At 36.4% G+C, this 60,948-nt stretch overlaps 1 protein-coding gene across 3 annotated transcripts; it reads left to right on the forward strand.

Annotated features, from left to right (window-relative positions):
• The first annotated feature begins 12,823 nt into the window (after positions 1 to 12,823).
• TMEM244 (transmembrane protein 244) lies at positions 12,824 to 58,257 on the forward strand. Of its 3 annotated transcripts, none has more exons than XM_009206112.4 (6): positions 12,824 to 13,981; positions 27,800 to 27,885; positions 30,030 to 30,103; positions 40,039 to 40,164; positions 42,258 to 42,302; positions 47,798 to 48,215. In XM_009206112.4, exons 1-6 carry the CDS (start codon positions 13,949 to 13,951, stop codon positions 47,890 to 47,892), a joined length of 459 nt encoding a protein of 152 aa, XP_009204376.1. In that variant the 5' UTR covers positions 12,824 to 13,948; the 3' UTR covers positions 47,893 to 48,215. The 3 variants fall into 3 exon arrangements, with proteins under 3 accessions (XP_009204376.1, XP_009204377.1, XP_003898248.1); XM_009206113.3 differs by lacking the exon at positions 47,798 to 48,215 and adding an exon at positions 54,875 to 58,257 and having other exon boundaries at positions 12,826 to 13,981; XM_003898199.4 differs by lacking the exon at positions 47,798 to 48,215 and having other exon boundaries at positions 12,828 to 13,981; positions 42,258 to 42,603.
• Positions 58,258 to 60,948: the final 2,691 nt, after the last annotated feature.

The raw sequence follows: 60,948 nt of genomic DNA on the forward strand, positions 1-60,948 counted from the left end.
AAGCTATCAAACTTCTATTTAACACATTTACTTTTACAAGCCTTCAGTGTTTAGAAGTATACACTATACAAGTACATACCTACTGGGATTTTACCATGAAAATTTTAGTTTCAGTTTTAGTTTTAGTCTCATACTAGTGACTTGCCTTTTTATTCATATTTATATACATTTCACTTCCATTGTAAGCCATGTAATACCTTTCTAATGGTATATTTTAATCAACATATATTTTTAAAATATTGATTTTTAAATGAATCATTTTAGTGCTGTGACATGATAGGTTTAGCAGATGAAGCACAATATGGTAACTACATTGTACTGTTTAAGCTAATTCACAGTTGTAGGAAAATGCTTGGTTATTAAAATATAACCAAGATGAGGCTGGACAGTAATAAACACTGAAATACTAGAAAACAGTGAGTGAATAAGTAATATGACTTTTCATCAGTGACCATTGATTATTTTGTTTTTAGAGACATGGAAGAAGTTGTCTTGAGTTTTAAACGTTCTGGTAAATTGTAACAGTATCTATTATAAGTCCAGTGGTAGTTTAGACTCATTTATTTCCAGATACTTCTCAAATACTTCAGGTTTGTTCAAACTCAGAAGACCTTCATCTAACATCGCCTTCCTACCATCCATTTGAAACTGTTCATGCCCTGGGGGTAAATTCTAGAGAAATGTGCAAAGTTAACCATCAAGTTATCATGGTGTCATTTTCTCTACCCTTTTTATTTTCTAAAAGTTGCGGAAGTTATTTCACGAACTGCTACTGCTCTTTCTCCTCCTCCTCCTTCTTTTAAACTGCTGGAAAGATGCACTCCCTAGTGCTAGGCAAAGCAAAACCCAGAAAGAGCTGGAAAATTCAGTGTATTCTAAACTTAGATTCCATGAAGTTTTGAGTGGGTCTAAATTTGGTAAAACCTGTTCTCTCATTTTTACTGTCGGCTTGTTTTAGATCATCTGGACTTGATTTTCAGAGAGAAGAACCTAAGGATCAAAATTCAGCTGCATAACTTATTGCCAAATCAGTACTTTAATGGGCATATGCATGTAGGATGTATGTGTTTGCATGTGTACGTGCGTGTGTGCTCATATATGCCTTTAAATAAAAGACAAGCTATACATTGAAACTAATGATCAAATCAAGTTTTAAGGTTCCTACCCCCATCCCTGGTGCTGACTGTGGGTTTGCATTGGAAGGAAAAGTGGAAAGCTATAAAGAAATGGGTATAAATAGTCTAAAACTGTTTTTTGGAATTTTTTTAAGGTACCAATCAGTGTAGAGAGTTGTTTTTCCTACAATTTATTGGTCAAACTACTAATGCCTTTATTGACCTATATTACATTTGAAAAGAGGATGTCAAAATTCATACTTTTTTCACAGGTTCCTTCACAAGACCCTGTATATAGCAATTATTCAATACATTTTAGTGAAATGAATGTTTGGATAAATGAGTCAGTGAACGATCCTGTCTTCAAAGGTATGCAGAACATTCAGTGATTAAAATAATTTCAGGTTTTCCTATGAATATGATATAATTATGCTTTTTTATTTAAAACTATACTCATGTTACTGATTGCTATAATCAATTCATTTCTCTTAACTTTTGTAATGTAAAAATCCTTGTTTGGTCCTCAGGCACCCTCTAATCATATTATCTACCCAAGATGTTAATATTTAATGATATTTGTGTTAGCCTCCAAAATGATCCCCAATGACCCACACCCTTATAGAGCTCTCTCTGGATTTAGTAGATGAATCAAGGCTGGCCCTGTGTGACGGAGAGAGTACAAAAGTGATTGTATATGGTCTCAGGGGTGCAAAGCTATTGTATTTATCTCCCTGATCTCTTAGATTGCTCTCTCTGGGGGAAGACAGCCACCATACTACGAGGGCATTAAAGTGGCTCCTTGAAGAGGAACACTGGAGCAGCTGATCAACTTCTCACACCTGTAAGGAAGGCACCTTAGAAGAGAATCCTGAAGCCCCAAAACCTTCAGATGACAGTCACCCCAATCAAAATCTGACTGTAGTCCTAAGTGAGATATAACCAACAGTGCCCTTGAATTTCTGACCTAGAATTTATGGGCATAAAAAATCATTACTTTATGCCATCAAGCTTTCTGTAACTAGAATAATATTTAAAGGTCTTCATAGTTAGCAAATTTATGAATTAATTTTCACTTTTAAGAGAATTGAAAATCAGTAGTGATTCTGAGATCAAGTACATGCTTAATTGTCCAAGAATCATCTATCAAATTTCTCTTAGAAAAATTTTTATGTTGAGTGTATTGGTTCTGAGTCATTAAGTTCCTTGTTGGTTTTGTTACTATTTGACACTGAAAGGCTGCAAAGCAGTCAGTTCCAGGTCCAGCTTTTCTAGACTTTAACTGCTTTGGTGGATTTACTTCTTATCCCTCTCTGGAGACACACAGACAGGGATAAGAAGTAAGTTTTATAATCGATATCTGCAGCTTCTCTTGGGATTGGTGAGCTAGACCTGGTGAGTGAATAAATTAAGGGATTAACAAATAATAAGTGATAAACATATAAACCAATGAACAGATTTTGGTGCCTAATATGTGCTGGGGCCTGTGTTAAGTGTTCTCACACATTATGCTCTGTGTTTCCACCCACATTACCCCTTTCTATGTATGCAGTGAGTTTTGCAGTACCTCGCATGCATTTGATCTTTCCAATTAGCCTGATATTCAGAAAAAATGAAATCTCCTGGACAAAGGGAGTTTGTTAGCATTTGGTATCTTCCTGACATAATTTTCTCGTGAAGAATGTAATCAGCTTTTGATTTGTGTAAAAAAAAAATCTGAGAATTACCCATTAATCGAGAGCTTCAACTTCCTCCAAGAGCCACAAGACCCCTGCTCTCCAAGGTCTTCATTCTTTTAGAGAAAATGACACTAAACAAAAAGAAGAAAATTACTAAAGAGCAATAAGCTCTGTGCAGAGATGTAAAATAGAATGGTATGCTAGAGTCACTGGGTGGCTGTTTCAGAGGACAGATAACCTGAGATTTGAAAGAGGTGACAAAGATGAAGGGAAGGGTATCACAGGCAGAAGGAGCAGAAAGTAAAGGCCACACGAGGTGGGAAAGAGGTTGGCATATTTGGGATGCAACAAAGGCCAATAGGTGGAAGAAAAGTGTACAAAAGTGTACAATGGGCAGGAGAAGGGTGTACTTGTCAAATGAGGTCAGACAATTCAGCCATTCCAGGTAGGGAGACCTTTCTACGACAGAATAAACAATTAGAATCTTTTTTTTTTTTTTTAAGCACTAAGAAGTTAATGAAGATTTTAAGCCAATGATTTGACTTATATTTTATACTGATTCTGGCTGCTTTGTGGTAAATGAGTATTATATGGTGGCAAAAGTAAAAGCAGAGTTGTTAGAGTGGGCGCTAATCCAATCCGACTGATGTCCTTATAAGAAGAGGAAATTTGGACACATGAACAGCCACCAGGGATGTGCACACACAGAGAAAAGACCATGTGAGGACACAGAGGACTAGTAGAGTAGTATAAGGAAGGATAACGGTGGCTTGACCATGGAGATAGTAATAGAAAATGAGAGAAGCTGATATATGCAAGGTACACTTTGGAGGAAGATCCAGAGGAGCTTGATGGATTGCATGTGGTGAAGTTGTCTGCCAAACCTCAGCTCTTTTGGCTCTGTCACCTTTCTGGCCGGCACAGCTCTGTTTATACACTCATTTTACTCTTTACTGCCCTTTCCCTTCTTATTTTGTAAAACAATAAAAATTGGAAAAATGAAAACATTGGTATTAGTGATAAAAACCATGGATTTCATAAATGTGACATCTCAAGACAAAGATGGATATCATTAGGCATTCTGAAAAACACAGTTTTTGGCTTCAATTTGTTTGTCTGTTAAATAGATCTAAAGCAGTCAACAGTGTATTCAATGTTGAGGAATGAAAGAAAAGGAAAGGTTGTGTAAAATGAAGGAATGTATTGTTTCTTTAAGAAAAAGCACACTTAAAAATGTTTTTTAAATCTCTCTGGTCTGGAAATCTATCACGTTTAAGTCTGTTGTTGAACTTTTGTACACTTTTGCTATTCTACTATTCATGTTTTCACACTTTCAAATGTATACAGTCCTTTAGTAGGCACTGTATTCCACTTAAAATAAAGGACCGTATATATCTGAATGTAGCCCATGATCCATTTATTTATCTGTTAATATATGTATGGATGTGTGTGTGTGTGTGTATATATGTGTGTGTGTGTATATGTGTATATATATGTATATATGAATGTGTGTCCATGTATGTGTGCATGTGTGTGTGTCTTGGGCATTTTCTACGTGCTTGCGTTGTAGAAATAAACCCGGTCAGACACAATACCCGCCTTAATAGGGTTTATAGTCTAGTGGGTATAAAGATAAGTAAATAGGCAATCACAATGGAAAGTGACAAGAGCTATGATGGGCAATGTGCAAGGTGCCATAGAAACACACAGGTAGATGCACTAACTAAGGCGAATGTGTTGGGTTGGGGAAGAGTATTGGAAAACACCCTGAGGGAAGTGAGTCTCAGGCTGAGGCTCAAATTTGAGCTCTGTTTGCTATGGAGCTCATCCATAAGAACTGGTTGCCTCACTAAGGTGAGAGTGCAGTCATTCATTCATTCATTCATTCATTCATTCATTCATTCAGTAGCCACAACCTGGAGCAGCTTCTTTTCCCTCCGTAATAGGGCACATGCAGTAAATCTGGTAATGAGACAAAATTGCTCTTATTTTAAAAAACAGGCCCTGGAAAGAAAGACAATTGTTAAGGCCAAAGATGGAAGTGAAGATGAAGTAACCAGTGTAATAAATGAATGGCTTTTAGCCATAAAAATAGAAATCTATGATCTATTGAATTGTTTTACAACAGTTCCACTCTATGAGGCAACTGAGTTCCCTTGTGTGTTCTGTATGGAAATAAGTAAAAACAGATTGAAAAATTGATACAGCAAGTACCAGAGCCAGGAAAAATGTACTTGTAGGTGAGAGAGATCAATCACCATGTGTCTGAAGAGGTGCATAGATCTTCACTTGTGGTTTTGCTTTTGTTTTGTAGGAAAATAGTGTTTTACGGTGGCATTCACAAATTTGGAAATTCACAGAGGTCTCTGGACTTCCTTTCTGCCAACATGAAGGCCTATCCCCTTCAGATAGACACGCTATTTTCTCTAAAGAAAAACTTGTAGAAATCAAGCATCCGTATCTTGGGTCTCTTAGCATCTTCTGAGCAAACCCATCCACTTTCCCATGCTTGTTTACCCTCTCCAAGTTCTCCTTCCCTGCATATGACAGGATATTGCCAGAGGTAAGAAGTCCATGAGACTGACTTTCAACTATTTTAAATGTTATTTACACAGCTAATTTAGTTTGCCCAAGTAAAAATGTGCACACCTAACAGGATCTATAAATGACTCCCCAGTTCAGCTCAGATTTCACTTAAAAACTGCTCCTATTATTAGCTTATTAGCTGGAAGTGCTTATGATAGGTTTTATGCTCAAATGAACCTTCCTTTTGAGAAGCTAGAACCCATCTGCAAAGTAAAAAACAGTGAATTCACTTACCCAGGGTCAAGAGCAAATTTGGGGTAAGTTGAGGTTTCTGATATTCTTGCTTATGTCCATGGTATGTCTAAATTTTAGATTCCTGGATTAAAACTACAAAGATTATCATACATATCCAACCCTATAAAAGCTCTCACCATGCATTCCATTCCTCTTCTTTACCTTCCTTTTCAACTAAACACTGAAAAGTGACTATTTAGAAAATCTCTTTGTAACTACTTTCTAAGCTATTACATGAATATAGTTATTGAATAGGATCCTGTATGAATAGGATGCTAGTTTTTGATCCACCAGAAAAAAGGCATGGGAAAAATCGTTAAACTAAGATCTTTGCTAGTGCTGAACAATATTTAGTACAATAAAAACAATAGAACTGAGATTTTTTAAAAATACATGTTTTCCTCATATATCATTTTGTTAAAACCTTTTAAAAGCTTTTAAAGCAACTTGAAGCTTACTTTTACTTGCTAAAGCACCAAGATTAGTATAAACCTGGCTTTGTCTTACCTGATACTAGAAGTCCCACAAGGCCTTGCTGTAGCGTGGTCACACCCCAAGAGTGATATGATATAGAAATGCTGTGTACTAAAACAAACAAAAGAGCCTAATAATGCATACACGTAAGCGTCACTACGTGTTTTTCTTAAAGTGACATTTTAGTTATTGTTGTTTATTTTAGTTTCATTTAGGTTGAGGGTAAATAAAATGGCCAGCAAATGAAGCATTCTCTCCACAGCATCAGGTTGTACTCCTGCTGTATCTTTGGGCATTGAGCATTTCTTTGTAGTCTGTGAAACTAATGCCAATGTTTGATTTATATTTGTGCGTAAATGCCCTCAGCCCAATCGCTTAGAAAACTAATGCTTATCTGTGAAGCTTGGTAGTTGCTGTACAAGCAGTATTCCATGTCTTCATTAAATTATAATTAGGTGACTTTTATTTCTTTTTTTTAGTTTAGTGCAGTTTGTAAAAATGAAAAAAAAAATTGGCACAGTTTTGCATCCACCCAAGAACCTCAGATAATTTCTCAAATGCTTTTGGTTCAGTAAAATCCCAAATGCATCCTGCCAAGTGCCCTTTTCTCCATGACTTCCAAATCCATGCAAATTTCAGGGAAAATTTAATCCGTATGTTTCTGATTCATTCACTCTTAACTCATCATATTGTTGTCTTCAAAAAACAATTTTATGTCCAAGAAACCCTACGGGCATGTTTTATATATACATATATATACATATAATCTGGCTTTAGTCAAATTTTTCCCCAGTTGGAGCCTGGAAGCTGTACATTTTCAAGTATTAAGGATTGCTTGAACTTTCCCCCAACTTCATTTTAACTTCAAATCATTCTGGTAAGAGGTAAGTTCTAATCAGGATACAGAGAATGTAAAATGGCTGAACATTTCTGCCAGCAGCTGCCTTGCCAGAACCAAGGCTGATACAATGAGCTCGAGCCTGCTAAACAAAGTCAGTTTGCCCCTTAATCACCTTCCGTGCTCTGGAGTCTCAGGCGAACTCCCCTCCACTGCGTCATCCTTTAAAAAGTTAGGTTCAGGGGTCTGAACCCGCCATTTTGTAAAAAGTGTAAGCTCAGACACGTCTGAGCCCTTTGGGAACAATGTAATATCACTTTGTAACCATTATTTTTGAAGGGTTGAGGGGAGCCTTTGTATAAATGGTATAGTCTGCATCTACCACAATATTGTTTGTTTAGTTTTCCAAACATCATTTTAGGGTCATCAATCACATAACACAGGACTTTAGTTTTCATGCAAAAAAAAAAAAAAAAAAAAAGGCCAGAATACATCAAGATACTGAACACATTAACAAGTAAATAACAAATACATGTTTATGCATTGGCTTCTAGTTGAAGCAGTCTGGTTGGCATTTTCTCAAGGGAGTTATTTAAATTTTAAATGGAACAACATCTCATTTAGATTTCTACAAATATGCTAGGGCACAGAAGTAATTTATATGTACATGAAACTCTTCACTTAAGCACCTGGGTACTTGACAATAATTAAAATACAAAGTAGACTTATTAACTTTTCCTTTTAAATTTCCACCTTTTTGCATCTTTGCAGAGAGTGAGAAGAAATTTCTAGAGTAGATTGTCAAGTACCTAGTCTTTTTTCCCAATATCACATAATGCCTGATTGCAATTCCCTCCTGGTTCTCTTTCTGTTGCATTCTTCAAAAGCTATGCTCTGATCTTCCCTTATACACTCACTGTCTATTTTCAGAATGTTTTTATTTCTTAAACTTTCAGCCCCTTTTACTCCCAACTGCCAGAGAATAAACATTCATTTCACTTCAATATGAGCATATAATTAAGGAAACAGTTGATGGAAGGTATCAAAATCATAGAAAGTGCTGTAAGTCAGAAATTTCCGCGACAAAATTTCAACAACAGCCTGGGTATAGATACTTCTCATACTTATGTCGTTGGCCCAGACCTCCATCCTCACCTTCAACCATCATGAATTGTCTTAGAGGACATAATTTAAATAAGTGCTTCTCAAAATATGGTACTCAGAAGTGCAAACACTAGGTCCACCCAAGACCTATTGAATTAGAAACTCTGGTTTGAGGCCCTTCTATCTGTATTGTAACAAGTCCTCCAAGTGATTCTGATGCCCACTGATGTATGAACTGACCCTGAAAGTTAATGTGTTGAATCCCACAGTTTGCTTTTCATTGCCTGTTTTCATAACCTATTCTTATCAATAGCATTGTAATCCCCTTAATTTATTGGCATTAAAATCTTGACTTTATTTTTGTTCTTCTTTGTTCCCCCTTCCTCAGTTTCTCATCAAGAAGGCTGTTATTTCCAAGGTGTTCTCAAAAATCTAACTATTCTCAATTATTCTAAGCCCCAAAATCAAACTTCAAGCCTTTTCAATAAGCCAATATATACTCACTTTGTCGTCTCTTCTCCTATATTGCTGTTAAAATAATTTTTCACATCTGCTGATTTTGTCTTTCATGCTGCTGCTCAAGAACAGTGCTGTTTTATTTTGAACCAAAATACAACGCTCCTTTTGTCCTTTGAGGCCTTCACCAATCAACATTCCACCCCTGCATTAGTCTTATTTCTCATTCTCTAGCAAAGCAGATCTCATTGCCTTGTTCTCACTTCCTTTGTACTTTATATTTCTCTTATCTGAATGCCCCCTCTCTCCTTCTCTCCACTCTATTTTATTTTCCTATTGAAGATACAACTCATATTCTTTGAATTAGGGCTCTAACTTCATCTTTCGTATTTATTTTTACTATGTGATCACTGCATTGAATTGCTCTAACTTGTATGTTTCTTTCCCAATGTGAATTCAAGTTGATACAATGTATATCTCCAGATCTTTTCTATATCCTCTTAAAGATGATCCTTTATTCCGTACTACCTATGATAAGATGCAGCACATAGTCAACTGGCTTAAAAGTAAGTAAAATGAGATACCAAAACTCAAGTGTCCACATTTGCAGTCATTGGTAAACCTGGTTTAGGTTTATGGAAGGCAGCATGGAGACTACTGTCTATCTAATAACAGTTTGAATATTCATAACTAGTCATCCATGCCAACTCTTTTATGACGCCGTGCCATTCATTACCATACAGGGCACTCCTCCTTATTTTGCCTTTATCTTTCAAGACACAATTTACTATTCAACAAATATGAAGCAGTGAAATCAGTGTGTGTTCGTGTGTATACATGTATCTTTGCCTTAACATGGGCCTAAACCTAAATTCCATGAAGGCTGTAAACAGAAAAAAAATTACCCCACTTTTGACCATTATTTTCATGGCTCCCTGAAATAAAATAGAGTCTGTTTATTCTTAATGTTTTTATGATTTAGTGATATCCTATAGAATAATTCAATTTCACAAAGGCAGTGAACAATAGATGTGGTAGAAGGGCCTGAAGGGAAGAAATGGGTTAGAGAGAATCAGTAAAACTAAAAATATAACACCATCAGACTTCCAAAGCAAAGCCAGCTATAATGGAGCAGAAAGCATCAGTGGAAATCTCTTATTTCATTCTGGCACTGAGGGCAAAGAAATTTTACTTTTTAATTTCTTGGGGACAAATTGACTTTGTCAACACAGCATTTTTATTTTTACCACATCGTTTAAAATTGTATTTACAGTTTTAAAAGAAAAACTTTAGAAAAATTAAATTTAGCAGAGTTTATTTGAGGAAAGAATTATTCATCTATTGGGCAGCCCTCAGAACCAGGAGAGGTTCAGAGAGCTCCACTCAACATGGAGAGGCAGTATTAGGAAAAGGAAATTACATACAGAAACAGCTTGATTGGCTACAGTTCAGTATTTGCCTGATATAGACACTCTCTGATTGGTTGACAGTCTGTGATTGGCCAAAGCTCAGCTGCTGTGATTGGCTGAGGCTCAGCAACTCCTTATAAGAATATGCTCTTAAGTTAGGCTGCAGTTTGTTATGTGCAGAGGCTGCTTTAGGCCAAATTTAATTTAATTTAGCAAGAGTTCTATTATCAATGCCAATCTGTAGATTCTTATAATTAAATCTGTATTTGTCTAGTACTCCTTTTGTGAATCCAAAAATCTAAAAATCCGTGGAAACTATTTTTATTATCCTTGGGTGACAGAATATTACCAGACCTTAATGAATTTGGTGATGAAACCAAATTGACAAAATTATTTAATTTTCATTTATCCCACTTCTGGCAAATATTTATACATTTTGCTGCTCAAACAATGTTTGGATACAGAGGGAAGTTCTGGACTACTTGGACATGTGATATACTATATGGATCCTATTATTTGACTAAAATTCAAAATTTTCTGAAATTGGAAGCCTATCTGGCCCTAACGATTTGCAATTAGTAATTGTGGATCTGAGCTCATTTTCTCTTTTGATTTTATCAAGGAGAAACTCTAAATTATGTGCCACAATCTTGAAAATATTTCTTTAGTACCTTGAAGTTTTTGAATGCCTCTATCATGAAGGAAGTAGCTGAGTCAGATTTTTAACAAACAAAGGAGAACTCTGGATACAAATTACACAAAAGGACTGAAAATAATTTAAAACATGATGAAATATGAAGGAGCACAATTCAGAACTCAAGAATGTGAAGAGTTGTATATATTTTATTCTTTATCATAAGTATGTGCTGAATGAATATATGTATACACTATATATATGCACACACATATACATATAAAATGTACACATGTAAATATTTCATCAGTCTAATGACAGACTTGGAAATCAGAATTGTAGTTGCTGAATGTGTATGCGTATGCCTCATGCCTTTTTCTCACAATAGATCACAGTAGCAATTCAAAAAATGATGCTTAAATCCAGTGTGGTGACTCTGATGAAAAAAAAAAAAAAGATGCTTATTATAGATGTAAATACCCATACACACATAATCTCTACCCATCAGACTACTGGCCTTCAAATTTTTTTCCAATGTAATTATAGAAAATTAGTACTTTTCAGTATTTTATCCAGTAGAGTTGCTGGAGTATTGGTTCCCAATGTATGGTGCCAACTTCCTGAGCGATAGTTTTTGGGTGGTTATTGTTTACCTGAGTAATTCAGAAGGCATCTGAGTTGTACACAAAGCAGCCTGTGTTGGGAGTAGAGTGAGTCAGGCACAAGTCCTCTGCTTTATGCTGTGCTCTGACTCCCAGGAAGTTCCACTTTTTTTTTTTTTTTTAATTTTTGTATTTTGTTTGTTTGCTTGTTTTTTGAGACGGAATCCCTCATTGTCACCAGGGCTGGAGTACAATGGCGTGATCTCGGCTCACTGCAACCTCTGCCTTCCGGTTTAAATGATTCTCCTGCCTAAGCCTCCCGAGGAGCTGGGATTACAGGCGCCCGCCACCATGCCCAGATAATTATTTTGTATTTTTAGTACAGACAGCATTTCACTATGTTGGCCAGGCTGGTCTTGAACTCCTGACCTTGTGATCCACCAACCTCGACCTCCCAAAGTGGGAGGATTACAGGCATGAGCCACCGCCCTCTGGCCTCCACCTGCCCTCTTTAAGGAGAAAGTCTGGGTCATCACTGTTACAAACAGGGCAGGGCATGGGATTTGGATAATCAGCATTTACTTAGGGTCCACCATGTGCTGAGATCTGAAGACGACACTGGGAGCTGTTTCAGTGTTACTAGCAGACAGAAAAGTCTTTTTCTGCAAGAACTCACAATATAAGCAGAGAACAGGGCAACCCCATATTAAAGGAATTATCTAAGGTATATGAATAAAAGAGCATTGATAGTGTTATTAATATACATTATGAATGTCAAATTCAATAACATACTCAGATGAAAACTATCAAGGCCTGGACTTGCTGAAGGCACTCTTTTCACCTTTGCTTTTGGTATGCAGATAGGTATTGCAGAATCTTCTCTTTATAGAGGTTAAGGAGATGCTGTAACGGATAAAGGATTACAGGGCACAGCTAAGTTCCCATCTAAAGTTGGTGCCACAGCAAAGGAATCAATCAACAAAGTGAAGACACCAACCTGCAGAATGGGAAAAAAGTACTGAAACACTACCCATCTGACAAGGGGCTAACAACCAGAATATATAAGGAGCTCAAACAACTCTACAGGAAAAAATCTAATAATATGATTTTAAAATGCTCAAACTGTCTGATAGACATTTATCAGAAGACATACAAATGGCAAACGGGTATGTGAGAACTGCTCAACATCACTGATCATCAGAGAAATGCAAATTAAAACTACAAAGTAATATGACTTCACCCCAGTTAAAATGGCTTTTATCCCAAAACAGGCAATAACAAGTGCTGGTGAGGAGGTGAAGAAAAGGAAACCCTCACACACTGTTGGTGGGAATGTAAATTAGTACAGCCACTATGGAGAACAGTTTGGAAGTTCCTCAAAGGAGCAAAAATAGGACTGCCATATGATCCAGCAATCCCACTGCTGAGTATATACCCCAAAGAATGGAAATCAGTCTATCGAAGAGGTATCTGCATGTCCATGTATATTGCAGCATGTTTCACAATATCCTAGATTAAGAAACAACATAAGTGTCCATCAACAGACAAGTGGATAAAGAAATGTGGTACAGGTGCAGAATAGAATTCAGTCAACGGAAAGAATGAGATCCTGTCATTTGCAACAGTATGGATGGAACTGGAGGTCCTTATGTTAAGTGAAATAAATCAGGCACAGAAAGACAAATTTCGTATGTCCCCACTTATTTGTGGGAGCTAAAATGGAAAACAATTGAACTCATGGAGATGGAAAGCAGAAGAATGGTTACCAGAGGCTGGGAAGGGCAGTGGGAGGAAAGGGGGAGTGTGGGGATGGTTAATGCATACAAAAAAGAGTTAGAGAGAATGTATAAGATCTAGTATTTGATAGCACAACAGAGTGACTATAGTCAATAATAATTTAATTGTACATTTGAAAATAACTAAAAGGGTACAATTGGATTGTTTGTAACACAAAGGATAAATGCTTGAAGTGATGGAAATCCCACTGACCTTGATGCGATCATTACATATTCAATGCCTATGTCAAAATATATCATATACCCCATAAATACTATGGGTATATTACTGTATTACTATGTAATCACAGCAATTAAAAATAAAAATAAAAATAATAATAGAGTTAGTGCCAGTAAAAAGATGAGAGAATGGATTGTAAATGAAGGGTTGGTTCTGGAGCCTCAGGACTCAGAGAGACACAGAGCTCCAATACTGCCTCCTGGCAGTTTCTGGAAAACATTCCACCACTGTACTGTGGCCATTATTTTAGAGTATGGGAATCCTTTTGTTTCCTAACAAAAAGTCATAATTTTTACATTTCTTTGTCATGATGTGAAAGGAACTGATGATTTCTTTCTCAGAACTCTGTGGCCCTTGTGAGTGAAACAGAGAGGACAGGCCATGCTTCAACATCAATGCAGCAGCATCCTTTGGAAACAATCTCAAGACCTAACTGAAAACCAATGTTTCTAATTTAAGTATGAGACAGTAATTACTCATACAGCCAGAGAGGATTCCAAGTCCCTGCCTATTTGCAGCACTATCTAAAAACAATCAACTCTTCTTTCAAATCTGACCAAACTACAAATGGTATGAGAACTCCGTCGTTTAATAAGGATGTTCATTTTGGCACTCAGCAGCTTACGCATGGCTCGCAGATGGCATCTGTCTCGTTTTGCGTAATCCAATCATCCTGCACTACTGCGTCTCACACTTAGTCTCCAGGAGTAATTGAAAAGCTCACGGTGACAATTGTGTCTTCTTCCAGATGTCATCGCTATAAGGAGTGGGGCTTTCATCACCTCCTTGACGTAGGATGTGTACATGGCTCTCCAGGTCAGAGTTGCTCCAAGCAAGGTAAAGAGAAATTACTTCTTTGCATTGCCTTTCAGTGGCTGCCTAGCACTGGTGTAAATGAATATGTTCTATAAATGGCCTCTCTGTCAGTGGGCAACTTGTTTCACTTTTGGCTGGGTACCATACAGAAAACATTCTGCTGCACGGCTTGTATCTTGTGGTAATAGGGCAATATAAAGGCACCCATGCCCAAGAAAGGATTCTAAAACATGTAAATAGTGGCTGTTTAGAAAGCACCATTTTATTCAGAGGTGAGCTCTCTGGTGTTAACACCTGCACGTCTGCTATCGTTTTCTGAAATCATGACAGTTTGTTCTCAATCTTTTTTTGTTTCTTTCTTTTTTTTTTTTTTTTTTTTTTACAGGGAGTGGTTTTTATTTTTGTAACTTCTAAAGGGTGTGCAAAATTTTAAAGGCAAAGTATTGAAACATTTCAAGCTGTAGGTTTGTTAGTTTCTTTCCCCACCCCCTCCCCCCGCCAGGCTAGTGTTACTAGTTGTGTTTTACTTCAGTGTAAAAATACCCCTTAAAAAAAAAAAATCAAAGAATCTAAAACAAGGAAATATGCAAAGCCTCAAAGCAGCTGTGTAAATTCACACAGGCTTTAGGCCTATAAGGAGCCAGGCTTAAGGGAATGATAGTGGAAATCAGATTTTTACTTAAAAATTAAATTACAATTACGAATGAGTGCTACATTCATTTTAGTAAAATATCAGCACCGTGTGTATTTCCTCAAGCTTTTTCTTTACACTGCCATCATTACCACGTATGTCATCAGTGAGTAATGTTGAGCATGACAACAGCTAAGAAAAATTTTCAAGGTCAGTAAAAACATTATTTCAGGAAAAATATTTATTAAAAACTTATTTTTAAGGGGTTTTTAAACTTCATAATTTATGCATAGATTTGGGATTGAACTAGCAATAATAACTTCTGCTGAAGAGATAAAAATTAAAAGATAAAATCCTTTCTCTTAAGTAGCTTACACAAAGAATGGGGGTTCTATATTTAGTCGGGGCTTACACACACACACACACACACACACACACACACACACACTGCAAGGAAAATATCCAGATAGTTGCTGCAGTTCCTCACTATCTTAGAATTATCTGAGCTTCATGTGTAGAATTACAGTCTTAGAACATTAGAATAATAGTGAATATGTTTGAAATAGATAGGTTGTTGACTATCTGGACTCTCATAATACATCCCTATAAGTTATGAGTTAACTCTTCTTTTAAGTGCTTGTTCACTGTCAGTATTATCAGCACAATAATTACCGATATGCTCATAAATTAATAGTAATAGCAAAAGTGACCATCTAGAGATAACTCGAATACTCAACAAACATTTACTGAGTGCATGCAATGTGCCAGGCATTGGGCTAATTAAATCCCCCCTATCTCTACACTTTAAACGAGAGAAAAGCTGACTCAAGGGAAAGAGTCATGGCCAAAGGCCATTTAACTAATTTGCTGTCTGGGAAAATAGCACAAGAACTGGGAAGAAAGCCCAAGTATGAGGACTGCTAAATTGTTCAGAATACAATGTATTCTACTCCTGTAGACGACATGTTTCATAACTATGTTAAACTAATGTAAACTTTCCTCTGTAAAACAAATGTTGTAAAAATCTCAGAAGCACAACACATGCCTGCATATCCTCAGGGCTGTTCACCTGAACTGGAGAATTTCATTCATTCAGGCAATTTCAGAGGGAACTACTTATCAGTAGGATGGATCCTTTCCTGTGATTCTACAGGTGAGAGAGTCATATCTCATGATTTCTCCAGGAATTGTCCAGAGAACTACAATGCAGGCTTTCCCATGGGGAGAAGAAAGCGAGAAAGTATTATCTATTGAGCACATACAGTACTTAATGTTAAGAATTGTACACGTGTTTAGAATACAAATCCCTTATGAAACTTTACCTATAGATGAGTAGAATGAAACTCAGAAAGTAAGCAGCCAATGTCACACACACATCTCCCCCACTGATTCAGATCACCGGGGGAGAAACTCCAGCATATCTGACTTAGAGTCCACATACTTTATTAATAGACTATGGTTCCAGCCAGGTGCGGTGGCTCATGCCTGTAATCCCAGCACTTTGGGAGGCCAAGCCAGACAGATCACTTTAGGTCAGGAGTTCAATACCAGCCTGGTCAACATGGTGAAACCCCATCTCTACTAAAAATACAAAAATTACCTGGCTGTGGTGGTGCACACCTGTAGTCCCAGCTACTCAGGGAGGCTGAGGCAAGAGAATCCCTTGAAGCCAGAGGCAGAGGTTACAGTGAGCTGAGATTGTGTCATTGTACTCCAGCCTGGGTGACAGAGCAAGACTCTGTTTCAAAAAGAAAAAAAAGACTATGGTTCCTACTATAGTGTATATAACATATATATAAAATATATGTTAGAGATACTATTCCATTCAATCAGATCAGAACAAATGAAAGAGCCATGATAATTAAAATAGAAGTAAAACTATCTCTATTTACAGTTGATATCATAGTATATATGGAAAATCCAAAACAACAATGAAAACACTAGCACAATTTTAAAAATCAGTAAGGTAATAGACTATTAAAATACAAAAATCAGAAGCCTTTCTATAAACAAACAATAGCTAGTTAGATAATGTAACAGAAGAGGAAACTTCAGTTGTATTAGTAGCAAAAAGAATTTATTTAATCATAAGCTTAACAGGAAGTGTGTAAAATCTATATGAGAAAAAAATTAACATACTCCTGAAAAATACAAAAGTGGACTTGAATAAGTTTGGAAATTTTTCTTGTTTTTGAATGGTACTCGTAAACATAATAAAGCTATCATTTATTCCCATCTTAATAAGTTTGGCATAATCTCAATAAAAATAACAAAGTTGTTTTTATGGAGCTAGTCAAGTAGATTTTGAAGTTTATATGAAAAAATAAAAATAGTTATGAGAACCCTAAAGAAAAGAAAAAGGAGAGGTGACTAGCCTTACTAGATATTTTTTAAACAGTTTTATTGAGGAATAAATTAATATACAAAAAGTGTACTTATTTAATGTATACAAGTTTATACATTTGAACATTTGCAATACCTGTGAGACCATCACCATAATTAAGATAATAGACATATTTATCACCTCCACAAGTTTCCTTGTAAACGTTATAAAGTTTCCTCGTGCTCCTTTGATGGTTTCCTGTGTGTGCATGCGTGTGTGGTAAGAACACTTAATGCAAGCTCTATCCTTTTAACAAATGCCTTGCCAGATATTAAAACATACTATAAAGCTTCTATAATTAAAACAGTGTGGTATTGATTCATGAGTAGATAGTTCAATGGAGGCGAATAGAAAGTTCACAAATAGACAAACGTGTATATGAAAATGTAGTAATGAAAAAGACAATATCCCATTGGAATGTCATAAAGCAAGGAAGTATAAAAATGATGGGGATATGTAAAAAGAACACAGGTGGTATCTGGTAGGTGCTCAAATTGATCAAACTTGGGATAATTTGGCCATCAACAGGAATCATGATGTTAATTAATTATGGCACACAGAAAACAAAAAAGATCATAAGTTATCAAAAATAAATGAATAAATAATAAATACATAAATTAATATGTAAGTTCAAGGGTAAGAAAGGAAATCTCTTCATGGAAGAATATCTACTGAAATGCAGAAGAAAAAATAAAATAAAACCATCGATTTATAATACCAATATAAATAATTGATTCAGACGAGATATGTTGATGAATGGCTAAAAAGTTTTGGGGGAACCGGGTATTTATATAGTCTCAAGTGTCACCCCACAGATTACTTATTAATTACAAATGATGAACAGTGCAGTGAAAATAGATCTAGTAGATATCACCTTTACCAAGTGATCAAACTGACCATCAGTAATAATGAAAGTCATATTTTACATCTTCTCATAAGATACAATGGGAAATGCACAATATTACCTTTGTAGAATTCTTCCCCAAAGAATCTGATCATGAGGAAACCATCAGACAAATTCAGAGTAGGTTACTAAAGAGACATGACAACCAAATGTAACATATGAAAATATGATTGATTCCAAAATTCTCAGATTTTGAGAACAATAGAGGAAATCTGAATATAAACTCTATATCAATAATATTTTATATCTTATATATATATAATATATATATTATTGTGTGTAGTAATAGTTTTGAATTATAGGAGAATGTCCTTTTTCCTGCATGTGAGAATTTGGGAAAAATACTTACTAAGTTCTTTGGAAATTTTGTCTTCACTTTCTGTCATTGAGAAATAAATGTATTATAGTGTCACATTAGCTTGACACTATATCCCACCGTCTTTGGCAAGGCTGTCTAGAACAGTATGCATTTCATCCACCAGAACAAGTAATTCATTTTTTAAAAAAGAAAAATATCTTCACTAACTTGATAGAACAATAGTGTCTATGAAGTTTGGCTATGTGTTTCTTTATTGTTAGTGAAGTAAAATATTACATTTGCTCGTTTTAATTGGAAATTTGTCTCTTGCCCATTTTGCTCAGGAATCCAGACCTGTGGCTGTCCCATGTGGAAATCCTCCCTGAGGGGAAACTCTAGGACAGGTCTAGGTTTCTGTTTGTCACCTAGACCAGTTCCTATATCCTCAGTAGTTATTTCCATTGTAATCACCTGAGAGGTTTGTTAAAATGCAGTTACCAGCGTTAAGAATAATAACCTTTGTGAACCGCTTAAAGGCCATGTATGTGGGCAGATGTTGAATATGAAGAGTCTGGACCATTGTGATTGTTCCTAGGAGCCTAGATCTTCATGAAACCTAGCTTATCTCTTTTCTGTGAGGTAGCTTTGCAATTACTTTTAGCAATTATGGATGCTTCTTGACTTACAATGGGATTACGTCCCAATAAACCTGTTGTAAAGTTGAAACATTGTTAAATTGAACCATTGTAAGTCAGGGACCAGCTGTAATCAGAACCGCAAAGCTTTTTGTTCTGACCAGGATTCAATAAATTTTATATACATTTGTATATACAATTGTAACTCTTTAAGTGAGTAGCTTTGTGAAAATCACTTAATTTCTCTAGGCCTCTGTTTTTTCATCTATAAAGAGGTGACTGTAATCCTAACTCACATGTTTAATCAGATGAGTGAGCTCATCTAGACAAGTACACAGTAAAGAGTCATATAAATGTTGGGTATACTTGCTTGTTCTAATTATTTTCTGTGTGATTATTTTGTCTCTTCTTACCTCTTCCTTTTTATCCCCAGGAAGTCTGAAACAGTTTTGGGCAGAATGTCAACACCTGATAATTATCTCCTGATTGGTGACTCTCTCACTGTACAGCAAAGATTGCTTTTATCTGGGGTACTGTTCAGTGTGGCCTGGACTCTGACCAATCGTAACTGATTCTACTTAAATAGCCAGAATGTCTGTAGAGCCATCCTTCTATTAATTCTAAAACTGTAACAAATCATCCAACAACTTATATTCTTTGAATACCTAATGTGTGTCAGGAACCACACCAGACACTACACATATATTAGTGAGCCAAATGGACACATCTCTTCCTCCCAGTCCCTTCTTAAATAAAATGAGGTAAGTAGCATAGAAAAAGTAGACCCTGTATCTTTTAGCAATTACTTGCAGAACCATAAAATAATATCTAGAAGACATCCCACTAGGGTGTTATTAAACGCAACAACAAGAAAAACTCGAGAGCTAAATGAAGAGAGGTGGCTCTGAGCTCCAGGAGAGTGGAATGAATGTGAGCTTTTCCTTTTTGAATTATGCCCCATCGAGCCAGTGTAGAAATTGGCAAGGCAGTTAAGTGAGTTACACTGCTGAAGTACTCAGCTCCACTTAAGCTCTGAATCCTTAGGGATGCCACCTGCACATACTCATATTCTATCCAGGTTCCAGCCTAGCCCTAGCAAAGATAGTGCTCATGGTTTTGGGAGATTCTAAGTGTGCAAATCAATAGCACTTTCCTCTATCCTTTTTTACATAGGTATAGCCGTTTCTTAATTTCAACTTATTAAAACTGCTTTAGTCTTTAGGGCAGTAGAAGGAAGGCTGGTATCAAAATATTTTGATCGAAAAAGATGACAAAGATGTAAAGACCAGTTGTAGCAGACCATTTTCTGAAAGCAACTTGTAAAAACATTCATTACATCATAAATGTGCACATTTTGCAGACTGGTGCACATTTATTTCATTTTCAGAATAGGATTGTAAAACAAAAAAAAAAGGTGGAAGCTTTTTAATAAAGAAATTGCAGTTATAATGATCTGTGTTTGAATATTATAAATCTTCAGACTAATGAGGGCTTTTTTGGGAGAAAAGAGAGTGTTAGGGAGCATACAGTAGAGACTAAGAAGCCAGGGGAACTTCTTGGAGGAAGTGAGGTATCAGTTTAGACCTGAAAAGATGAGTGGGAGTTAGTTTTCCAAAGAGAGGAGTTATTAATTCTAGATAGGGGGAACAGCATTGAACTTTTCCAGATATAGGAAGTACTTAAGAATGGCTGGAGCACCAAAGAGGAGAGTGAACACAAAGGAAATAACAGGACCCACGGGTGACTTTCTTATATGCACAAGATAATATTGTGAAATGTTCTTGTGTTTTCCTTTTCTACCAGTTCCTCCATTGGAGGTGATGCTGTGCCGGAGAATTAGATTCGGTGTAGTGGGAAAGCAATGAAGAGGAACAGTCAATGCTGTGGGTGCTCGTTTGTTTTTTCAACTTCCAAAATGAGCTCCATCAATAGACCGGAAAGAAAATTCCAGAGGGAGCTTGAATAGGCTCTGCAGGGATCTGCCTGAGGAGCACCAGATCTTGAGGGAGACGGTGAGGAGGTGGCTGGGGGAGAGGCTGAGACTGGATTGCAGGTTGTGGGGCTTGTGTGGAGAAGAGCTGGAGAAGGCAGGAGAAGGCTACCTAGAACGGTTTGTGGCTGGCGCCAGGGCGCTAAAAGGAAGGTGAGGCACTGTTTGCAGACAAACCCCTCGTAGAGCCCTGTTAACCTGCTGTTACTGGGGGAAGGTGTGTTTCTCCTTGCCAGTGGGCATAGCTACCTGCCTCTTCATTGCCCTTGTATAGTCCAGCAGAACAACACGCCCTCTGGTCCCTGGGACTTTGCTGAGTCCATGGACTTGCTCAGTGACCCTTTTCTCTTCATGCCAGCCCCATCTCAATGGGCCAGAGTACTTGTAAACCCCCTGAAACCGTATGTCCTTGACCCCAGAGGAACAAACAAGGCGAAGTGCCAGCTTCTGTGCTCCAGTGATAAAGACGGATCATACTTGCTGTCTGGCAGTGTTGTTGTGAGGATTAAAGGAGATAAGGTTTGCAAAGTGGCTAGCTTAGCGTCTCGCACATACAGGTATTAAGCAAAGGTTACCCCTTACCGCATCCCTCAGGATGTTCCTCAAAATTGTATTAATCAAAGCATGCTTTAAATTTTGTGAAGATGCTCACTGGTTGAATAAATTTATTGAAAAAAGGTATTACCAAAAAAGTAAACATATGCAAATTTAAATAAAATGGTATAATGAATCCCATTTATCCCTCACCTAGCTTCAAAATTATCAACTCCTATTCAATCTTGTTTCATCTTCATTTCCAGCTATTCTCTTATCTTTTTATTTGGAAACTAAGCCAGACATCATATTATTTCAACTGCAAACATGTCCTTATGCATCTCCAAAGACAACGACTTAGAAAAAAACACCATACCATTATCTTACCTTAAAAACGTAACAATAATTTTTTAACATTATTAAATATCCAGTCAAGTTTAAATAGCCAAATGTCTCATAAATGTCTTAATTTTTAAAAGTTTATTTGATTCAGGATCCAAATATATTTAAAAACATAATAAAAAGTTTGGCAGTAGCCAAATATCTAGACAGCTACAAATTCTGAATCTCACATATTGGCTTTTCCTAGAGTGCAGCAATAATATTGTATCATAATAAAATAATGCTCCCTCATTTGGACCGCATTATTAAGTGCTTTTACTTTGTTAATTCAATACAATTATTTATCCTGATCTCAACTTGGCCACTAAATAAAGGTGTGTCCTTGGGCTATTCACTCAACTTGTCTGAGTCACAGTTTTCATACTTTTAAAAACAGAGTGTTGAACTAAAATTGATTATTCATGCCAGGTGCAGTGACTCATACCTGCAATCCCAGCACTTTGGGAGGCTAAGGCAGGCAGATCACTTGAAGTCAGCAGTTTGAGACCACCCTGGCCAACATGGTGAAACCTCGTCTCTAGATAAAAATACAAAAAATTTGCTGGGCGTGGTGGTGGACGCCTGTAATCCCAGCTACTTGGGAGGCTGAGGCAGGAGAATTGCTTGAGCCTGGGAGGTGGAGGTTGCAGTGAGCCAAGATCATGCCACGGCACTCCAGCCTAGGTGACAAAACAAGACTCCTTCTCTAAATAAATAAATAAAGATTATTCAGCATGCTTTCATTGTGAACTTCTGGGTGGGGGCAGGACAGCACAGGGTTGAGAGGAAACATCCAGCAGATCTGGCCTGGAGCCCTGCCACATGTAGGCCACATGAGCTGGGATTAGTTCCTTAATCTCTCTTTGTCTCGGTTTCCAAGTCTGTGAAATGCAAATGAAAGACAACCAAACCCAGAGAGTTTTTCCTGTATGCATATAGTGGTGGGGCACAGGGAAGGGTGAATACAGTGAGAAAATATGAGTACAGTGATTGTCACGTAGGAATCCTCAATAAATAGTCAATATAGTTAGGCTATCAACTGGGGCCGGGGATGAGGAGATGAGGCTGGAGGACAGGCAGAGGTGAGAACTATCTTGTCCACTGTCCACACATGGCAATTTAGTACTTGAAATATGGCTAGTCTGAATTGAGATGTCTTGTAAATAAATTACCTTTTGTACTTCTAAGACGTAGTATGAACAAACAACATAAAATATCTCTATTTTTAATATTCATTTATGTCAAAATCATAATATCTTGGATATACTGTGTTAAATAAATATTATTAAAATTAATTTTACCCTATCAAAATTTTCATAAATGTGGCTATTAAAAAATTTAAAATTTCATATGTGGCTTGCATTGTATTTCTGCTGGACAGCACTGGGCTAGATTATGGATTACCATTCCAGTCATTTAGAACTGATAGTGCTCCCCTTATTGTCCAACCAATCAATAAAATTGAGTTGGAAAACTGGGAGATAGAGTCAACAGTTTCCGCTCCCTTGACCCCCACAAGTTATCCATTCTGTTTCCTTAATAGTTCACATACCTGTCCTCCTCTCCATTTCCATTGCAAACCCATTTAAATGCTTCCCCCGACCTAATGGCCCCTCTCTAGTCTATACTACTCCTTAAATCTTTCAGTCTCCCCAGGGCCTTCAGAGATATGCAAAATTCCTCATTAAGGCATAAACTTCCCTTCACCTCTGACTTCAGCTCTTTAAACCTCTCCTACCAAAACTCCTCTCCATCAAGTTTGGCTTCACCCAGGTCTTTGCAAGTGCTTCTTGTGCCTATGGACACCCCTGCCACTGCTCCAGCTCATCATAAGTAGAATAAGGGTTGAGTCAGAGCAGCACTTGCGTCTCAGCTCAGCAATTTACTGTTAAATGTTCAGAAAGTTACAAGAGCTCTCTGAGCCTCATTTTTTTTCTCTCTAAAAAAGGATTCTACCACTCAGAAGTTTTATAAGGATTAAATGAGGTAATGCAGATGTGATATCGTAACTCAAGAAAACCTACGATGAATGTTGTCAAAGATTTTCTGGGGAATGTTCATGCCCCCTTCACACACATGCATGGAAGCACACAAACACACACACGTAACCTACCCATTCTCTGCTGTTGTCTTGCTTGGGCTTACATAGCACTCCATACCCTCCTCAATTATACCTCTTCTCTTTGTATTGTAGCCATTTTTTCACTCATTCTTGCCTCTAGATCAGTAGTTCTCAAAGTGTGGTAATAGGTACAGCTGATGCAGCATCAGCTGGGAACTTGTTATGAACACAAATTCCTGGAACCCATCCCAGAATTACCAAATCAGAAACTCTGGGACTTGGGCCCTGTAATCTGTGTTTTAATAGGACCTTAATGTGAGTCTGATGCTTGTACATTTGAGAACAACAGCTCAACTGCATCTCTATGGCTTGGACCACATCCAATTTACCTTGCATTGCCACCCCACCCAGTAACTATTTGTCAAATGAAAAAATTGGAAGAATAAATCCTGATAATGATGTGAGGCCATAAAAGGATATAAAGCAGAGGAAGTGATGGTCTGATTGTTTTTTAGAAAATACTTACATTCCATAGACTCTGTAGGGTGTAGATTCGAGGAAGAACATACTAAAAGCAAATGAATTTGCTTATGAGAAAAGTATTATTTGAAAATCTAGACTTATAATTCAGGTAGAAAAATTGTTTACAAACATTATACCTTGCTTTTCCAAATATTTCTTACAAATCATTTTAAAATATATTATTTTGATATTATATTTATATTTAATGTTTTCTAAATTTGTCAGGAAAAGTAAGTGTATCTCTATGTAAAGTTTGTCAACAAATATATTGTCTCACAAATTATAATTTAATTTAAAAATGGTGCCAAATGTCTTATACAGATTTAGTATTTGTAGGTTTTCTGGGTATGTAGTACAATCCTCATGTTTGGATTATACAAGGGAAATTTTATAGTAAGTGAATGTATTAAAACATTAAAATGTTATTTAAATTTTAATATTAACAGAGATAAGAATAGTTTCATGGTTGAAAATACGTGTTAGTATAGAGACTATATATTATTCATCTTATTTTGGATTGAAATGAAATAAAGCAATCATCTAGAAAGATCTAAAGGCTATTAATGCTCAAATTAAAAGAAAAACAATTGATATATCAATACATGGTAGAAAGAATAAAGCAAACCCAAAGACACGTGACTCTTAAAAAAATTATAGTGCTGAAGAAGCTCCCAGCTGCTCCGTTTTACATACCCATCTCCCAGCAGCAAATTCTTATTCCAGCAGTTGGGGAAGAATTGAGCCAGTTGATGCATGGGCCTCAACTCAGGCAATACCTCCACATTTTCTTTTGACCTTCAAAGACCCTTTGCTACAAAATGAGGGCTTTTAGCTATTTCCGTATTGATTCCTTCCCAGTGGAAGATGTAGTTTCCTGCCCAACTCCTTCTTCCCTGCTAATAGAACTCCAATTTTTCTTTTATTGAGGCAGTAGGTGCCTGTCCCCGGAAGCGCAGTCATGATGTCATAAAGCTGCCATGGTAAACCCTTTTACTCTACCTGTGATTGTTCAGTAAGTGGACATGTGGCCCTGTGGCGGACAATGAGACATAATGGGAAGGCTGTTTGCGGCTTCTAGGAAGGATTTTTATTCTCTGATAAAAGAAAGACAGCTGTGGGAAGAAGGTCTCTTTTGTACACATTCCTTTTAAAAAATCATGTTGTGTCAGCTATCATGGAACCACAGGCTATGCAGGTCTTAGGGAGAGAATGAGGAGCATGGACAGGAGGGGACCAAGGGTTGAGGAAGGAGAGACTGAAGGTCATAAGGAAGGACAGATTAAGAGACAAGGAATGTGAAGGCCAGGCGCGGGGTTGCTCATGCCTGTAATCCCAGCACTTTGGGAGGCCGAGGCAGGCGAGTTTGAGACTAGCCTGGCCAACATGGAGAAACCCTGACTCTACTAAAAATACAAAATTAGCTGGGCTTGGTGGTGCATGCCTGTAATCCCAGCTACTAGGGAGGCTGAGGCAGGAGAATTGCTTGAACCTGGGAGACTGAGGTTGCGGTGAGCCATGATAGTGCCATTGCACTCCAGCCTGGGCAACAAGAGCGAAACTCTGTCTCCAAAAAAAAAAAAAAAAAACAGAGACAAAGACTAGGTGAGATCCTGAGGGTGAACTGGAGATAAGAATCAGCGAAGAGAGATGAGACTTGGTGAGCAAGGCTGGGGGTGGACATAGGCAAAGAGTAGGGAGTGTTGAGAATGGTGTGGGAGCAAGGGATGGGGGAAGACTCTGAAGGTCCCAGAACCTTGGAGTCCTGTTTTCTCATGGCCCTCTCAGGCTTCACATCCTACCCATTTAAAAATAGTTGGAAGAAGTAGGTTCTTGGTAGATCTGTAAATTTGGTCCATTCAGCCACTTGGTTGTGGTCTACTCTCTGCTAACTAGCTTCTCCTCTTGCCTCTAGCTGTGGGCTCCTTCTGTACCTAGGCAAGTGAAAATATGTGATCAGTTTGGTGAATTGGTCATTCAAGTAAAATTAATAATAATCCTAAAGTGCTGGAGTGTGGGTTAAGCAAAAATGGCTTTAAGATTCTAAAATAAAAGAATAAACTGAGTAAATTGAGCATTTCTCATGTGAAATGCTGCGACCTTTATTATAGTCATAAGGATATCTTTGAAAAGGTTAATAGCGAAGTTTGGCACATTTTTGATTGTTTGTTGGCTTTTTAAGTATTTCTTCATGTGAATTGCCTATTTATATACTTTGTCCATTTTTCTATTGGTTTGTCTTTTTCTAACATTTGTGTGAGTTTATATATTATAGATATCAATCCTTTTCCTGTGATATATATTGCAAATATTTTCTCCCAACCTATTCCTTGGCATTTAAGCCTATAATCCCCTTGAAATTTATTGTGGTATCTGGTACAAGACTGAAATCTAATGGGATTTTTCTGTTTAGAAGTTAGACTATTTTCACAAGACCATTTGTCAAATAATCTTTCCAATTCTCATTAATCTGCAGTGCTTCTTTCTTAGGTCTCAGATGTGGAAGAGTCCATTTCAGGACCATCTATTGTGTTTTACCAAATTGCTCTGTAAATTCTTGTACAGAGGTTTAATTATTGTGGTATTATGTGGGTTTTTTGTTAATATTATTTGGAATTTACCTGTTCTCATCTTTCTATAGGTTGGTGCAAAAGTAACTGTGGTTCTTGCCATTATTATTATGACTGGCAAGATTATATTATTATCACAGCTGAGGTTTAGAGTCATTTTGTCAAGTTAAAATACAAATATTGGTATTTAGGAAGTTTGTTCCAGTAAATGGAGCGTAAGTGATATGGATTTGTATATTGCATTAATTCTTGGTGCAAATGTGTGAGATGGTAACCTCTTCAGCTAGCAACATTTTAAAAATATGTAGTGTTTTATAAATTTGTCAGGAAAAGTCAGTGTATCTCTATATAAAACTTGTCAACAAATATATTGTCTTACAAATTATAATTTAATTAAAAAAATAGTTCCAAATGTCTTACACAGATTTAGTATTTGTAGGTTTTCTGGGTATGTAGTACAATCCTCATGTTTTTTGATTACACAAGGAAAATTTTATAGTAAGTGAATGTACTAAAAAATTAAAATGTTATTTGAATTTTAATATTAACAGAAATAAGAAAAGTTTAATGGTTGAAAACACATACTAATATAGAGACTATATATTATTCATCTTATTTTGGATTGAAATGAAAGCAATCATCTAGAAATATCTAGAGGCTATTAATGTTCAAATGAAAAGAAAAACTAACTGATTTCAATACATGGTAGGAAGGATAAACCAAACCCAAGACACATGACACTTAAGAAAATTATACCGTCGAAGAAGCTCCAAGATGGACACTTTGAAGTCCTTCCCATCCCATGGGTCCTTAAGCAATACAAGGCTAGCCAGCACTATCTAGTAATCATTCATCATCTTTTGCCAAACTAGTTACCAAAGACCATGTGAAAAATCCCAGGCTCTTGGACCTCACATCTGTTTTCTCCACAGGTTGTTTTGCAGAAGCTTCTTCTGTGTGTCATCCTGTTCTACACCGTGTACTACGTGTCCCTGAGCACGGGGTGCGTGTTGTTTGAGTAAGTAGCACATTGTCTTCAAACAGAATTAAAAAGCTAACATTGAATAGGAAAGACTTTTATAGTTAACGTTTCATATGTCTTTATGGATTAGAGGATGTGGATTTTTTTTTAAGACATAGTTTCTTACTTTTGTTTATTTTTTATTTTTTGGTAGAGATAAGGTCTCACTATGTTCTAGGCTGGTCTTGAACCCCTGGCCTCAAATGATCCTCCTGCCTTGGTCTCCCAAAGTGCTAGGATTACAGGCATGAACCACTGCATCCAGCCTACTTTCATTATTTAAGTGAAAATAGGCAAATGTTCTATCTCTGAAAATGATAAAAGTAACAATCATGAAATGAAGTGGATAGAATCAGTTAGGACTGTTTCTCTTACCTCTTTGGAGGATGTTCATGGAAAGAAAGTGAGCCCATCACTCCCTGGTCTGGTATTGAATCAGAGAAGGCTTGAACAAGAAAGGCGCTTAAAGATCATCCACATCCAATTTAAATAATTTCTGTTAGGTTGGAGATAGCTTTTGGGAGGCAAGAGACCCAAGTTCTTACTAACTTTCTGAATCATCTTGACCAAACTACAGTGTATCTCCTATTTCAGTGCCTTCATTTGTCAAATGGAATAATCCAAAAAAGAGTTATTATGAGAACAAAATGGGATAATACACGTATTTTAATGGTATTGTTTTTATGTAAGTGTAAAACGTATTTTTTCAGGTAATTTTTTGTCTTGCTATGGTTGAATTTTGTCTCTACAGATTTTGGCTGCCAATATATTGGTTGCCTTGAGATTCATTATGTGTATTTACAAATGATTTCTTAGAAATTGAGTGCTTACACAATTTAATTTTATTGTGCAAGCAAGGAATTCTATTTTAATGTGCAAATTAATAGCAATATGCAACTATCAAAAAATAATGGTACCAGTGTTTGCAATGGAAAGAATGTTACTCAGCATGCTTGCAGGCAAGCCCATGGAGGAAGTATCTGGCGCTCACATGCAGCCTCAGCCTCTTTGCTGGGACTGGAGATGGTGAGGCTATGCCCGGGGCAAGGAGAAGGCAAGACTCTGTAGGATTCTCTGAGCATTCAAGGGTTTGTAGTTAACATGAGTCAGAGGTGAGGAATTTGAAGTAATTAGACCTTAAAGCTTCAGGAGGCAGCAAACTGGTTGGCCAGCTGCACACAACTACAAACTTGGGTATAGTAAAAAGTCCAGTTGTGTGCTTTATAGTCTCAGATTTTAGAACAGGAAGGGAACTCAGAGATTAATCTCTTCAACTTACAGATAGGAAATTGGATCCCAGAGAGGTTAGGTGACTTGCCCAAGTTCATGGTTATAGCACCACCGGGATTAGAACCTGTATCTTGTTGCTTTTCAAGCCTCCGCTGTCTCCATGGTATTACATTCTCCTTCCATGTTTGATGGCAGGAAATACCAAGATTCTAGCTGAGATATCAAATAAAATTAAGTCCACTTGGTGGACAAAGTGGAACTTAATTGGACAAAGAAGACAATGTGGACAAAATGTTATTTGACTGTCATCCAAGTCAGCCAGTTTTTAAAAACTCTTTCTTTTTAGCTCACTTCATTTTTTTCTGCTTAGCAAGTTTTTTTATATAAATGGTATCATATAATAGGTGTCATTTTATAACTTTTTTCAACATTACATTTCAAAAATATATCCATGATGAGATGTATTTAGCATTTTATTAATTCTAACTGCTACAGTAGCTCACTTAATCTTAAAAAATATGTTATAGCACCATTTGGGTGAACCTATTTTACATCTGTAGAACTACTGGTTTGGCCCTAAAGTGAGCTTACATTTTGTAGCTAGACATTGCCTTGTCCCTTGTTACCTTTTTTCCCTCTCACCTAATGATTGATCTGAAAGTTTGCTGTAACTGTTACCACAACTTGTAATTCTAGCAAGAAGAGTGAGACGTTTGAGTCAGAAAAAAATTCTATAGAGATTATTATCTTCACCGGTGATTTCTTCCCATTTCAGCCGTTTTGAAATGTGCCATAATGTGGGTAAATCGAGTAACTTATCCTTGTATGAGAATAGTAATATGCGTTGCTTTGATGTGCAGTTATGAACTGCTTCATCCAGAGTAAACTGTTTTCATTTATAACATCTTTAGGGTGCATGAGTTGGATGTCCTGGCACCATTTGATTTCAAAACAAATCCCTCATGGCTCAACATAAACTATAAAGGTAATTGTTTTAATTTAAAATTCTTATCAATTAGTGAACAAAATGCCACTAAAAATAAATTTTTTAGTAAAAAAATTTTAAATATCAGGCCTATCTCGCAGTCATCTATGTATTTTATCTGACTTCAAAAATTAATTAGGAAAAGTGCTATCAAAAATTTTAAAGTTGTAATTCCTTGGAGGTGGAATAAGATGGAATAAGTGGAGAAAAGGAAGGAGAATTCTTATACAAATTTTCATTTCATTGTATTGGGGGTGAATTTTTATTCATTATTTTTAAAGAAAAGGAAGAATAATAACTTAATGTGTTGATGTAGAAAAATATTTGTGAGATATAAAATAGAAAATTAAATACAGCAAAAGAGTTCATATAATACAATTTCATTTTTGTAGCATAAAGTAAAATACATGGTGTCAGTGATAAGAAGTCTGGAGAATTATGCAACAAATTGTTATCTCCCATTTGGGATGACAGAGAACTTTCATTTTCTACTTTGTATATTTCTGCTTGGTTTTATTTTTCTTCCCAAAATAGTAGAGAACTTGTTGCAGAAGAAAAACAATAAGAAAGAATACACTAAGGCAAAATTTGTCTCTCTTAAATTTGGCATTTTTGTTGAATAGTTATTAATTAATATCTAGTATGTTCATTAACCTTATGTATATTAATAATTACACCTATGTACCTTGAATATATGTAAAATATTCTTGTTTGGGGGCTCTTCATGGTGAGTTTCCTACATCTTTAGAAAAGTAAAATTTTAATGTGTTCTATCATAAAATAAAACATATTAATTAATGAAAGTTTAGAAAATATCTACAAGCAGAAAAAAGTAAAATAAATCATATACTTACATTCTATATACAGTAATTACTCTTAATATTCTGTTAAGTTTTTCCCTATTCTTGTTTTTTAATGTATTGTCAATTCCTTAAATCATACAATTCACTAGAAAACCATTGGAGAATCTTTTTGGGGTACAAATATGCAAATACAGAAAAATTGCTGGAGGCCAGTGAAATGGGATTTCTAGTATAATTTGTATAGGAAACTTGTTCAGTTAGAGTTACTGAATTGAAATAGAAAGCTTTAGAACAGCCTCCTCAAATGGGTATCCTTTTTTGGTGCCATTATTGATTCAATTTTGGATAGCAAAGCATATGTGAGAACGAGATACTTCGATTCTGAGGTACAAGCGGTCTAACACTTTATCTTAACTTTCAGGCACTTCCCTAGCTTTTACCAACACTATCCACAAACGATTAAAAAATATAGTCCCAGTAAAGAGTCAGGTATGGTCCATGTGTGTGTTTTGGGTCAAGGGAGAGATTGAACACTCAACTGTCATTATTTAATTCTAGTCTTTGGGTCAGTCATTAAAGAAAGGGCAATATCACAGGCTTATTGGAGAAGGCTGTGTTTTTTCATAGTGGAGACCAGTGATGATCTTTTACATAGCAGGGATTAGTGAAGATCCCCAAAATGCCTGGCAGAGTTTACAGTCCTCCTTTCCTCTCATGAAACACAAACATTTGTACAAAGATATCAATAAACCCTCAGCCTATTAAATCTTTAATTTTGGGCTTGGGGAGATAAATGTCATAACTCTTCAAAGTTGTTGCTCTGAGAATCTATACTTGTCTAATCTCAGAGATATTAATAAATTATAAGAGTAATCTTAGAGACTTTGGCATGTATTTATTATGGTCAGGTTTTGTGTAGGTTTCAATAATTTTGTCACCCAAGAGATCAGTTTTAGCAAGGACACTGGAAAGTGTGAGTCCAGTTAAAACACTCCAATTACTAGTATATTTCCTCTGCATCGCAGAGAATAGTTTGCAAATTTCTTTCATTTTACATTAAAATCCTCCCAACAACTTTTTGAGATAAATAATACTCCATATTCCAATTTATGGAGAAGAAAACAGACTTATCTAAAAGTTAAAATCCTGCTCAACATCTTATAACTCTTTTTTATTATTATTATATTTTAAGTTCTAGGGTACATGTGCACAATATACAGGTTTGTTACATAGGTATACATGTGCCATGTTGGTTTGCTGCACCCATCAACTTGTCGTTTACATTAGGTATTTCTCCTAATGATATTCACTCCCAGCCCCCCACCCCCCGACAGGCCCCAGTGTGATGTTCCTCGCCCTGTGTCCATGTGTTCTCATTGTTCAACTCCCACCTATGAGTGAGAACATGCGGTGTTTGGTTTTCTGTTCTTGTGATAGTTTGCTTAGAATGATGGTTTCCAGCTTCATCCATGTCCCTGCAAAGAACATGAACTCATCCTTTTTTAAGGATGCATAGTATTCCATGGTGTATATGTGCCATATTTTCTTAATCCAGTCTATCATTGATGGACATTTGGGTTGGTTCCAAGTCTTTGCTATGTGAATAGTGCCTCAATAAATGTATATGTGCATGTGTCTTTATCGTAGAAAGATTTATAATCATTTGGGTATATGCCCAGTAATGGAATTGCTGGGTCAAATGGTATTTCTAGTTCTAGATCCTTGAGGGATTGCCACACAGTCTTCCACAATGGTGGAACTAACTTACACTCCCACCAACAATGTATAAAAGTGTTCCTATTTCTCCACATCCTCTGCAGAATCTGTTGTTTCCTGACTTTTTAATGATCGCCATTCTAACTGGCATGAGATGGTATCTCATTGTGGTTTTGATTTGCATTTCTCTGATGACCAGTGATGATGAGCATTTTTTCATATGTCTGTTGGCTCCATAAATGTCTTCTTTTGAGAAGTGTCTGTTCATATACTTTGCCCGCTTTTTGATGGGTTTGTTTTTTTCTTGTAAATTTGTTTAAGTTCTTTGTAGATTCTGAATATTAGCCCTTTGTCAGATGAGTAGATTGCAAAAATTTTCTCCCATTCTGTAGGTTGCCTGTACACTCTGATGATAGTTTCTTTTGCTGTGCAGAAGCTCTTTAGTTTAATTAGATCCCATTTGTCTATTTTGGCTTTTTTTGCCATTGCTTTTGGTGTTTTAGTCATGAAGTCTTTGCCCATGACTATGTCCTAAATGATATTGCCTAGGTTTTCTTCTAGGGTTTTTATGGTGTTAGGTATTACATTTAAGTCTTTATCCATCTTGAGTCAATTTTTGTATAAGACGTAAGGAAGGGATCCAGCTTTCTACATATGGCTAGCTAGGTTTCCCACCACCATTTATTAAATAGGGAATCCTTTCCCCATCTCTTGTTTTTGTCAGGTTTGTCAAAGATCACATGGTTGTAGATGTGTGGTGTTATTTCCAAGGCCTCTGTTCTGTTCCATTGGTCTATATCTCTGTTTTGGTACCAGTACCATGCTGTTTTGGTTACTGTAGCCTTGTCGTATAGTTTGAAGTCAGTGTGATGACTCCAGCTTTGTTCTTTTCACTTAGGATTGTCTTGGTTATGTGGGCTTTCTTTTGGTTCCATATGAACTTTAGAGTAGTTTTTTCCAATTCTGTGAAGAAAGTCATTGGTAGCTTGATGGGTATAGCATTGAATCTATAAATTACTTTGGGTAGTATGGCCATTTTCATGATACTGATTCTTCCTATTCATGAGCATGGAATGTTCTTCCATTTGTTTGTGTCCTCTTTTATTTTGTTAAGCAGAGGTTTGTAGTTCTCCTTGAAGAGGTCCTTCACATCCCTTGTAAGTTGGATTCCTATGTACCTTATTGTCTTTGTAGCAATTTTGAATGGGAATTCACTCATGTTTTGGGTCTCTGTTTGTCTATTCTTGGTGTATAGGAATGCTTGTGATTTTTGCATGTTGATTTTATATCCTGAGACTTTGCTGAAATTGCTTATCAGTTTAAGGAGATTTTGGGCTGAGACGATGGGGGTTTCTAAATATTCGATCATGTCATCTGCAAACAGAGACAATTTGACTTCCTCTTTTCCTAATTGAATACCCTTGATTTCTTTCTCTTGCCTGATTGCCCTAGCCAGAACTTCCAACACTATGTTGAATAGGAGTGGTGAGAGAGGGCATCCCTGTCTTGTGCCAGTTTTCAAAGGGAATGCTTCCAGTTTTTGCCCATTCAGTATGATATTGGCTGTGGGTTTGTCATAAATAGCTCTTTTTATTTTGAGATACGTTCCATCAATACCTAGTTTATTGAGAGTTTTTAGCATGAAGGGCTGTTGAATTTTGTCAAAGGCCTTTTCTGCACCTATTGAGATAATCATGTGGTTTTTGTCATTGGTTCTGTTTACATGATGGATTACATTTATTGATTTGAGTATGTTGTATCCCAGGGATGAAGTCGACTTGTTCCTGGTGGATAAACTTTTTAATGTGCTGCTGGATTCGGTTTGACAGTATTTTATTGAGGATTTTTGCATTGATGTTCATCAGAAATATTGGCCAAAATTTCTCTTTTTTTGTTGTGTGTCTACCAGGCTTTGGTATCAGGATGATGTTAGCCTCATGAAATGAGTTAGGGAGGATTCTCTCTTTTCTATTGATTGGAATACTTTCAGAAGGAATGATACCAGCTCCTCTTTGTACCTCTGGTAGAATTCGGCTGTGAATCCATCTGGTCCTGGACTTTTTTTGGTTGATAGGTTATTAATTATTGCCTTAATTTCAGAACCTGTTATTTGTCTATTCAGAGATTCAACTTCTTCCTGGTTTAGTCTTGGGAGGGTGTATATGTCCAGGAATTTATCCATTTCTTCTAGATTTTCTAGTTTATTAGGGTAGAGGTGTTTATAGTAGTCTCTGATGGTAGTTTGTATTTCTGTGTGATCAGTGGTGATATCCCCTTTATCATTTTTTATTGTGTCTATTTGATTATTCTATCTTTACTTCTTTATTAGTGTTGCCATCAGTCTGTTTTGTTCATCTTTTCAAAAAACCAGCTCCTGGATTCACTGATTTTTTGAAGGGTTTTTCATGTCTCTATCTCCTTCAGTTCTGCTCTGATCTTAGTTATTTCTTGCCTTCTGTTAGCTTTTGAATGTGTCTGCTCTTGCTTCTTTAGTTATTTTAATTGTGATGTTAGGGTGTCGACTTTACATCTTTCTTGCTTTCTCTTGTGGTCATTTAGTGCTATAAATGTCCCTCTACATACTGCTTTAAATGTGTCCCAGAGATTCTGATACGCTGTGTCTTTGTTCTTGTTGGTTTCAAAGAACATCTTTATTTCTGCCTTCATTTTGTTATGTACCCAGTAGTCATTCAGGAGCAGGTTGTTCAGTTTCCACATAGTGGTGCAGTTTTGAGTGAGTTTCTTAATTCTGAGTTCCAATTTGATTGCACTGTGGTCTGAGAGACAGTTTGTTGTGATTTCTGTTCTTTTACATTTGCTGAGGAGTGTTTTACTACCAATTATGTGGTCAATTTTAGAATAACTGCAATGTGGTGCTGAGAAGAATGTATATTCTGTTGATTTGGGGTATAGAATTCTATAGATGTCTATTAAGTCCACTTAGTGCAGAGCTGAGTTGAAGTCCTGGGTATCCTTGTTAACCTTCTGTCTTGTTGACCTGTCTAATACTGACAGTGGGGTGTTAAAGTCTCCCAATATTATTGTGTGGGAGTCTAAGTCTCTTTGTAGGTCTCTGAGGAGTTGCTTTATGAATCTGGGTGCTCCTGTATTGGGTGCATATATATTTAGGATAGTTAGCATTTCTTTTGAATTGATCCCTTTAGCATTATGTAGTGGTCTTCTTTGTCTCTTTTGATCTTTGTTGGTTTAAAGTCTATTTTATCAGAGACTGAGATTGTAACCCCTGCTTTTTTTGGTTTCCATTTGCTTGGTAGGTCTTCCTCCATCCCTTTATTTTCAGCCTATGTGCGTCTTTGCATGTGAGATGGGTCTCCTGAATACAGCACACCAATGGGTCTTGACTCTTTATCCAATTTGCCTGTCTGTATCTTTTAATTGGGGCATTTAGCCCATTTACATTTAAGGTTAATATTGTTATGTTTGAATTTAATCCTGTCATTATGATGTTAGCTGGTTATTTTGCCCATTAATTGATGCAGTTTCTTCATAGCGTCGATGGTCTTTACCATTTGGCATGTTTTTGCGGTGGCTGGTACCGCTTATTCCTTTCCATGTTTAGTGCTTCCTTCAGGAGCTCTTGTAAGGCAGGCCTGGTGGTGACAAAATCTCTCAGCATTTGCTTGTCTGTAAAGGATTTTATTTCTCCTTCACTTATGAAGCTTAGTTTGGCTGGATACGAAATTCTGGGTTGAAAACACTTTTCTTTAAGAATGTTAAATAGTGGCCCCCACTCTCTTCTGGTTTGTAGGGTTTCTGCCAAGAGAGCTGCTGTTAGTCTGATGGGCTTCCCTTTGTGGGTAACCTGACCTTTCTCTCTGGCTGCCCTTAACATTTTTTCCTTCATTTCAACCTTGGTGAATCTGACAATTATGTGTCTTGGAATTGCTCTTCTTGAGGAGTATCTTTGTGGTGTCTCTGTATTTTCTGAATTTGAATGTTTGTCTGCCTTGCTGGGTTAGGGAAGTTCTCCTGAATGATATCCTGAAGAGTGTGGTTTCTAACTTGGTTCCATTCTCCCATCACTTTCAAGTACACCCTTCAAACGTATATCTGGTCTGTTCACATAGCCCCATATTTCTTGGAGACTTTGTTCATTTCTTTTCAGTCTTTTTTCTCGAATCTTGTCTTCTCACTTTATTTCATTAATTGACCTTCAGTCACTGATATCCTTTCTTCCTCTTGATCAAATCGGCTATTGAAGCTAGTGCATGCATCACAAAGTTCTCATTCCATGTTTTTCAGCTCCTTCAGGTCATTTAACATCATCTCTACACTGTTTATTCTAGATTAGCCATTCATCTAACCTTTTTTCAAGGTTTTTAGCTTCGTTGCGATGGGTTAGAACATGCTCCTTTAGCTCGGAGAAGTTTGTTATTGCCAGTCTTCTGAAGCCTACTTCTGTCAACTCGTCAAACTCATTCTCCATCCAGTTTTGTTCCCTCTCTGGCAAGAAGCTGTGATCCTTTGGAGGAGAAGAGGTACTCTGTTTTTTAAAATTTTCAGCTTTTCTGTTCTGGTTTCTCCCCATCTTTGTGGTTTTATCTACCTTTGGTCTTTGATGTTGGTGACCTACAGATGGGGTTTTGGTGTGGATGTTCTTTTTGTTGATATATATGCTATTTTTTTTGCTTTGTTAGTTTTCCTCTAACAGTCAGACCCCTCAGCTGTAGGTCTGCTGGAGTTTGCTGGAGGTCCACTCCAGACCCTGTTTGCCTGGGTATCTCCAGTGGAGGCTGCAGAATGGCAAATATTGTTGCCTGATCCTTCCTCTGGAAGCTTTGTCCCAGAGGGGCACCTGCCTGTTTGAGGTGTCTGTCAGCCCCTACTGGGAGGTGTTTCCCAGTCAGGCTACATGGCGGTCAGGGACCCATTTGAGGAGGCAGTCTGTCTGTTCTTGGAGCTTGAACATCATGCTGAGAGAACCACTGCTCTCTTCAGAACTGTCAGACAGGGACGTTTAAGTCTGTAGAAGCTGACTGCTGCCTTTTGTTCTACTATGCCCTGTCCACAGAGGTGGAATCTATAGAGGTAGCAGGCCTTGCTGAGCTGCAGTGGGCTCCACCCAGTTCATGCTTCCAGGCCTCTTTGTTTACACTGTGAGCTACTCAAGCCTCAGCAATGGCAGACACCCCTCCCCCCATCAAGATGCAGTGTCACAGGTCTATCTCAGACTGCTGCACTAGCAGTGAGCAAGGCTCCGTGGGTGTGGGATCTGCCAAGCCAGGCAGGGGAGGGTATCTCCTGGTCTGCTGGTTGCTAAGACTGTGGGAATAGCACAGTATTTTGTCAGGAGTGTACTGTTTCTCCAGATACAGTCTGTCACGGCTTCCCTTAGCTAGGAGAGGGAAATCCCCCAACCCCTTGCACTTCCCGGATGAGGTGATGCCCTGCCCTGCTCACCCTCTGTGGGCTGCACCCACTGTCCAACCAGTCCCAGTGAGATGAACCAGGTTCTTTAGTTGGAAATGCAGAAACCACCTGTCTTCTGCGTCAGTCTCTCTGGGAGCTGCAGACAAGAGCTCTTCCTGTTCGGCCATCTTGGAACCGACTCCATAACTCTTTTTTTTTTTTTTTTAAAGAGACAGAGATTCACTCTGTCACCCAGTCTGGAGTGCAGTACAGTGGCATGATCATAGCTTATTGTAATCTCAAACTTCTGCACTCAAGAGATCCTCCCATCTCAGCCTCCTGAGTAGCTAGGACTATGGGGCAAACTATTATGCCAGGCTAAGTTTTTTTCAATTTCTTTTAGAGACAGAGTCTTGCTATGTTTCCCAGGGTGGCCTTGAACTCCTAGCTTCAAGTGATGCTCCCACCTTGGCTTCCCAAAGTACTGGAATTACAGGTGTGAACCACCGTGCCCAGACAAGGTCTTATGACTCTTAAGCTGTAAAAGCGAGACTAGAATGCTGTTATCTTGACTTCAAATTTTGTATTACTTCCCTTAAGTCATGCTTTCTTTCCTATCATGAACAAAGCATAAGTATTCTCTATTAATAAACATGAATACAGCTTGTGCAAGACTAAAATCACTATCTCCAAGCAGCTGCAAGTTAACCTATAAAATCTCTAAATGCTGACAAAAGAGGCATCTCTCTTTCTCTACAATAATGTAGTGATTCTGTAAACCAGTGGGGGAGGGAGGAATGAAATGTGGTGGAAAGAGATGGTGTCAATATGACACAACAGGACAGTTCTTTCCTGGATATTAGGTGGCAGGACATGCTGAACTGATCTCCACTGATCAAAGGAATTCCTGTGCAATAGAAAAGAAGTTAGTATGAATTCTGTATTTAACTTTTGAAACCCGTTAAGTTAAATTAAATAGAATTGAAGAGGAATATGTGTGAGGCCTTTAAAAAGATTGCACCTGGGGCTTGCTTCCTTGGTACCTCGCTTACCGACTGCAATTGCTGGCTTGCTGGATAATAAATTACTTCTACACAGTAGGACATAAGGTGATTATTTTATTTTTTGCTTTGAAAAATATTAGAGTTTGCCTAGATTTATTTATCCCTGAATTATATGAACATATCCCTTATTTTCTGTGTTTTAAGAGAAAAGGTAATTTTTATGGAAAGTGGTATCATTTACAAAGGGACCTTGGTGGTGTATCACATATATTTGTCACTTTAAAGTTTGATGGATTTCTCTTTTGAAACCATGATAGTCTTAAAGATCCATATCAAAGACAAGAAGCAAAAGATTGACCCATCACATGTTCAGGGCTCTTAGAGATTTGTGGTTCTCACCTGTAAATATCTAGCTCTTCATACGTGTTCAGGTAAACCACTCTGTCACAGCTAGTGGATTTAGGAGAGTGTCTGCATCCATACCTGTCATCTATGAGACTTTCTTTCATTCATGGTTATCAGTTATGTTTCCCAAGTGATGATCTGAATGAACCATTTTATTACAAAGACACAAAGGAACTCATTTCCAAGTTAGGCAGTGCTTGGTATCAAACAAATGTTATAGTTCAATAAACTCTTACATTTGGTTTAATTTTTTTTTTCATTTCTCAAAACTCAGAACTGGATTTTTTCATTAGTTTTTAATATATCTTAAAATGAGATTTGCAATCCAATTACAGATTTGCACATATTGGTTACACTGTAACACTTCTTTATTGTATTTCACTTTTTAAAATGTTAAATACAAAGAATGTGAAACAGAAATGATATGTTGTGGTTTTCTACAAATCTAAAAATTGTTAAAAGATAAAATGCCTTAATGATTTTATCCAAATTTGAGGATTGTTAGGAAATGGAACATTTAAAAAATTCTTACCAAAATTTCTTCTCAGAGTAAGCTTTCCTGGTCTTGTTACTAGTTGTATATCAGAATGTTAGTTGCTCTAGTCCCCAATAATTATATTCTTCCTTGTATTTGCAGTTCTTTTAGTTTCAACAGAGGTCACCTACTTTGTTTGTGGATTGCTTTTTGTTCCGGTTGTGGAAGAATGGGTTTGGGATTATGCTATTTCAGTAACTATTCTTCATGTTGTCATCACTTCAACTGGTAAGCAAAATGAAATAACAGAAACAAGGAAAATGTATTAAAACAGATGTTGGACATAAACCACTTCCTGAGTAGAACTTTGTTGTCTGCATATTCTTGTATGATAGCTAAATGATAAAAACTGAAGATGAAAGGTCTTCCTCCCTCTTTCCAGCCACATTTTTTTCTACCGCTCTTCTCAGGGAGGTTTTTTAAAACTTTTTAAAAAATGTTTTATTTTGAAATAATTTTAGAGTTACAGAAAAGTTACAAAAATATAACTGAGAGTTCCCATGTACTCTTCACCCAGCTTCCCCTAATGTTAGCATTTCATATAACCATAGTACAATTGTCAAAACTAATAAATTAACATTGGTATAATACTATTATTAGCTAAACTTCATTTGTATTACACTGGTTTTCCCTGCATCATTTTTCTGTTTCAAGATCCAACCTGATTCAGAACTAAACTGAAATAGAGATCTTTCCCTTTCACATTCAACTTATCACCAACTTGGCAAGGTTTGCCCTGTAAGACATATTTTTCCTCCAAAACCCTTCCGTGAGGGCAGAAACTGATCAAAGACTGGGAACTGGGATTCATGGACACCTGTCCAGCAGCAGTTATTTTAAAACAAATACCAGTTCTTAGATTAAGTGGTTTTTATTTCTACCTATGATTTTTGGAGTCAGAAGAAAATAGATACAAATTCCAGTCCTACATTTTACTAGGTGGGTAGTTGTGGCCAAGTCACATCTCTCACATCAGTTTCCTTCTCTACAAAATGGGGGAAACCTGATGAGGTTTCAATTAGATAATAAGAAATTGTCTGACATGTGTCTAGTATATAATACTCACTCAGTAAATGACTATTTCATCCATTTGTTCGCCTATCCACTCAAAATTTACTCATCCACTGTATTTTTTTCTCCCTTACTATACTGCCTTATTTTTTAAAGCATATCAGTCAAAATATGAGTGATAACCAACCACAGGTTATAATTCAAAGTTTATTCTTACTTATGACCAACTTAAATCACTGTCATATTTTCAGTGCCCTGATCTGTTGATAGTATAATCTGTCTCTGCCAGGTGCAGTGGCTCACGCCGGTAATCCCAGCACTTTGGGAGGCTGAGGTGGACAGATCACCTGAGGTCAGGAGTTCAAGACCAGCCTGATCAACATGGTGAAACCCCATCTCTACTAAAAACACAAAAATTAGCCAGGCGTGGTGGAGGGCACCTGTAATCTCAGCTACTTGGGAGGCTGAGGCAGGGAGAATCCCTTGAACCCAGGAGGCAGAGGTTGCAGTGAGCTGAGACTGCACCATTGCACTCCAGCTTGGGTGACAGAGTGAGACTCTGTCTCAAAAAACAAAAAACAAACAAACAAACAAAAACAGTACAATCTGTCTCCAACTGAAGAACACACAATTTCCAAATGAATTACAACTTCCCAGCTTCACTGCTATTAAAGAATGCCAGTATATTCATGGCCTAGTATCAGTTTCCACAGACACAAGCCGTCCCTCAGTAACTCAAAGAATCACTGAAGGCCCTGCCCCCATCACTCTGCTTCTGAAGTGCTCTACTTTACTTTGGGGCTTAATTTTTTCTGCAAGACAACCACCAATATTTGTAAAAGGACTTGGAGTATAGGTGGTTCAATCCTCAGGGTTGAGATGAGCTATAGGTTCTGGACCTAGAAAAGTTATGAGTTAATGATCTAACACGTGGCACTTAGAAAATGTTAACAAATGACTACTGGACAGAAGTGACTTACTTCAGCATGAAGTGGTTTGGAATTCCTGAGGGAACTAGGCATTGAGGATTCAGGATGGCCTTAGGATGATCACTTAAAATCAACTTTGGGAGCTAACCTGAGAACCTCACAATTCATAGTATTATTTCTAGGAGAAGAGTTGTAAAAGTTTGACTTAACAAGTGACCTTTTAGACCAGGACTGAAGTACAACCAGGGGCTACCTGATTTCGTGAACATGGATAAACCTTTTCTTGTTGGGTGGACATATTTTGACCAAACAGGATTATTTCGTCTTGAGTAAAAGATAAAAATGCATGTTTTGAAATTAAACATTTTTTTTCTATTGCAGTTATGTTGGAATTCCCCTTGACATCACATTGGTGGGCTGCTTTAGGTATAATGAAATTGTTTGTTTAGATTCTTTAATGCACAGAAACAACGTTAAATAGAACAACTGTGGAAATATATTTTATTTTCTCATAGATTTTATAATCATTACCTTTCTAAGATAATAATAATATCTAAGATAATTTTTAAAAAACCAGTTTTACTGAAGATGGACTCCACTGATTGTCTCTTTTGGCCCAAATATACTCTCAGGCCAACCCAGATACCATCCACGGGAGAGAAGGTGCAATCTTAACATGTATTTAGAAACAAAAATACATCTGGTAAATAAACATATAAGAAGTATAGTGGCCGAGTGTGGTGGCTCATGCCTGTAATCCCAGCACTTTGGGAGGCCAAGGCAGGCAGATCACTTGAGGTCAGGAGTTTGAGACAAGCCTGGTCAACATGGTGAAACTCCATTCTACTAAAAATACAAAAATTAGCCATGACGTGGTGGTGGGCACCTGTAATCCCAGCTCCTCAGGAGGCTGAGGCAGGAGAATTGCTTGAATCTGGGAGGTAGAGGTTGCATGGAGTCGAGATTGCACCCCTGCACTTCAGCCTAGGAGAGACAGAGCAGACTATGCCTAAAAAAAAAAAAAAAAAAAAAAAAAGAAAAGAAAAGAAAAAGGAAAAAAAGTATAGCATACTCTACTTCTGCTTCTGGTACAATTTGAATTTACAGAGGAATGACAGATGTTGATGTCAATAATGAAGGAGCTGGAGTGAAAGTCAGTAAAGACTATATTCTGGCACAGTCTTCAATAAGCCATGGATTTTCTTAGCTTGCCTCCAAGACTGATCTGCACCAGTTTTTTCTCCCTTTCTTCTCCTCTCATTTTTCCTTTATAGTAGGAAATAGGGACTGAGTTTCCATGAGGAGCAAAACTTGAGCAGATAGATATAACTTTCTTTAAAAAGTGTTTTAGGGACCACTTTTGCACTTGTAATGGAATCTACATACACACTTGATTATATGCTCATGGGTGCATCAAACATTCTACTGTAAAAACAGGCAGACTGGGTAGACTCAGAAACAGTATGAGTTACAGGTACATGAAAGAATGGATGCCAAACAATACAGTTCCTCTTCTTTCCTTCTCTGACATTTCCTCATCTATTCACAAAGCTTCATGCTCTCACATCTTATTATGGGACTATATTTTATTTATTCCTATGTTCCAAGACACAGTTTTCTCTAACTTCTTATTGTACACAACTTATCTAAATAAGCCCTCTCATAACATTTATGGATCCTCAAAAGGTTGAATTTTTAGTAGGACAAAGAGGCTGAAACCTGATTTATAGATCGCTAGAGGGAACTGCCCTCTGTAGAAGAATTCAAGTGAAATAGTCAAGACTCAAGCTATACTTCGGTGAAGACAAAATTATGATGAAGGAAGTGGAAACCACAACAAAAATGAGTGTGTATTGAAACTAGCAAAGTATGAAAAGAGCTTCCAGGTAAACAACTAGGAACATAAGAATATACAAAGATAAATTAGCCTCCACTCTTTTTTTTCCCATATTAATACAAAGAGCCTAGAAGTATATCTCAGAGCAGAATTTCTCAATTTGTAATGTACATAATGCATGCAAATCACCTAAAGATCTTGCAAAAAGGTAGTGAGTCTGGGTAGGGCCCAGGTTATGCTGGCACTGCTAGTCCAGAGACCATAGTTGGAGCAGCAATAGCACAGACATTGTTCTGAGTCTTTTTATTCCCTTATGCAACGCATAAGTTGAAACAAAGTCAATAAATTTTATGTCTTCATGGTATTTTCAAGTTCTTAACAATTGAGAAGTTCTTCAAGGTGTTTAACTTTAATCTCCCCTGTTGTTTTTTAAAATCATTTTCTAGAATTGAAGTAGCCAACCACATTTAGCTCAGTCTTACTTTTAAGAAATCCAATCTAAATTGGATTATGTTTTCCATAGAATTCTATTTTATGAAATAGGAAAATCAAGATACAAAACAGTGAACATACAGGAGACGAGATTACACACGCTTTTACTAATTTTCTTCCTTAATCATAGTATGTAACAGTAATTAGAAATTTAGGAGAGAAACAGAACATTACAATATTAACAGTTACTTGTGTTAATAAACTGCTACACAGTCCTGGCATGGTGGCTCATGCCAGTAATCCGAGCTACCTGGGAGGCTGAGGTGGGAGGATCTCTTGAGCCCAGGAGTTTGAGGCTACAGTGAGCTATGATGACACCACTGCACCCCAGCCTGGGCAACAGAGTGAGACCCCATCTCTAAAAAATAAAAAAGTAAATAAAAGTAAATGTAAAGCAAAGTTGGATGCTTCTATGCTTCTAAACAGATTTCAATATTTGTCAAATATGAAAATCATTTAGTTCTAAATCTGTTGCATCTGGCTTTCAAATATAAAGGTCATAAAATCTTTTTTTAATCACTCTTATTGATTTGGCAATAATCTTGTATAATATCTTCAATCTGTTCTGACAACAGCATGCATACCCAAACATGCTCTGGAATTGCCACTCAATTTTAATGGCCTACACAGTATTAATAGTACTTACCATTCATTGATATGCATAATATAAGCCAGGGACATTGCATTTATCTCATTAACCTTTATTACAGTCCTGTGAGATAAGTATTATATGCCAATTTAGCAAATGTAAAAACCGAAGCTTATAGAATTGGATAATTTAGGAGCATTTTCAGAGTCACTAAGGTGTATCCTCTAACTAGCCTTTCCCTCAACATAGATGGCCACCCAGAGACACTTCTACATAGAATCCTGAAGCTACTACTGCAGGGATGTGATGGTTGCTGCCTCTGTAGTGGGTACACACTCTAAGATAAAGAATGCACAGGGTTAAGAGCAGAGCTTACAGAAATTGAGAACACCATTTAGACAATGTGAAGAGTCAAAAGAAACTGAAAAGAAGATGGATAGATCAGTTAGTATCACAAGCCATAGTAGGACTTCCCTGTTGCTTTCTAGTTCTGTGACTATTGCTTTCAAAGCACACAGAGGCAAGCATACAAGATATGCCTTGGGAAAGAACATACAAATGGTCAAAGGAGTTATTTCTATACTCAACTGGAAAATAGCAAATGCTGCTTAACCTTTGAAAGGAAAATTATGGAATCGCTTGATTTTCATTTTTAAGTGTTAAAAAAATCTCTTACGAGCTAAAATGTCCATAATAAAATATTCAGTCCTCAGGGCCGTGCCTGGCATATAGTAGAGCATTAATAAATATTTGCTGTGTAAGTATGGAGAGAATTAAATGAGATAAAATTAAGGAGCAGAGATTTTCCTGGCATGTAATGATATAATTTGTATATTGTATATTACATATATTATATATTATATAGTTGTATCTTATACAAATTTGTAATGTGTATTTGGGGTCCTGACAAAGAACACACTCCAGTAGACTATCAAGGAAAGCTGTTCAATCTTCACCATGGGAGGGTCCCAAAAGAATATAGACAATTGCCTTTTGTAAGCAATATGTATATATATGTGTGTGTGTGTGTTATATAATTATATTTAGCATTATAAATATATGCATATTACATAATAGTTATATAATATAAATATATATTTATATATAAAGATGGGGAAATATTTTTATGTGGGTCATGTAATTAAACCAAAAAACTTCAAAAACATTTTCATTCAAAAATTACAGAGAATAACACACTGGATATATTTGTGACACCTTCACTTTTCTTCATGTATGACATCACTGTCTTTATGGTAGTAGTACAAGAAGAAACTACATTTTTTTTCTCACAAATTGAACTGAATTCATCAACCACATACCTAGTAAGGAAATTAACCAAGTGAAAATGAACTTTCCTAAAGCTTTTTGTTTCGCTTAAGCCAGGTATTGACCACAATGATCACAACATCTAGTCACATTACCTGTTTAGAGTACTAGTATTATTTATGTCATTTATTAGCTCCTTCACTAGAGTTTATTCTCCACTTACCTTGCATGTCTGTTAAGTCTTAGATGTGTAATTTCCTCCAGTATTATTTAGTATGTACAGAAAACACATGTAGAAAGTACTGAGGTTTATTTTTTATGTCTTTCAAAGATGTAAATTTTTAATAAATCAGAAAAGGTTTGGTAAGAAATTCTATAAGCATAAGTGAAATGACTTTTTCTCTCCAAAAACAAGAACTTATAACTTTTGGGTTTTATTTTTAATACCACAGAATTTACCGTGCTTTAGCCAGCTCAGTTACATGGTATATGCCACCTTGATGCCAAGAAGAGTCAAGTTAGGTGTAATGGAATGGCCAAATCAATTTGCTAAAAGAGTTGGATGACTATTTTTCTTCAATAATCATGGTTGGATTACTCAGAAAACAGTTGCTGCAGCTGGGCATTGTGGCTCTCGCCTGTAATCCCAGCATTTTAGGAGGCCTAGGCAGGTGGATCACTTGAGGTCAGGAGTTCAAGAACTGCCTGGGCAACATGGAGAAATCTATCTCTACTAAAAATATAAAAATTAGTTAGGCATGGTGGCACACACCTGTAATCCTATCCACCCAGGGGGCTGAGGCAGGAGAATCACTTGAACCCAGGAGGCGGAGGTTGCAGTGAGCCAAGATCACGCCACTGCACTCCAGCCTGGGCAACAGAGCAAGACTCCATCTTAAAAAAAAAAAAAAAAAGTTGCAGTGTAACATTTGAGTTAGCCTTTTTTTTTTTTTTTTTTTTTTTCTTTGAGTGAAAAATTTAAATGTAAGAGAACAGTGGCTACACATTTGGGAAATTCTATCTCATGGTCTCACTCTGGACATGTGTCTCTGTGCAAGGAAGTCGTGCAGTCCTGTCAGAGTTCTTAAATCAGGAAACTTTACCTTTTATGGGAGTTATACTATTACTGCCACACAGAGAACAGCAGATTTGTGAAGATTGTGTAAGGCCAGATCAATATTTTAAAACAAACAAGAATCACTGGGCCAATGAAATCGGAACTAAAGACATTTTCATAAAACCAAACAGTTGAGAATCTCAGGGAGGTGAGATTCTGCTTTTTAAAATATATTTTCTATACTTGAAATATTTCCCAAGTTAGTGGACATGCTTTCCTTTTATAATTAGAGGGAAAGCACTTTAGAAAAAAAATATATTCTGAACAACCACAACACAAACAAAAGGCAGATTGAAGAGTTAAAAGAATTGAGAATCGTGAATTCTTTGGCATGTGCTTTGACTCCATTGCCTTTGATTTCTGAGTTTTAAGAACTCCTTAATATCATTTGACAGAACCATGCACCTATTCCCTGAAGGAAGTTTTAAATTGCAACAATTTACCATCCTCAGACTACATACCTACCTCTTTTAGCTGAATCTATAAACTATTCTGTTTCAAATGCTATGTCAGTTTCAGAAACATTATTTTAGTCATGACAATTGTTCTTATTCATAATGTCACTAATGAATTATTCATTATTGACAGTTAACCAAAACTTCCCTTTCATTTACTTGCAGGATCCGGCTTAATTTCAATGATATGTGGAGGCCAGACTTTAGCATACTATTTGTTCAAAGACAACTTTATCTATCCAGATCTGGATAATTTTTAACAGAACAGTTGAATTAATTTGCCTCAGAATTTCTATAATATTACATACATTGTGTCAGAGCTAAATTTTATTTTTTGTTCAAACTTATATTCAAGGTTAAATATATTCAGTATAAAAAGAAAAAAAAGAAGCTAATGGAGTACAGAACAACTCTAGTAAAATACTTCATAAGCAAAACATTGCAAACTCATAACATGCAGTGTTTCTCAAAGTGTGTTCCATGTCTATTTGTGGAATCCTGGGTTTAAGTAAAACAGATTTATTTATTTCAGGATTTCTCCAAATGTTTATTTATTTATTCTGCAACAGGATCTCACTTATTCACCCAGGTTGGAGTGCAGTAGTATAATCAAAGCTCACTGCAGCCTCCAACTCCTGGGCTCATGCAATCTTCCTGCCTCAGCCTCTTGAGTAACCGGGACAACAGGCACCTGCCATGATGCCTGGCTAAAATCTTTAACATACTATTATGAACAAGCCATCTCTAAACTATGGTATACATTATGTACTGTTTCTCGAATGTATTTGACCAGGGGCACACTTTAGAAGCTGCTGATGTATCTTGTGGAAAGTGTAATGTAGTAAGGGGCAGATTCAAAACTACTGTGAATCCCTGCAACCAGAATTGCATTCTTTGATTGGCCTCTGGTATTTGTTCTCTGTTAGAGCATTTCTTATGAAATTATTTCCCGTTTTTAGACTGTGGTCTTCTAACACAGTGCTTTTCAAAATTTAATGTGGATTTGTTTTATGTGAGGATCTTGTTACAATGCAGATTTTGGTTCAGAGGGCAGGAATTGGGGCCTAAGATTCCATATTTCTAACAATTCCCAAGAAATGCCAGTGCTTGGACCATACTTTGAGTAGCAAGGGTCTAAGTGATTGGGATCATATTTTGGTAAGTTGGTATAGCTCTGTATAACCAGTCCTATGTTTTTAAAAATATCCTGATTATTCAATAAAGGTTTGTTGAATTGGATGTAAACTGAGATGAGTTAAGTTTTTATAACTGTATTAAATATTTACCACATTTTAATATAGTTAAAGTATCTCCTGATATAAAATAAGTGCCTACTATGGTTACAACTAAAATATAAGCATAAGAAAAGGGACAGGAAACTAACACTCCCTCAAACACACATCCACACAAATGAGAAACTAAACTAAGTCATTGCCTAGATTTTTCTCCTGAGTCTTTTTGCCCTAAAAATGCATTTCTTCCACAAAGGCTTTCAATTCTCCCAATAAGAAATGTCATGCTGATTTTATGTATTTTATGTGTCCATCCAAAACCTGTGATGTATTGATCAGTTACTAGTTTAGAAAATGTAAACTGACCATGTACAGGTAAGCATGAAAATATGGCACTGGCTCCTTTGCTTCTTTCTCACATTACTTATCACACGAACTTTTGTATCCCATCCATTTTTCCCATTCTTCCAGTTAATTTCTTCCAAAATGATTGGCCAGGGAAGTGACAAAACCTGGAGCTCACCTAATCAGTCAAGGTACTATGAATTCCAATTACTAACGAAGATTTTATATCTTTTTTTTTTTTTTTTTTTTTGAGACAGAGTCTCGCTCTGTCGCCCAGGCTGGAGTGCAGTGGCCAGATCTCAGCTCACTGCAAGCTCCGCCTCCCGAATTCACGCCATTCTCCTGGCTCAGCCTCCTGAGTAGCTGGGACTACAGGCACCCGCCACCACGCCTGGCTAACTTTTTTTTTTTTTTTAGTACAGACGGGGTTTCACCGTGTTAGCCAGGATGCTCTCGATCTCCTGACCTCGTGATCCACCCGCGTCGGGCTCCCAAAGTGTTGGGATTACAGGCGTAAGCCACCGCGCCTGGCAGATTTTTTATCTTTTAAGGAAGGCAGCATAGGGTGGTTATGAAAGTGCCAGCAATATGAGCTTTGATTCTGCAATTAAAACCCTCATTGACAGCACACAGGAAAAAGTGCCTTGTTAGAGAGACAGCAAAACTCATTTCTGCTCTGTGCAAAGTACAGACAGTAAACAAACTATGAATACACTGATGAGGAAGTGTGCCCCTGTAAAACTAACACCCTTGGAAGAAATTTACAGAAACACTAAAACTGCCTAAATACATTGGTTAATTAAAAAAGATTTGGTTGATTAAGTACTTTTTAATATAATGAAAATTAAGTTCTACTGGTAAATTAGAATAACAATCTCTCCAGACTCAGAAGACCTTAATATCTCGTCATTCTGTAGTGTAGCTTCATTAGCATGTTTATTTCTAGGATTAGAAATCCATCTGCTCAGGTAATTACTATTGTGTTACTCCTTCATTTCATTTCTTCTGATCGTAGGAATAATCTGTGGTTTTCCTCTTTTACTCATTAAAATGATTACCATTGTCTATTTGATGATATCTCCTGACACAAAAAAATTAAAAATTCAATTAGAATGCATATTTTAGCACAAAAATATTATATATCAAACATATCAACTAAATATCCACTTTAGTTTTTATTGCCTTAGATGATAAATAAGACCTTTTCAAAGGCCAAGAGTTATGTTTATTTAACTAACTTTTCCAGTGTCCCATATAAAAGCATAAGTTGGTAGAATTCTACCCGGTATTTTGATGCATAGTTTTAGGATTAATATTTTCATATTTTCAAGAAGGATAATACTTGTATGTTATGCATAACTTCTTCACAAACATGCTTTAAAGTTATGATACCATTGTTATTTTATATTTAAATCCATTTACATATTCCTTTAATAACGTTTTACTTAAAAAAATTATGTCCCAAATGAATGAACAGTATATTTTCTTTTGCTGATAATAATCCCAAATGTATATGAGAACTATTTTCACATTTGCAGTATAAAGATCAGATTCCTATCTAAAATTTTATGGGTTTTGTTCAACCAATTTACCTTAATAGCTGAACTGATAAATTCTAAAGCTGTTTAGTATCACTAAAGCTGTAGAGATTATCCTATAAAATTGCAAACATGTATATTATGAGATAGAGAAGTTTGTTTATGACAAATATCTAACAGAAGAACAAAAGCTCTTCCTAATGTTGTTGCTTTATACACTTTAGAAACATGAATTGCTAGGTAAGTAAATGCATAACAAAGCATCCATAGATATAGCTTTGGTAAAAATTGTCAAAAAAGGAAGAAAATACAATATGGTTCATATATAAAGATAATGTAATTCTTCTATAGAAAATTTCAACTGTATAAACAATTCTCAAAAAATATGAAAAAATGTGGAAATATTTCACATTTTTAATAGGGGACAATAAAATTACAATTTTTCCATTTATTATTTCGTACCTAGCTGTTTCTTTCACATTTTTTGTTTTATTCTACAAATGTTTTTGGTGGTTCAGTAACATAAGGCTCAAATACATCCTAAAAAACAGTTAATTACCACTTGACTTTCTTCTTAGTGAAAATATTCACCACCACCATTCCCACATACCCAATAATTTAAACAAACCAAAAATATTATTTCAACTAAGTATTTTAAATGACACCTTTTTAAAATATCAAACTGTTAATCTAACCAGTATTTTAAAAGTTGATATAACATTTCTTTATCTAAAACTGAGTTTGTATTTCTTTATTATGCCTGTGTATTTCTTGTACATTAACACTCTTAGAGATTACCACAGTATTGTGTTCTTTATTGTTTAAAAAAAATACAAAAAGTGTGAAGAAGAAAACCAAGATAACTCATAATCTTACAATTCAGAGTCAAGATAATCTCAGCCAACATTTGTGTATGTGTGTGTATATGTGTATGTATGTGTGCATTATTTGAATACTTTGGATCATACTATAATTTTAAATTCTGCTTCTCTAAAACTTTATGTTATATTCTAAACAGGTTATTAAAGATATTTCGAATGGCTGTACATTTTTCTATAATATAATATTATAATTTAATCCTTAATATTGATGCTTGAATTTTTTGGGTTTTTTTCCTCACATTAAGTAGATAGACCTTAGATAGGTCTTCATTTGCATTCTTGGATAGTTCTTTTAAATGGATCACTAGAAGTAGAATTATTAGGTCATACAGTGTGACAATTTTTTAATTATTGAAAAATATTTTCAAATTGGTTTTCGGAAATGTTGTATTATTCTCCCCTCAGAAGTTTGAGCACACCCACTTTATTATATCACTCCAACATTAAGAATTATTATTTTACACTATTGATATGCATCTAATAATTATATTTTTGTGAAAAAAATACCAACTTCTCAGTTGTTGCAAAAAACTGATTTGTATAATTGAAACCTAAATGAAGGTGGTTAGTAAGCCAAATCTAATTCAGAAGAATTTAATTTAATCCTACTTCTGGAGTAACCTTTAACAACAAATATGGATTAAATGCCTACACTGCACATGATGCCAGTTACCCATCCATTTATGTAGCTATTTAACCAGCCAACAAATATTTATTGAATGCCTCCTACATGTCAGACAATTTTGCTAGGTTCTGGGATATCATGCTAGGCATTATGGGAAATATAAAAGCAAAGGACATATCTGATTTTTCTCCTACCTCCCATTTTTGGTTCACCGAAGCACATAATGTCTCAAGAGAAGAAGCACATGTCTCAAGCACATAATGTCTCAAGAAGAGAGAAAGGGGAAAGTTTGTGTTGGAACCCTACCCCTATCTCTTATTAACTGTGTGATCCAGATGAATCTTTTTACCTTACCTTACAAATGAATGGTAATCTTCAAATTACATAATGTTTAGCATGGTCAAGTGTAACAGGTAAAGCAGTGTATCTAGTAATTGTCATATCTGTAACTAGCTGTTTTTGGTTAGATGATAGGGCATAAAAGGAAAAGAGACTTAAGCTATTTGAGGGCAGGAATATGATTTTGTTCATTGCTATATAACCAGCTTCTAAAACACTGTCTGTTACATATCAAGTGTGCAATACACATTTGTTAGATAAGAGAAAAAACAAATTAATTTTTCCTTGCTTCAAAGAAGTCGGCTACAATCCATCAAATTAGTTGCAAACTGGAAGACTCCAGGAAGTGTCAAACACTGGCACACCTGGGAAGGGACTGATCCTTGAGCTGATTCCGCCAATCAAAAGTCTTTAATGTCCTAAGGAAAAGACATGCACAGATTGCCTTGGAGAAAGAAGATACTAAGTAGCAAGGAAGTAAAATGTTTAAATCCAATGTAATTGGACACATTGTACATTCCCAAAACTCCTGTTGAGAGCAGACTCGCAAAAACTACATTTTAAATTTTCAACTCATTAGTAAGTAAAGCATATTTTACACAAGGTTTTTTGGGGGAGATGGAGGAGGGATTGCATTGCACTTGACAAAGCACACTGCTTTATCCCTTCATTAGACATCCTGGCTCTCTCCCCTAGCTGCTCCTAATTGCCAGATCTCTTTTCCCTTTCTTGCCTTTTCTCTACACAGCCTCTAAAAACACCTGTATGTTTCAAGCCAATCAGATTCAGACCACAGCTACCTTATACAGGCAATCAAAGCAAAATTCTTAGCTAACAACTATCCTTTGTTCTCCAATCTTGTTCCTTCAGGGTATCACTTTGCCCCATCCCAAAGGACCTTCTAAGATAGTCACTATATCCAAAGATATCAAGTCTCTTCTCAGGGCCAAATTTTGCTGCTGAAATGGAAATATTCTATGTATGTTGTAGAACAGTCTTATCCAACAGCACTTTCTGCAATGATAAAAATGTTCTATATATATGCTGTGTTACGCAGTAGCCACTAGCTACATGTGGCTATGGAGCTCTTGAAATGTGGCTACTGTGATTGAGGAACTGAATTTTTTATTTAATTCAAATTTAAACCAGTGGCAACTGCATTTCCCAGTGCAGATCTAGAGGATATCCTTGTCATTTTACAAGGAAAAGATAGTAGCATCTGCAGATGTTAGAATTCCCAATCAGGCTGAGCTCGAGGTTGAGTTTTTCAGGGCAGAAAGATCCACCCTGGAGAAGAAGCTTCAGTGGTAATCAATGTGCTTCCTTCTGTGGTCAAAACTAGATCTGATCTCCCTCTTCTCTGGGCACCTACTTACTGTTTGTGATTGCAGTGGAAAATGAAGAGGGGAAAAAAATCCATCAGTTACACAGTGATAGAAAAAAATCCAGATGGAGATGTACAAACTGGACACTACCTTGGTGTGGAGGCAGAGTCCATTCCATAGCATGGGGTAGCACGGACACACAAGCACCTGAGCTATCTCAAAGTGGCTTGTAAAAAGTCATTGTCTGCCATGGATAACATTCATCAGAGGACAATCAAATGGGCAAAAACCCAAGTGGGATTAGGAATGAACAGCGTTCCAGCTTTCCGGAACTCAAGACATTCCAGAAGAAAGAGTGCACACATCTCAGAGACGTCGTGCATAAAGACTGTGTGTACATTGTGCAGTGATGTGCAATGTGTTGGTGTCTTTATTTCCTTTCACATTAAAAAAACGTGTGGCTGGGCGTGGTGGCTCACGCCTGTAATCACAACACTTTGGGAGGCTGAAGTCGGCAGATCATTTGAGGTCAGGAGTTTGAGACCATCCTGGCCAATATGGTGAAACCCTGTCTCTATTAAAAATACAAAAATTATCCAGACATGGTAGCACACACCTGCAATCCCAGCTACTTGGGAGGCTGAGGCAGGAGAATTGCTTGAACCTGGGAGGTGGAGGTTGTAGTGAGCCAAGATCGAGCCACTGCACTCCAGCCTGGGTGACAGAGCAAGACCCTGTCTCAAAAAAATAAATGACATTTAAAAAAAAATTAACTTCTACCTTGGAGCTAGGACTGAAAGTTGTTTTTTTTTTTTTTTTTTTTTTCCTTTCATGAGTGTTTAGTATCAGTGGGTCTTAAATGTGAAAATGTGCTGGCCATGCTTTAAAAACAAACAAGAAACAATCCCAGAAATATGTAATCTTACAATCCATCTCGTCTTTCCCTTTCCTTTATAGGCCTCCGGTTGTCTCCTGGAACTAATACTATGTGTACAGTCTAAGTGGAGTATTAAATGGCAATGTGTTCCAAACCATCAGCATCCAGTTAGGTTAATGGTATCAAGGAAAAAGAATAAATGGGAATTGGATGTAGTGATGCCTACTACGTTATATGACTATTTTTATGGTCACAATGGCTTTCACCATTGAGCACCATTCTTTATCCTGAATGGTTTGAGAACATGAAAATAACTTAAGATTTTCAGTAATGCTGAGAGTGAATTAGGTTTTAAATGGTCATTTCCAGAAGATAATGTCAAATATATTTAATCCTATAATAGCTATCCCTTGTCCTTCCCCACAAAATGTTTTATAATATTTTCTTAATTTGCTGCACTTTTATTCTCTGAAGATTACAGGTTTTTATTCTTTTATTCAACCCTGAAAAAAATGTAGTAAATTAAGATGTATATAGGAGTTATCCAGTGAGACTTGCAGTTAATTTTCTATCAAATTTAAAGTAGTCAGCAAGTCTTCTAATGAGTGTATCAGTGGTACCTGGTTATGAATCATCAGCATCTCTTTCTAGGAAACTGCTGTCACAAAATGACTAGGATGCAGATAAAATGAGAGGTTGGCATTAGGCAGAAAAATTACTATTTGGTGCCCTCTGAAGAACTTAGAAGTTTTTTGATAACCATGCTATGGTACAATATGGTAAGCACTGAGTAAGTGTAACATGCCATTATACAACTGAGTAATTAAGACATAAGTATTTGTTTATAGACTAGCACCAAGAACCATGGTGAGTTTTCTGCCCCTACTGTTAGCATCCTTTCACTACGGAATCATTCTAATCCTTTGGCTACTGCTTTCACCTCCTTTTCCTCCATCCTTGTGTGCCAAGTGTTCAGGAAAGATTATTCCTTGGAAGGTAGTATGATGCCTGCTTTTGGTCTTACCAAAGGCCAGGAAGCTTTGTGCTAAAGCTTCCAGCCACCTGGAAGTTATCACTCACAAAAGAGAATATTATCGCCAGGAGTAGAGCTTTAAGCAAACTCCCCTCAGACCAAAGGTCTCAGGCAAAGGTCACAGGAAGATTTCATATAAATCCAATTGCGTCTCATCTCAGCAACATCACTTTATCTAGAATGTGGGGTCTTCCTAGGTGCTACTGTAGGCAGAGAGTCTCTGAATGGCCTTGACCTGCCTCCCTGCCTCAGTCCTGTGGAGGGGATGATCTACCTCCTCCCATTCCCATCACGCCGGGTCCCAGCCCTTGGTGTTATCTGAGAATTCCCCAAGGACCTAAAGTGAATAAAGGGCTTTCCATTTTCAAGGAGCCACATACTTTGGAAGGAAATAAGAGTCTACAGGAAATAGTGAGATCTCAGACGTGGCCTCCTGGGAAAGGAGTCCCTAAGGGGTGTCGCCTTGCCTCTCTCTGATCCGGTACCACCCCCATCCCTCTCAACGAAGAAGAGCCATCCCAAAAAGCTCTAATGAAAGACTTGGTCTGACCTATGTAACACAGAGATATGGTCCAAGGAAAACACAAACCCACCAATCAGAGCACAACATGCACAAAAGTGTTTTTACACAACATAGTTCTTCCAAAAATGACAAATCAATTGAGCAAACATACCTCTATGGAAGATAGCATGTTCAAGATACGGAAGAATTTCAACCACGGAGAGAAAAAGAAGGCAGCAATTTTAAAACAAATATATACATATTCCATATTTTCCCTCAAACAGAAAAATAGGAAACATCATTTCTTCAGTGAGAACAGTTGGTAATCATACAAAAGCAACAGATTTAGAAATCATGGAAATGAAAAATATAGTCATTGCTATAAAAAGCTAAGTAGACAAGATAATTAGTCGTCTAAATACGGCTGAAGAAAAAGATTAATGACATGAAAAAAGAATTGAGAAACTCAGAATTCACTACAGAAAAAGAGATGGAAAATATGGATAAGTTGAAACACGGAAGCTAGATTGAGAAGCTTCAACACCCATTTAATCAGCACCTACAAGTATATGCCAGCAAAAATAAAGAAGAGAAAATAGGTGGATGTAATAGCTGAAGGGTTTCTGAAACTGCAGAGGCATATGTGTTTCCAGGTGAAAGGGCGGACCAAATGTCAAGTCAGACAAATGAAAGAACCCAAACCTGATCAAGACATACAGAAGTTGAAGAAGAATGATGATGAAGATAAAAATATTTAAGAACAACCAGATATAAAAAGTTATCCAATGGAGGAAAAGGTGCTATTCAGAATGCTGGTCAACTTGAGGCAAATATGTTGTCCAAAAATATCTGGGGACTGACTCTGCTTTCTCCTGACCCTCTGTGTCCCAACCTCTCCATGATCAGGTGAGAATTTGGCCTTGCTGACACTGAATGTGGTTAATAAAACAGAAAGGATGGTGTTTATAATCATTTCCTTAAAGCAAGCAAATAGACTTAGTGTAAATTTATAGTGAATAAACCAAAATCTCTTAATAAGAAAGCAAAGTGGCATTAAAATAAATTGATCTTTCCAGACCTGTCAAGCCCCTACCTTGTGTGGAAAGTGCTACTGCTAACCAAGAAAAAGAGAAAATGTAAATAAACAATGTTTGGAATAAAATATTAGATATAATTCAGATGAAGTAGAGGATTTTAGAGTCGTATAATTAAAAATTGAGATTTTGATAAAATAGACACTTTTTAAATAATAGAAGATATAGAAAGATTAAGTAATTAATAATTATTAGGGGAACTTAATTTGGTAGTAAAAATAAAATATCTTTTCCCTAAAGCACATCTGGTTCAGATTGTAAATTGTATGACATGATTAAGGACCAGGCAATCTCTGTCATAATAGAAAAAGAGAAAAAGCTGTCTAATTAGTTTTCAAGTCTGGCCTGACACTGATACCAAAACTTGACAAATGTAAGTGAGAATAAAATAATAGACCAATCTAACTTACAATGATATATTTAAAAATATAAAAAATGAAATATTTCCAAATGAATCCAAACTGGGTACTTCTAAAAATATTACCTCATTATCATAAACTTTATCCTAAGGATATAAAAATAGTTTAACATTTGACAATCTATCAATGCAAGTCAACATATGTCAGATTAAAGGAGAAAACTGTGATCATTATAAAAATAAGAAAATAACAGACTCCTCAAGATTCATTTTTTAAAAAAATTTTCATTCTAAACACAAAGCAAAATCTATTTATCTGGTATAAAATTCTAATGCAAACTATATATTTAATGGTCAGACACTGATTTGTAAATAATAGTGTCAATAACAAAACAAGTAAAGTTAACATCCCTTGCCCATGATTCAATATTCTATTGAAATTCTTAACCAATTGAATAAGAGATAAAATAACAAATAAAGGGTTAATAGGCTTTTAGTGAAAGAGTATATGATGACATGACATATAAAATAAGAATAAATAACTATCTAATTAAAATCAATGAAAGAATATAGAAACGTTGTAGGAAGTAAGATAAACATAAAAAATTTAATAGTGTCCCTTTTTAATAAATAATTAGAAAATATCCCAAACAAATAAAGATCTTACTTAAATTAGCAACAAAATCTTAAATTACCATGATAAAACTAAGCAATTATATGTGGAAAACTTGTTAAACTAAACTATGTTGAAATACGTTAAAAAGTCACTGAATAATTGCAGATGAACATAGGCTAGGAGATGTAATGTTGTGAAGTCAATTATCTCTGAATTAATTTCTTAAATCAATATTTTTTCAATGAAAAAAATCTACCAAACTAATTCTAAAATTAATATTTGAGTAGAAGTCCAAGAATAGTCCAGGTAATTTTCAAAGGAGTTCAGGGGAAGGATTTGCTATATGTGATGTCAAGATTTAGTATTAAGCTATAATAATTAAAATATTGTGGTCTTGGTTTTGGAACAGATAAATAGATCAATGGAACAGAATCAAGTATGCACAAACCCAAGCAGGTTCTGGAACTTAGTGTAAAGACAGCAGTAACATTAAAAATTGGTAGAGAAAATATATATCATTCAATAAATGACTTTCCATATGGAAAATATAAATTAGGGTTCTTTATATCATAAAAAATCACAAGTGGCCAGGCGAGGTGGCTCACACCTATAATCCCAGCACTTTGGGAGGCTGAAGCGGGGAATCATGAGGTCAGGAAATAGAGACCATCCTGGCCAACATGGTGAAATCCCGTCTCTACTAAAAATACAAACAATTAGCCAGGTGTGGTGGCCTGCACCTGTAGTCCCAGCTACTCAGGAGGCTGAGGCAGGGGAATTGCTTGAATCCAGGAGGTGGAGGTTGCAGTGAGCCAAGATTGGGCCACTGCACTGTAGCCTGGAGACAGAGGAAGACTCCATCTCAAAAATAAAATAAAATTACAAGTGGATTAGGAACATAAAGTTTTTAAAAGATTAAGCAATATTTTAGAAGAAGAAGAAAGTTTCAGACCAAAAAGAAAAAAGACATCATAACCAAAGTTCAAAGACAAGCAATATAGCGTGAAGTTACTTGCAATTTATATAAATACACAAAAACTTACATGAAATATTAGTATCCTGAATATAGAAAGTACTGTTACACATGAATAAGGAAATACAAACAGCCTAATAGAAAAATGAACAAAGGATACAAACTAGAAATGATATTAAAATAAGAAATACAAAATGCCAATATGACTGTGAAGAAAAGTTAATTTTCCATAATTATGAAATACTACTTTTTACCAAATGAATTTAGCTGAAATAAAAACTCAATACAATCAACGTGTACTTTTTGTTTTACTAGATGTGGTCGATGGTACACCAAAGCTCATATAGCAATCAATTTGTACTCCCATCAGAAATATGTAAAAGTGATTGTGTTCCCGCATCCTGGCCAATACTTATTCCTCTTCATTGTTCTGTTAATTGTACTCCATGGAGAATGATGTTTGGGGGCTTACACAAAAGGTTGAACATGCCTAATTAAAGTTCTATAGTGACTAGATTTATGATATTGGACTGAAAGTATTTGCCAAAATTTGGTGATGAGATTCTGAGAGGAAGTTTAGCAGTATATGGAATTAGAATCTTTACTTCATTAAAATTGACTATGTGTCATGAAGGTGTCTTGTAGCAGAGAGTTTTAGTAGAAATTAGCCAAACACTACTGAGGCATCTAGTGGCACATCAAGTTATATTGCAGATATTTTGGGGACTTGTCAAAGGTAGCTTGAGATTAAGGAATTTCAAGTTGAAAATGCAGATGAAACTAGTAAATGTCAAGAATGTGAAGAAAAGAGAATGTTCAAACACTGCTAAACTGGCCTGTCTTTGGAAAGCAGTATCTAGTAACTGTGCCTCTGTGATATCCCATAATCAGCAAGTCAACTTATAGGTGAATACCCCAGAGAAACACATGCACAAGGACACTTGTACAAAAATATACATTACAGCATTGTTTCTAATAGAGATAAATTAGAGCAACATAAATGTCCATTGATATGATGTAGATTTAAAAAACTTATTAATAGGTGAAATACTATATATCCCTTAAAAGAAATTAATAAGAAGTTGTAAGTGAACATGATATATCTCAAAAATATGTTGGTGAAAAAATCAAAACACATGTTTATCTCTTTGTGGATATTTTTAACATGCACACAAATGTTACTATATATTATATAAGGGTGCACAGATGTATGGCAGGACTGATACAGTGATGTGCATCAAATTCATGATACGAATGACCTGGGGTGCAAGGTGAGAATGGCTGGGAATGGAACAGAGAAAGATTAAGCACTGGGCATGCTGCTTTTGAGCTGACAGTAGGATTTTCCAATGGAAATATCCATTTATGGCAGTGGAACATACAAATCGAAGAATCAGGCAGCCTGTTTTTCACTTTATTTTACTTTATTTTATTTTGTGACAGGGTCTTGCTCTATCACTCAGGCTGTAGTGCAGTGGTGCAATTATGGCTCACTGCAGCCTCAATCTCCTGGGCTCAAGCGATTTTCCCACCTTATCCTCCCTAGTAGCTGGGACTACAGGCATTCCACGATTCCTG

The sequence above is a fragment of the Papio anubis genome, chromosome 6 (genome assembly GCF_008728515.1).
Source record: "Papio anubis isolate 15944 chromosome 6, Panubis1.0, whole genome shotgun sequence".
Lineage (NCBI taxonomy): Eukaryota > Metazoa > Chordata > Mammalia > Primates > Cercopithecidae > Papio > Papio anubis.

Coding starts and splice junctions, on each gene's coding strand:
- TMEM244 (XM_009206112.4), top strand. CDS start 13,949: ATGGCTCTCCAGGTCAGAGTTGCTCCAAGCAAG. Junction 27,886..30,029: donor ACGGGGTGCGTGTTGTTTGA/GTAAGTAGCACA, acceptor TAACATCTTTAG/GGTGCATGAGTTGGATGTCC. Junction 30,104..40,038: donor GCTCAACATAAACTATAAAG/GTAATTGTTTTA, acceptor TTGTATTTGCAG/TTCTTTTAGTTTCAACAGAG.